This window comes from Lepidochelys olivacea, assembly GCF_965140295.1.
Source record: "Lepidochelys olivacea isolate rLepOli2 genome assembly, chromosome: 2".
In the NCBI taxonomy this organism is placed as follows: Eukaryota; Metazoa; Chordata; order Testudines; family Cheloniidae; genus Lepidochelys; species Lepidochelys olivacea.
In genome coordinates this window covers 38,929,830-39,001,918 of record NC_140412.1, presented here as the reverse complement: position 1 = coordinate 39,001,918, position 72,089 = coordinate 38,929,830, and the positions used below count along the sequence as shown (strand labels likewise).

At 43.7% G+C, this 72,089-nt stretch overlaps 1 protein-coding gene across 1 annotated transcript; it reads right to left on the bottom strand.

Moving 5' to 3' along the window:
- Positions 1–23,069: 23,069 nt before the first annotated feature.
- On the bottom strand, positions 23,070–54,432 carry YWHAZ (tyrosine 3-monooxygenase/tryptophan 5-monooxygenase activation protein zeta). The gene is made up of 6 exons (XM_084620493.1): positions 54,274–54,432; positions 51,295–51,598; positions 27,810–27,933; positions 26,097–26,260; positions 25,891–25,986; positions 23,070–24,121 (listed from the first exon to the last, which is right to left on the bottom strand). Exons 2-6 carry the CDS (start codon positions 51,586–51,588, stop codon positions 24,062–24,064), a joined length of 738 nt encoding a protein of 245 aa, XP_084476619.1. The 5' UTR covers positions 51,589–51,598; positions 54,274–54,432; the 3' UTR covers positions 23,070–24,061.
- Between the last annotated feature and the right edge of the window lie 17,657 nt (positions 54,433–72,089).

Below are 72,089 nucleotides of genomic sequence, written 5' to 3'. Positions count from 1 at the left end.
CAAACCCCTGAGGGGTCCTGACCCCCAGTTTGAGAACCCCTGCCCTATACAATGGGAACTGTTTGACCCAGGTCACAGCAAAAAAGCTTTTCAGCAAGTGAGGGAAAGATATAAAAGAGGGACAATGACAACATGAGGGGTCCTCACTCTCTATTTGACAACACACCTGAAAACACCTGAGGAACAAAGACTGAACTGTGAGAAGTGATGGTCCCAGGCTAAGATCTTTAGCCTCTGTAAGAAAACCTGGGAAAGCCAAGACAACTTATGCGTTAAGAATCTGCCAGCCTGTTTAATCACTCAGGGTGAGAATTTGTTAATTTGTATCTTACCTATCTAGTATGTTAAGCTCAGTCTCGGCTTTTGTTTATTTACTAAGGTAATCTGCTTTGTTCTCTTTGCTATCCTTTGAACCACTTTAAATATACCTTTCGTAGTTAATAAACTTATTTATTGTTTATAATATAACCCAGTTTATGTCATTTCCAACTGGGGGGGCAAGAAGTCATGCACATCTCTCTTCACATTGAAGAAGAGAGTGGATTTTTATGAGCTTGTGCTGTACAGATATTGCTATACAGTGCAAGACAGCATTATCTTGGGTTTGTCTCCCAAAAGGGGTGGACACATGAGTGCTGGGGGAGTCCTCTCACACAGATCTGACTTCAGTCTGTGTCTGCAGCAGGGTGTGGCCTGTGTGTGCTGCAAGAGGCCGGAGAGCCTAATTCAGCAAAGCAGGGAGAGGGTACCCAGCTGATTGAGCAGGGGAGGCTCAGTTAAACCCCAGCACATCGGGTGGCATCCCAGAAGTGGGGGTCCAACCTGTCATATAGTGTCATCTGCAAATTTATTGAGGGTGCTATCCATCCCATCATCCAAATCATTAATGAAGATGTTGAACAAAACCAGTCCCAGGACCAACCCTTGGGGGACTCCACTTAATACCAGTTGCCAACTAGACATTGAGCCATTGATAACTACCCGTTGAGCCAGACGATCTAGTCAGCTTTCTATCCACCTTATAGTCCATTCATCCAATCCATACTTTTTAAAGTTGCTGGCAAGAATACTGTGGGAGACCGCATCAAAAGCTTTGCTAAAGTCAAATCCACCGCTTTCCCCATATCCACAGAGCCAGTTATTTCATCATAGAAGGCAATCAGGTTGATCAGGCGTGACTTGCCCTTGGTGAATCCATGTGGACTGTTCCTGATCACCTTTACCTCCACCAAGTACTTCAAAATGGATTCCTTGAGGACCTGCTCCATGATTTTTCCGGGGACTGAGGTGAGGCTGACTGGCCTGTAGTTACCCAGATCCTCCTCTCCTTTTTAAAAGATGGGCACTATATTTACCTTTTTCCAGTTGTCCAGGACCTCCCCCAATGGGCATGGATGGGCTGCGCCCCCATCCACCCAATCCCTGTGCATCCAGCCCCCCCCCACTAGGCCACCTGCACCTGAATCCCCACCCCACTGAGCCTCACCCCCTGCATCCAGAGCCCCCTTTCTCCCAGACTCCTCTGCCAAACTCCACTAAGCCCTCCTCTGAGTGCCCCTGTGCCTGAATCCCCACCCCCACAAAGGCTTACCCCCTGCATCCAGAGTGCCCCCCACACACACCTGGATCCCCCACAGAGCCTCACCACCTCCCATTACCCGCCCCAAAATATAGAAGTCAAACTATGTCTATGGTTTGTGCCCACCAATGAAGGAAGTAGGCTCAGCTGCCTTCACAGAAATAAAGTTTTCCCCTTCTCCTAGGTTCCACAGGCCCTAGGGGATGGGCAAAGGAGGGAAGGATTGAAAGTAGGGAGGAGACGCACATGGGGCCCTACTGGTCCCATAGAGATTCCCTCAGCAGGGCAATGCCCTTCCTCTTCCTCCTATGGCAGGAAACTTGTTTAAAGGGAGGTTCTGGGGGCAACCACTAGCTGCAAAAGCTCTGTCAGAACACTTCTATTGGAGCCTTGCTGCCAGAGAGCACAGGGCCCACCATGGACAACACAGCTAAGGCAGAGGCACAGGTGTTTCGGGGGGTGGGGGTGGGGGTTGATGGCTGCCTTCTTATGTGTACATTTCCTGGAGTCATCTGCTCCTGAGCTGAGCACAGGTGTTTTGGGACAACAGCAGATAGATGGCTGAGTGGCTTCAAAGGAGTCATCAGTTGCTTTCCCTGTTCCGTAGTAGCAGCTGAACTTACTACACTAAGAGCTGGGATTTTGTACCTTCCCCCATTCCGAGCTTCTCTTCCTTAAAGAGGCCAGTGATGCCGTGGAAGCCCTTTTTTTGGAGCTACTCCTGCACATAGACCTTCGAGCATCGCTGGAGTGGGGATTGTGCCCATGGATATGTCTAGCTCCAAAGAGCACGTGTACCTACCTTCTCTTCCACCCGCAGGGGCCCACTATTTATTTAATTTATTTATTTACCTAAACCCGGTAAAAAAAAATGTTAGTTTAGATCTACATCTGTGTTGGCACATGCCCTTGATCATAAGTGCTGAAGTTTGTGGTACATCGTTCTAGGGATGGCTGCTCCTAGAACTGGATATTGACCAGGCAAAGGTGCCAGGCAATTATGGACGAATGTATATCCCAGAGTTAATTTGCTAGTTGAATTCCACATCTTAATCAACAATATTTTAGACTTTAAAACCGTTGGGGGCATGAATTTTCATTGTCCATACAGCACTCAGCACAGGGAGGGGCCCCATCCCAGTTGGGATCTATAAGTACTACCGTATTACACATGCGTGAAGCTGGCAGACCATGTGCCAGCTCTTGCCAAGACTGCAGGCTTTAGCTAATAATTGACAAGCTCATAGCTGGAGACCAGACCAGTTCACCCATATGTTAGTTTTGCTCATAATAGGTATGAGTCCTATAAGAATTCATTTAGTGTTTAGATGCTGTGAAATGCTTGTAAATTGCTGGATTAATCTCACTTGTAATGTCTGAATTCCAGGCTGTAAGAAAATATGTAAGTTTCCCTTTATAACTTTGAAAACGTTTGCTCTCAACTTATGAACCCAGGCACAGAACCATCCCCTCCCTCCCCTCAACTAGAACTATCCAAATTTAAGTGGGCCATTTATAAGACAAAAGCTTTGTTAATTGCCACATCCACATAGTTGATGTGAAGATTTTTCATCTGTTTGAACTCTCACAGAGTCAGATAAACCAAACTGAAGCCAGAGATCCCCAGGGGTTATGTCCTGGGTCCAACCTGAAAGACACTTTGAATTGACAGAACTCTACAACTCTGTCACCCTTAGGATTTAGATGATAGCTCATTTGTGTGTTTATGTTTGTTTCCTTTAACCTGTAAATAACATTTTTTCCTAGTTAATAACCTTTAGCTGTAGCTCACGAAAGCTTATGCTCTAATAAATTGGTTAGTCTCTAAGGTGCCACAAGTACTCCTTAACCTTTAGATAGTTTGTTGCAGGATTAGCTATATTGTCTTTGGTGTAGGACAGGGGTGGGCAAACTATGGCCTGCGGGCTGGATCCGGCCCATCAGGATCCGGCCCGCGGGATTTGGATCCGGCCCGCGGGATTGCCACCCTTGTTGCCCTGCGGGTCCCGTGCCGCTCCCGGAAGCGGCTGGCACAACATCCCTGCGGCCCCTGGGGGAGGAGGGAAGAGGGCTCTGCGTGCTGCCCTCACCTGCAGGCACTGCCCCCCGCAGCTCCCATTGGCTGGGAACAGGGTACCGCAGCCAATGGGAGCTTCGGGGGAGGTACCCACAGGCGAGGGCAGTGCACAGAGCCCTCTGCCCCCCCAGGGGCCACAGGGACGTCGTGCTGGCTGCTTCCGGGAGCAGCGTGGCACAGCGTGGGGCCAAGACAGGCAGGGAGCCTGTCTTAGCCCCACTGTGTGCTGCTGCCACCCCGGAGCCGCTTGAGGTAAGTGGCGCCAAGCTGAAGCCTGCACCCCAAACCCCTCCTGCACCCCGCACCCCAACCCCCTTCCCTGAGCCCCTCTGTACCCCAACCCCCTGCCCTGAGTCCCCTACTGCACCCCAACCCCCTGCCACACCCCTCCTGCACCCCAACCCCTCTGCCCTGCACACCACACCCCCTCCCACACCCCACACTCCCTCCCACACCCCAACCCCCTGCCCCAGCCCTACATTCATGGCCCTGCATGCAGTTTCCCCACGCAGATGTGGCCCTTGGGTCAAAAGTTTGCCCACCCCTGGTGCAGGATCTAGGTTACCAGTGGATCTGGGGTAAGTGACTGGTCTCATAGAACGGGGAGCTACACGAATATAATGTAATTTTTGGTGTAAGTGACCATTTATCACAAAGTCCAGTTTGTCTGGGTGGCAAGATAGACTGGAGAGTCTAAGAGAACTGTCTGTGACTCCATGGTAAGACTGGTACAGTGATCCAGGCATTCACATTTGTTACTGGCTAGGTGAAATCTAATTGTAGAACACACCACCAGTTTGGGGTCTCTGCCTTGGTTTTGACAATCTGCCTTGCACTAGGCACTCACAGTCATGAGCCACTCCAGACAGTGTGACAACATGTTTCCTGCTACTAATAATACCACTCAACTCCTGGAAGGAAGCTGATTCCACTCGCTAGCTCAGAGAGTCCTGTATCTTCTTGCCACTCTGAGAAGCAGAACAGAGATAGACACTACTTCTCCATCTTGTCTAGGCTCCTGCCTACAGCAGTATGCTTGGACATGCATCGAAGAGCCAACTAGTCATGCACAGCAGTTCTTTTCAGCAATAAATCTAAGTAGCTGCAAAATTAAATTCTCTTTGTTCACTATAAAATCCATAATATTTGAAATTTTTGAAAACATAGATTTTACTTCTCTCTCTAAAATGTCCCTGAAATTACTTTGCATTATGTCAAACAAGTTTTCAATCTGATTTTTAAAAGAATAGGGGCTAGATCTTCAACTGGGGTAAACTGGTATAGTTTTACTTATCTGTACTAGCTGAGGATCTAACCCATTGTTTTTAAATAGCTTGTTACAGAATCTGTTTACTAGTAAATTTTAAATCTACAATATATTAGTGATTTGGGATCTTAGCCATATAATTTATTTTTGATTTGGGTAAATATTTGCAATTCATCTTTAAGATTATTACACTAACTAATACAAGTGTGTGTGTGTGTGTGTGTGTGTTAAGGTAATCTCCCCTCAGCTCACTTTGTAGTGCCTAAATATTGCAGCAAGTTAGGTACATGAAAGCTTACACTTTACTTGGACCCCTACAATACCTAAGCACTAACCTCTTGTGAGTTATCAGTCTCCTCTCTCATCACAATAAATATGAGTTATAACCAGGGGTAGAAGCAAGCCAGCCTGTGGTAATGTGGCATTCCAGAAGTCTTTTGGGGCCACCATAAATTTCTGAAAAATGTAAGCTTTCATTTCAAAACAAAAATGAAAAAGCATCAATTGGTGTTCATTCTGAAGCTTAATGACAGAAATTGGAATACCAGCATTGTTCATTACATTGTTTTTGCAGAAAGATCCAGTCACTCAGCGAGAGTGAGTAGAGTTTAAATAGAATATAACCACATCTTTCTTCCTACTGTGATCCATCTTTATAAAATACTCCACTTGCTTTTGCTCTTTTAGCAAGAGAAATACAAGAGACCATGGCACAATAAGACATCCTACAACAAGCTACATGAAAGAAAAGACATAATTAAAGAGAATCTAAAACAATAAAAAGTGATATTATGATTCAGGCTGCAGGGTTGACTGTTAAAAGAACAATGTAACATTATTGTGTAACAGACCTTGCTGGAATCAAGAAAAGGTCATTGAGCTCATTCCTTTTGGACGTCTCATTTCCTTTTGGAAGCCATCTAACTGGTTCTTTAATTGTGTCTCAAGAACCTTGCTCGGGAGAGCGTGTAGTGGTTCTCAATCAGGGTATTACATGTGGCACAAAGTCTGCTCTGCATGTGACTCTCTTTCATTTCCTCAAATGCATTCATATTTTTTCTTTGTGGTTAAAATAGCATCTTGACATTCCTTAAACTGTTCTATATTAAACAATTTAAACAAATAGTCATTTAATTTAAAAAACCCAACCTTATGTGCATCTAGTGCTAGTGAAAGATACTAGGATGGCAGCCCTGGAAACCAGCATCCTCCTTTGAGCCACAGAATAGGAACAACACAGGCAGGTCAGCATTGCAAGCCTCCCCATATTCCCTGGCCAACCTGCCTTAGCTCTGATCTTGAGGCATCATCTCTAGCGGTAAGAGAGTTCAGTCTTCACCATCCTGTTCTTCTCAGAAAAGTTGATACAGCCATGTCACAGCTCAGGGCAACTGCACCTGTATTTCCCCTCTGTGGTTCAGCCAGGGCACCCATGTTTAGGCTTCTGGTTCTCAGCCATCACCTCTCTTGGCTGGAGACCTGTGTGTGTGTCTCTCTCTCTCTTCTGACCAGACTTTACAGTTCCCTGCCTACACTGTGATATTCCCAGCAAGCCAGATTGTCAAGACAGGCCATGTCCTCTGCTTTGTTTTCTCCTTGGAGGCTATAAACAGTGGAATTGCCCACAGTTATGAGTTACTCCACAGCTTTTTTTTTTGAAAGTACATTTATTCTTAAGGGGAAAGCATTACAGAGAAAACATATTAGAAACAATAAAAGAACCTATGCACAGGCTGAAAAGCTTGTCAGAGATCACCCCAATTCCAGCAGGGCTCTTGCAGGAGTCAGTCCTTCAAACTCCACCTTGAAGTTTTTATGTGGTTACAAGGTCATAACTGCCTCAGCTCATAACATGGACACAGACTGCGCAGATCAGCCTGTTTCTTTATATAGCTTAGGCCTTTGATCTCCACCCCTTGGAACAGGTGATCAGTGGATGATGGTTCTCTCCTCAGAGCATAGCTGCAAAAGGTGGGGTTTTTGAATAACTGAGGACAAGGAATTTGCCTTCACCTTCCCCTAGATATTCCCCCAGGAAATCCACTCCCACGCATTGATCCAAAAGATCATTCTTGCCTGCCACATTGTTCAATATAGTCTTAATACAGTGGACTCCAAAGATACTTAAACTTAATTCAAGAAGGTTTTTTTCCAAGGTATTGCAGGAAATTGCCACAAGCCAGCTACTGGAGATGTGGATACAAGCCCAGTGGGAGCTGAACTGAGACCATCCAGCTCCTTTCATACAGGCAACAAAATAGTAAACATTCACAGTCACTACCAACCTGGACTGGACGTGAACCTGCAACCTAGGAGTAAAAGGCTCTCTCCTACCACCAATCCTCCAAATCCCTCCCATTCCCCTTAATGCATTTTTGCTTTCAGTCATATAACGTTCCCTTACAAAAACAAAATGTAGGTGTGTGGGGCAGAGAGGACCCCCACACCAGCAGAGAAGGAGTTAAGGAGAGCATATGGGCCCAGCTGACCCTGCCCTGCTATATCTCCACAATGCCAAGCTGGAGATGGAACAAGAGGAGAGAGCCTAGCTCAGTTGAGGGGTGATTAGCCAGGAAGGAGGATGGAGCTGTGCCTCTCTGCCTGAAAGGAGCTCCGGTTGCAGAGTTGCAGAGGGATGGGCTGCCTAGCCACTGTAACCACTGGGGAGGAGCCATTAAAGCCCAGAAGGGAGCAATGCTCAAGTAAGAGACTATTTTGGAGACAAATCTGAAAGGAAGGATGGGGAGCCCCACTGGAAGGCTGGGGTACAGCCCAGTATTCAGTTGTGTTTTCTTTGTGTTTTGGAACTTTTGGGGACTGAGCCCCTCTGCCTCCCTGAGAGGGGCATAAGAGTTGAAGGGACAGTTATCTGGTGGGCCAGAGCCACACTACAGTGGGCCCTGGAGGTGGAACGCCCTCCCCACCCTAGGCAGGGAAGCCTGGGAGGACCACAAGGCCACTTACTACAGATTTGGTGGGTAACAACTTAGTCCCTGTGGAAAGGAACCAGTCAATCCTTAAAATAAAGGGGGGAAAAAAGAGGAACCCTACAGGAAATAGTCTACTCCCCATCCCCCACCCCGCTGTCAGATGGGTATGGATCAACTGCTGAAGTAGATGACAGAGCAGAATGCTCCACATCAACAACATCTCTTCTAGCAAGTGGCCTAACAGTGGCAGCAGTTAATCTGTGATCTAGTGGCCCAAAAGCAGCAGCTGATATAACAGGTGGTCACAGTACTATGACCACTTGCTATAGCAGGACCAGCAGGCCCATCTGGCAGCGGCCCCAACCCCAACCCCGTCAGGCTTACAAAGATGAAGCCCGACAAGAACCCCAAGGTCTTCCTCAAAACCTTCAAGGAGGTGGCCACAGCAGCCTGGTAGCCTCTCAAACAATGGGCAGTGATGCTGGCCCTGTATTTAAGCAGGACGGTGCACACAGCTTATCACGCTTTGGACTTGGTTATTTCATGAAATGATGGCAGGTCAAAGCAGCTGTGCTTGATGCTCTAGACATCTCCAAAGAGATGTTCCAGCAATGTTTTCAGGAGGAGCAGTATCCTCTGGGAGTGCAGCCTTGCCTGGTCACCCAAAAGCTACAACATTCATGTTGGAGATGTCAGACCTGAGACAAAGACAGAAGCCCAGGAGACAGAGATAACTTTACTTGAACAGTTAACCCAGATACTTCTCCTTGGTGGAAAGGACTGGTCCTATGGCATCAACCCAAGACAATGGCCAATGTCACTTGCCTCATGGAGAACTATCTGGTGGCCAAGATTGCCGTGATGACACTCCATGAGGGGCCCACTGGGGCCAAAGGACCAGTGCAGGAAAATGAGAAAGCTGGCCATGGGGGCTCACATCTTGTGGGGTTCCACTCTGCTCCCCCCTCACCAGCACTCAGGAGGTCCCATAAGTCACAGGGACCTTCAATAGCTTGGACCAAGGTCTGGAGCCATTGACTCAGACCCCAGTTCAAGAAACCACCAACCTACCTGGTCTTAAGAAGGTAACAACCATGAAAACCAAGTAGGGAGCCCCCATGCAATGGGACCTCCCAGGGACCCGGGGAAGCTCCCAAGACAATGGCAAAGCCTGAGATTTTTGCTTTTCATGTGGCTGTCCTGGGCATGGGTTTTTGAGTTCCCATTCATGGAACGCAGTTTTGAGCAAATTGGGATGGTCGAACCCAAGCTCAAAGATCACAGCCTGCTAAGTTGACCACTCCCATAAAGGTGAGTGGGGCAGAAGTGGTAGGTCTTGTGGACTCAGGATGTGCCCAAACCCTGGTGCAGAATTTGATGGTCCCAAATCCTGCATCACCTTGGAGCACCATCCTTCTACGATGTGTACATGGGGATGTGAAACCCTATCCTCATGTCCAAGTTAATCTAACTGTGGGGGGAGCATATTAAGTCCCTGATGGTCAGCTTGGTCCCGTCCCTTGCCTATCCCTTTATTATTGGCCATGTCAGGGAATACATTGGGAATCTATTGAAGGAGTTCTCAGGACCTTTCCCAAACAATGAGGCTGACCTGCTGGAATCCCTGCCCCCAATTTGAACTGTATCAAACAACAGCATTCAGTAATCTCTAGAATCCACCTGTCTTATGTTATTAGTTCCCATTGATGGTAAAAATGGGACAGGTGGGCCCCAAACAGAGAGACAACAGAATCTAACAAGACAGGTTTGAAGCTCTGTGTCCTTATGTCAAATATGTAATCTTGGACGAGTAGCAGCAGAAGATGAAATTGAAGATTTTCCAATTATTGTGAGGTTTAAACGACCTCTTCTTTTGCTGCTGCTGTTGTTGTTAAGAGGAATGATGTTTTTGGTAATATTATTGGTAATAATAATTCCTTCTCTAATAGGAGTATGGTGCTGATGACAAAAAAGATGGGTATGGTCTCTGGTATCGGAAAAATAGAACAGAGGGTGATCTTATTGTATTAAACATCCCTAAAGATTTAGCTGTAGAGTGACATTCTTCATTTTCTCTAGCACATTGTCTGTCTGTATACTAAATGAACCATTTCCCTCAAAGGGAAGATCCTCAGTTCTCATCCTTATCTCCTGAGGAAGACCCACTGATTTCAGCCAAGCATGTCTTCTTAATACAATAGGTGAAGCTACTGCTCTAGTTGATACATATGACGACTCAAATGCTGCTCTCAACTGGTATTTAGCAACAATTTTCCCTTCCACTGGAAGAGCAGGTTTATGCTTCTCCAGGAGAGCATTCAGGAACATTACAATTTACCCTCCTAAATAATATTGCTATCTAGCCACGACAGCTTTGTAATTTGCTATTTGCGTACCTAAAGAATCTGAAGAAAATATTTTCCTCCCAAACACATCCAGTCTTCTTCTTTCTTTAACAGAAGGAGTAGAGTGAACTTGTATACCCTTTGACCTGTGTAGTGCAACCTCTACTACTAACAGTTTAGACGAGGGATGAGTATGGAACATAGCAAGACCTTCCTGAAGGAATTGGCACGATTTGTCAGTGTTTTTGGACATAGGCTGAACAGATGAGGTGCATTCCAGATTGTTTTAGGCAGTTAAGACAATCCTTCCACTAAAGGGAGCCTGACCCTCTGTCTAGGAGCTGCCCTCAAAATATCGAAAATAGGGTGAGAAGATTCTACAACAGAAACAGAGGGACTAACCAATGTTTTTACCATGAGATCCATGAGCTCATGAGATAATACCACATTCTCTGATGGCCACAAGGCTGGTGTGAATCCCACATTCTCCACCAGTCATTCCTTAAGAGTCTGGATCCCATTCTTGTACGTCTGCTAATTCTTCCTCTTCTGACAGTATATCTCTTACCACTGGAGGAGATCTATCCTGACTTCGGGACATTGTCGGATCTATGTCTTTCAGATCAGGCACTTGAACGTCCTCTTGGTACCACATCAGTGAATGTCCATTCCAATACATAGGGACATCTTGATGCGGAGCTGGAGATGGCAAAATGAGATCATTGTACCCAAGGAGGGACTTTCTGTTAAGGCCAAAAGCCCATACTCTGCTGGGAATAAGGCACTGCAGCTGCACCTGCTCAGTCTCCTGGTGGCCTTGACCCACAAATGGGTCACATCAGCGAGGCCGCCTGAGGGATTGCCCTGCCTTATTGACTGAGGAAGCTAGCAGACCTGTTCTTAATCCCAGCTGCAGTAAGTAGCTCACTGGCTGCTCAATGCACATGCCCACAGATTCTCTGTCTCTCTGTGTTTGCCTTGCTTCTGCTCCAGCTTAGACCCTTCTTGGCATCCAGACTTGTCCAAGTCCTGTCCCAGCATTGCTCCTGCCTTGAAACCACCCCTGCTCCTTCCTTTCCTGACTCCATGTAATCCAGTTCTGACCTTTGGTTCCAATTCCTGACGCTGATTCTTATTCTGACCTTTCCCCCTCCCCCCTCACTACACCTGACTCCTGCTCCAACCACTAGGCCAAACCACTCAGGAGCCAGTCTCTTGACAGCTGGAAATATCTTTGTCCGTATGGATCCAAAGGAAATGCATGTAATTGCTGTAATGGTCTTTTTTCCAAATGCAACCTCTAATCTGTACCCATTCTGCCATCTGAGCCCATTCTTAGTTTGGATGGAAATGGAGATATCATTCTTCTAGGTTGAATAAAGGAGAGTGGAGAAAAACTTTTTCTGGAGATCCAGAAGGAGGTTTAGGTAATGGAAGTAATGGAGAAATCCTGACATCCTCAACTCTACTTCTCTTCACAGGGGAAGCATCCAGTTGAACCAGTGCCAAGAAAATGTCTGATTCCTGCTGAGTCGCAACACATGGGTTAATCTCTGATGGAATCGGAGAAGCATCTGATTTATATTCTGCACTATAACTATTTTTTGCAGTGCTGTGTCAGTACTGGTTATCAGATCCTTATATTTCCCTCAAACCATTGGTTCCTGAGTTTTAATTTTTGGAATTGGCTCAGCTGGATTCGACAGGACTGGATCCAAAGAAGCAAGTCTCCTGGTTCTACCATGAGAATCTGTACTCTTGGTAGATTCCTTGAAGATCCTCTGGTCGGGTGCCTCCTCTCACGGATTGGGTTTTTTCAAAGAGGTTGCAACTGGCAAGGATAGAGCATTTGTACTCACCAATGGATTGGCTCTAGAAACAGAAGCTGCCGTCATGGTGAGAGAGGCTTTTGTCTTTGGATCCTTCCTGCTTCTGGATCCTTTAGCGCTGAGTACTGAGGAGGAGGCTTTAGCTTTCTTCCTTACTGGTTCACTCAGAGCCAAAGCCAGTCTCTAAGATGTGTTTGAACCTTGCACTCACTCAGTTCCAGATAGTTTTGCTGACAAGAACTTATCGGAAAATCGCTTGAAGCACTGTCTGCCTCTTTTGTTTTGCTCACATTGTAAAGGTTGAGCAACTTGAGCATTTTGACAGTGAGTGTGCCTCACCCAAACATCCCAGGAACCTGGCAGATGTGTCAGATGCTGGGAACACAGCCAGGCATGAAATGCACCTTTTAAATCTGGGCTTTTCAGTCTTCAGTTCCACCATCTTTGCAGCAAAGAACTTATAAGTAACTTGATCAAAATCTAAAACTATGAATGAACTACCAAAATATTAACTAAGATCAAACTAGCTGTGGATCTGGGAATACCCCAGAGTGGTTCCTAATCCATTCAGCTGGTTATGGCTGGAAGGAACAGAGATAGCTGGACACAATGCCTGTTATACCCTCACCCTGGAACAGCTGATGTTCACTGAAGGGAGGGGAGAAGGAGGTGCACGAGTGCTCCAACAGCTACTACTAGCTAGGGTTTTTTGACACCTTGCTCAGGTCACCGCAAACTGAGTTACCATGTACTGCTCTGCCTCAGCACAAGTGAGCTTTGCTGCTGCTAAGTTGTGTGTCACTGCCCTGACACACCAGCTTGTCTGCCTTGCCAGCAAACTCTACAGCCCAGGTTCTCAACCTTTTTCTTTCTGAGGACCCCCCAAAGTGCTATAAAAACTCCACGGCCTGCCTGTGCCACAACAACTGTTTTTCTGCATATAAAAGCCAGAGCACACGTTAGTGGGTAGGAAGCAGGGCAGTTGTCCAGTGTCCCATGCCACAGGGGGATCCACACAGCTAAGTTGCTTAGGTTTTGGTTTCAGCCCTGGATGGCGGGGCTCAGGGCCCTGGGCTTCAGCCCCATGTGGTGGGGCTTCAGCTTTCTGCCCTGGGCCCCAGGAAGTCTAATTACGGCCCTTCTTGGCAGACCCCCTGAAACCTGCTCGCAGCCCCATGGGGGGCCCCAGACCCCTGGTTGAGAACCACTGCTCTACAGGACTCTGCCATTCCAAACCTTGTCTTGCATGTAACCATCAGTGAACCCCAGTTCCTGAGTTCACCAGAGATGTCTCCCTGCAGTGTCCAGTCCCTCCCACTGGACACTTAGGCCAGGTCTACACTACAGACCTCCATCGGTATAACTACGTTGCTCGGGGATGTGAAAAATCCATACCCCTGAGTGGCGTAGTTATACCGACCTAACCGCCTGTTTAGACAGTGGTATGACTATGGGAGAACTTCTCCCATTGACATAGCTCCCACCTCTCAGGGAGGTGGATTAACTACACTGATGGAAGAAGCTCTCCCATCGGGGTAGTAGCGTCTTCACTAAAACACTCCAGCAGTGCAACTGCACCACTATAGTGCTGTACGTGAAAGCAAGCCCTTGCTGAAGTTATTAAGTTTGCTGCCTCCAAAGAGGCAGAGTACATACCAGCCTGTTAGGTTAGCTGAAGACACACTTCAAACCAATATGACAGCCCTGAGATGGCTTTGTAATAAAACAAGAATACATTTATTAACATAGAACATTGGATTAAGGGATTTCAAGTAAGAAATATGAAATGTTACAAACAAAACACACTTTCTAGTGACTAACACTTAACTTCCAGCAAGTTACAATCCTTGTCTAAGCAGGTTTCTCACCTATAGCCAGTTCTGAGAGACTTCAACTCCTTGGTTGAAGGATCCATCTATAAAGTTGCCTGCAGTGACTCAAGAGCCTGAGTACCACCCTCAGGGCAGACTGTTAAGAACCAAGGCACAAATCCCAAACTGGCTGTGAGTTCTGTACTTAGATTTCACCAACCACCAAGTGTAAACTCGTCAGGGACTATAACAGACTAAATGTGGCCCCACAGACAGTCCTTTTGTGTTCTTCGATATATCTTGCCATCCAGGTGACAATACCTTTGTGATAGTCACTTACACCAAGAATCACAGCAATATTTAGGTTACTCCATGTCCCAAAGGACTAGTCACTTTCCCCAGGTCAATTGCACGTTAGAGCTTATAACAAGGACAATGATTGGAGCTAATCCTATAATAAACTATATACAGATTTATTAGTAGGAAATGAAACAAGAGAGTTATTTACAAGGCTAAAGCAGGTAAATATATACACAGAAATTAGTTATAATCTTACAGAGCTTGCTTATTCTGAAATGTATGTCCTTTAGGGCTATCCCTGGCTAAGTACTGGGGATCTCTTGTTTATGCCTAGTTAACCTTGCCCTCCAGAGTCCAAGCAGCACAGAGATCCAGTTCCTTCTTATTAGGGGTTTTTATTCCACTCCTCTCTTTGTGCTCTGTGCTGCAAACTCAGCTGATGGGAGGCATCCACTTGCATGACTCATATTCATGTGGGGGAGGGCAGAAAAACAAAGTATTTTGCCCTCTTTAATGTCCCACAATAGTCTGACTGGTGTGGATGGACCTTTCTTTTTGGGCAGGACACAACACCTTTTGTTGAAGATCAGCACTTCACAGTAGTTAATGTCTTTCTCCTGTCTGGTGATTTACAAAGTCACAGAGGCTCACAATACAACCATTCACATATTACCTTGCAGTATGGGATACAGAAGTTATAACTGAGATTAATGCATGCAACAACACACAAGCATTCAATAAAGACTAAACACTAACCACATTCATATAATTCTAATACCTATTGTAGCAATATTAACACATAGGTGAGCCAGATTGCTTCCAGCTACGGATTTGTCAGTGTTCAGTTGAGATTGGGCATGCACTGATCCCTGGTCTGCCAGCATCACACCACCCTTCTCGGATTTCAAGACCTCTGGCCTCTTGTGTCCCTCAAGTGACAGATACCAAAATGGTTTTCTGTTTCTGCATAAGTCCATTGTCTGTTTCAAGAGCCAGGGTGGTTTTCTGCAAGTGCAGTCTCCATCTCCTGGCGTGATTACTAAGTGGTCATCTCCGACCCTTGATAGTTTGATGGCTTTGTTTACCATCTATGTAAATATACTTCAATTGGAGACACAGTCAAGTGGGTGAAACAACATTCCTTTGTCTAGGCCAGGCTAGACTTATGCACCGCTTGTCAAACACACACCTTTTCAGAAGATATTTCCATCACACGTCTATAATGGTTTATACTCCACCCATACGTGCGTCACACAATAATATTAATGACCAGCATGTTACCAGTTTGTATATGATATCTTACATGACACCTTTAGATATGGATTATGACAACAGTGAGGTGGGACAATGAGTGTGTCAGGCATGATGTGGGTTATGGCATAGTGTGCCCTCAGACAGTTGGCAGTGAGCAGCTCCCTGGGTCACAAATTCTACCATTCAGGCATCACCAGCTGGAGCAACCCAAAAGTGGACATATGCAGAGGATACTCGAAGACGAATATCTTATCACTGCTTTGTTATAATATTTTACAGAGCACCATAAAGAAGGTCTGATAAGACTTTATTTTTAAAAATTAGACAACAAAAGAACACAAGTCTAATTTATTTCTCTCTGCAGGCCACCTTTAAAGATCCCACACCACTCTTTGTAATGAAAAAGTGGAAATTGAGCAGGAAACTTGCATTCTTCCTGATTAAAATCCCCATGAAGTTTCAAATAGATATATTCTTTTTTCATTTCATTTCATAGCCCCCATCATATAGTGTTGCTTAGGCATTTTTTAGCAGCTGCTAAACCCCAGAGGTGGATGCATTTCAATGGGGGATGAACCTATTCCCACTTTGGTATAGTTTGTGAAGTACTTTTGGGCCCTCCAAGATAACAGGGGCTTGGATAAATATATTATTACAGTTACCCTAATTAAAATGTTCAGAATGGTTGTTTTAGAAGGAGGATGGTGTAATCTACTGTGTGCTTTGAGGTTTTACACTGGCTGCCTAACTTCCCTTTCATTCTCAGCATGTTTGCTTAATTCCTTCTTGTTATATTCTTGGTTGTAACCCTTCCCTTGCTCACCTCTTCCGCTATATCACGGAGTATGTGTTTTAGTGTATTTATTGTCAAAGAATGCATCTTCCAGCATGCATAGTTCTACACACTCATTCTCTAACCCTTAAAAATAAACTTTGTTTCCACATCATACACACTTAAATCATGTTGTAATCGCTTGACCCACTGCTAAATCTTCCATTCTGTCTAGAATGCAATTCCAAGTCTGTCAAGCTAGCACAGCAAAAAATTGATCTTACACAAAATTCTTTACACAAAAATAATATTTTTCTGGCTTGAAGTTCATTGGAGGCCATAGTGCACCAAAACCTTTCACTCAGGGTAGATCAGGACTCAAGTGCCAGCAATGCTAGAATTATAGACTTGCCACCAGGCAGTTAGATCACTCATTGCCAATATTAGCTGCTGTAGATAATACTCCCACCCTTTTGTCCTCCTATAATGAACATGGGGACCACTGTCTTTCTCTCAAGTGTGAGATCCTCTCACCCTCTAGTGGCTGTAACCTAGAGGACATATAGCTCTAATATGGTTTTCTGTGAATTTTTTAGAGTGCTCAGATGCATCTCTCTTAAGTAAAGTCACACTCAAACTATAACAAGAGTTGAATCCTTAGTGCTCAAGTGCTCACATCAGTACAAATGCACTTTACATTATCTTTTAGTGCTGGTGAAATTTTGCCTCCAGACACCAAGGGGTTAAGTTTTCTTTTCATTCAGAAACGGAGTAGGCCAACCACAGACTGTACAACTGAATTTTAACACATTTCAACAATTACAGGAGCACTCTTCGGTCTGAAACAGAGTTTCTATAAGTATCTTCCAAGTTTTAGTTCTCCTTCCCTTAGCTCTGCTGGTTGGTATGTATGGGTTTGTGAAGATACCTGCACTCAGTTACCTTTCGACAGTACCATAATGAAAGCAGGGGAATTATTAAAAGAATCATCTGTGAAATATATTGAATCGGGAGTTTTCCATTTTTTCCCTTCCTTTCTCACCAATTCTATTTGCATTTTACTATTGAAGAAAAGTCTGTTTCTCCCTCATTGTGAATGTCATTTTATAAACCTGCCTCTCCCAATGTGTGAAATCTGAAGTCATACACTGAGAAGGGTCCCGGCTGTTTGAAAAGCTGACTCAGCATCAGGTACACGAAGCAGAATACACTGAGAAACAGAAAATGAAGATGGCCAATAAAGGAAACAAAAAGAAGAGAGGTTTCAGAGTAACAGCCGTGTTAGTCTGTATTCGCAAAAAGAAAAGGAGGACTTGTGGCACCTTAGAGACTAACCAATTTATTTGAGCATAAGCTTTCGTGAGCTACAGCTCACTTCATGCATCCGATGAAGTGAGCTGTAGCTCATGAAAGCTTATGCTCAAATAAAAAGAAGAGAGCACAAGGTGAGATGACATGGGGAGGAGGAAGGGGTAGTAGAATGGGAAAGAAAGAGGCAGAGAGAAGCAGCAGAAGGGCAATGGGACAAGGATATATAGTACAGCTTAACTGCAATCTGGGCCAATGATGTGTCAAAGCCTTTAAGTGGAAGAAGTCTCATTTATGAAAAGGGGTTGCTGGAACTTTATGGGCAATGCTACCTATCTACTTAGACAAGATTCTCCAGTTCCTGTTGGCAGTGGGAGCTGGAATTAAACATGCAAGGCTAAATGGTTTAGCATTAGTAGCAAGGCAGCTTAACTACCCAGTCCCAAAAGGTTAAACTTTAATGAGTCTCTTAAAAAATAGTGACAGTTGAGTTTTGCTGTGAGGTTAGGCCAGGGGGCAGTTCCTCCTTTTCTCTCTCAAGGGTCTCATTGGGGGTTTTTGGAATTTGACACTAAACTATGAATAGTATCATTTCAATGTGATAACTATTTATGTTAGGATCCACCCAAGGATCCCAAAGCACTTGGCAAACTTGGAACCTGATTTTGCAACTTCTTGTATGCAAACAGCTGCAGTTGCACTGAAGTTATGCAGGGCTCTCCAGTCTGCCTATGAGCAGGAAGTTGCAGGACTGGGGCCCTGGTGTTGGAAGGGGTGGACTAATGACTCTCAGAGGTCTGTTCCAGTTTGGATTTCTGTGATTTTATGTAACCGGTGCCTGGATTCTACAGCATACCGCCCAACATTTAAAGTAGCTAAAGCAGGAAGGGTCCTGCCTCTGTGCAGGAATGGGGGGAAGTCTGGGGAGGATGTTGCAGAGTGAACCTGCCCCATACTTTCCTTGCAGAGGCAGCTCTTATGGCTCCTGTCCCGTGGGGCTGGCTGAGAGTGGCTGCCTGCTCTAGGTGTTGCAACCTGGGGTCACAGCGCTGCTCAGGATTGGCCCATCCACCTGTGGCCACAATGGGAAGCCAAGCCCAGCCAGACCCACATGACAGAGTTTTTTGTGGATCAAAGCAGGACAGTCGTGTGAAACTCTTGGGAGATCTGCTATACTGATAACTGTAGGTTTCCCTGACAAGCTTGGCTGCTTCTCTTGGGAACGTAATCTGTGAAAACCACGATTTGAGGACTTCAATAGCTCAGACATAGGTTTGAGGTTTGTTACAGGAGTGGGTAGGTGCGATTCTGTGGCCTGCGTTGTGCAGGAGGTCAGACTAGATGATCATAATGGTCCTTCTGACCTTAAAGTCTGTGATCTTCAGTTGCCAGTTTCGCTCTAGTTTTAAGTTAGCTATGTAGGCACCTAATATAATGAGTCAAACTTACATCGTGTCTCATCAATTGTCAGAGGGACACTAGACCATGCAGCTGCTGTGACCATTCTTGTCAGTGCAGACCTTCATAGTCAGCCACAGTGTTGTCACCTACAGTCTAGACTACTATAGTGCTTTCTACTTTGGGCAAACTCTGAAGACCAACAGGCTTCAACTGATGAAAAATGTAGTAGTCTAACAAGTAGGGTAGATTGCTCTGTGCACATAACACTACCGGGTGCAATTCAAAGTATTGATGACAATGTAAAATGTTGGTGAGAATCTTGCTTACCTGACATAAGACCTCTTACTTTAGATCTCACTATAGCAAAAGCATCCTTCCCAGCTGGTGTGCTGTCAGCTCTGAGGACTGAAGTTTTCAGGACTGGAGACAGGGTTTCCAGCAGATTCTTCTGACTTTTGGGACTCTGCCCCTTTGATAGCCTGCTAGAAGCAGAGTTTGGAGGCCTTTAAGTACAGTGCAAGGCATATCTGGTTTAGTTTAGATTTCTGATTTTGTTTTCCAGTGATGTAGCAATATGTAATTTGTGCTCCTAAAATACTTCAATAGCACTTAGTTGCTATGGTGATTGGCACTCAGCCTATTCACTGTATGGTTCATGACTGGTGGAGCACCTACTTAAGTTTTACTCATCAAAATCAGCAGTTGCACCTGAGACTTCTTACTACTTTGCATCTGAGCAGAGGGATAGGGAGAAAGGGTAGGGCAGATGAAAGGTATTTCTTCAATCTCACCTAGTAGAAGGCAAATTTGAAGCCTTTGAGCACTTGCTCAAACACTACTGCTCTACACAGTTTCTACTACTGTTTAAAATATTTTACACTTCTAGCAACTTCCAAACAAGAATCTCAAAGTATTTTGCAAAATTTGTGTCACATTGAGTATGGTAGGTGAAAACCTCTTTTTAGAGGGAACAGATTAAACGACCAGATTTTCAAAGGCGTAGGGCACCCACACCTCTTACTGGTATCAGTTAAAGCTGAGTGCTGAGCACTTCTGAAAAATTCAGGCCAACTAAGGTCACAAAAAAAATCTGGAAGAGAGCGGGGAAGAGAGCACAGGTCTCCTGATTTCTAATCCTTTGCCATACTAGAAGAACACCTTCCCTACTATTCAGAGGTTGGTCACGTCAACCTGAAGGAAATTTGTCACAAGGGACTAAGAATTATTGCAAACAGGGAGATGCACCCAACCAAGAGGTGTCAGCTCTCAGAAGTCATTTTCTCTCACAATAGCCACATCTTACCACTTGGGAGGAGCTGAAATCCAAGGCAAAAGGAGCTATGGGGAGATGCCACTGGCTAGCTTACAGGTGAGCTTCTGATAAGCAGGTACTGAGAGCTGCTGCAGAAAGGGGACTTAACCAGATTCTTTTTCTAGAAGAGAGCATGTGCCTATTGCCATTGTAGGAATCTTTCTCCAGCCCCCTACAGTCAGTCCCAAACTGTTGCTGATGAATGGCCAGTCCAGCCTGTACTATCTTCATTGCAATGATTCAACTTCATTTAAGCACCTTGTTCCATGATTACCTTTATATAATTAGTTTATTTAAATTGAGCTGTCCCATCTGTAGTTTAAGCCTATTAGTTGTAGGGCCCTTGCCATAACATGTAGTTAACACACCTCTCTTTGTAGACAATTCTCCCCTTCCACTGTCTTCTCCATGCCCAAATGTTTAAGGAGCTTTCACCACCATGTCCCTCTGCTTACACAACAGAACATTCAGCTGATGGGATTCTGGATGATGTAGCTGCATGGGTTCTGCTTGTAATACAAGCACTCTTGAAAATTACTGTTCTAATTAGGCAATATGCAGTGCAAATAAAGAATTAAATAGCTAAATAAGAAAAGAGCCTTAGATTGGTGTTAAAATTTACTTGCACTAACAGGCAGGAGACTCATTCCATAGAAGCAATTACATTTTTAATCAAGTGCTGTGGAAAATTCTAGCATCAAGAGTTGGGGTGGGGATCAAGACTCCAGGATGAGCACTCTGTGCTAAAGATATTTAGAAAATAGTTTCACATCTAAAAACATTGGATACAATTTCCTATGGATAATGACCTTTTATAAAGCTCTTTGAGATCTATTGATGAAAAGCATTATATAAAACCAGGAATTATATTTATAGCGTATTCCTAGATGATAAAATGGTCTAACTTACTTGTAACTAGAACATTAAACAAAGAACTGCAGGACTTACTAGTTTAGCATCCTACTTACGTTTAACAGGAGGCGGCAAACTCTCCTTTGAAAGTTTGATGCAGGGTTAGACCAAAAAAACTTCAGCTGAAACTATTTCAAAGTCTAAATTAATTCTATTCGTAGAATGGGGGGAAAAACAACCCATGCAACTCTGATGTTAAATTCTACCGCTTTCACACAGTGAAGCTGTGTCTTCATCAAAAGTTATGAAATAGAAATAGAGCCACCACATACTGCAGATACCTATCCTTGGTTCATTGTTAAGAAAGTGGCTTTGAAAATCCTCTTAATGTATTAGCCACCTTCTGACAGACAACTCAGTTTACACTTAGATTTCAGGTTAGAACTGGGCCCTTTATTTAGTCATGGCAGGAAGCTTAACCAATTACTGCCTTTTCCTTTAGACAGGTATTTGGTTTTTATACAGTTAGTTATAATGCTAGAGAAAAGAATGGAACTGTAAGAAGTGATCTTGGGTGATTTGTCAGCTTTTCCTTTTAATAAGGGAACTTGTTCACACTTACTTTCCCCTGCAATCTATTTGCTCTTATTTGCATTCTCCCACCTTTGAAGTCATCATAGATTTGTATGATTTTGTTGTGAACCCTAATTAGAAAAAGTAGATTCTTAACACGTGAGCCTACTCATAACATTTATACATTTAATATAGAGATTATCCTCCCCACCCTCTTCCATCAGTTTTGTTATACTGTTTGTTGGGTGTGGGTCTCAGCTGTTTTTAGAGATTTCTCAGGCCACTTTGAATTTGCTATTCAGTTGACTAGGATGTAAGACAGCAGAGTAATTTGTAAAAGGAGGGAAAGACAACTGTGCAGGGGAGGCACTGTTTGGTAAAATCCAGTGTATTCTAGAAAGTCAGCTGAGCTGGAAAGCAGACATCCAATCTAGCAACTCAGTTCACTTCATCCTTCAAGAGTTCCCTGTTTCTACCACAGTGAAGCATCCATTATTTGGTGTAAAAAATGCTACAAAAAGTGGATGTAAATAGCACGTTAAGCTGTGCTTACAGATACAGTACTGTTGAGTTTTCTGTGTGATACTTTTCATCCCCATTTATTTTAGTTTTTACTCAGCTTCATTCTAAAATATTTTCATTTATTCTATAATTCCACAGAATGTTAGAAATGAAATTAATGTTGTTTCTGCCATCAGTGGAACACCAAATGAGGATCAAGAAGTGCTCCGCCCGTCTCGATTATGTCAAGTTCACACTGACATCCCTGAAGGTAATGAAGATACTTGTCAGAGGTTTGCTGTCAATGCAGCTCTTACAGGGGGCCTATGCTAGGGGAATGGAAGAGAAAGAATTAGACTCCAGATCCTTTCCCAGAATCAAATAGTAAAGTGCTCTGAGGGTTCAGAGAAATTGTCAAGACTCTCCAACGCTCCATTTAAGAGCAAGAACACAAAAGCAAATGGAGAGATTCAATGTGATGGTCAGATTCCGGATCTGCTCCAAAGATTAGTTCTGGTCATGCCCTGATGCACATGGAATTTTTGGGTCTTGAAGGTAGTCCCCCCATTCCCCCAGGTCTTTTCTGTATTGGTTGCACTTTTGTAATATTCTCTTCCGTGGCTTTAAATGCCTTTATGGGTGTACCATCTGGACACTCAAAAGCCTCCTGCAGCTCTAGCCCCTTCAAGTATGTATTACATACTTTAGCAGGACAATGTAGTTTCAGCTTTCAAGATAGTTAAGACAAGCTCTTAATCTTGCTACTTCATTTCCTGCGGAAAGTGAACCAAAATCTGGATGCAGAGAATCATTTAATCAGGGGAAAACTGACATTCGAATAGTCAAGATATTTCGCCATGCCTCTCGTTTTAGTGAAGTTTCTCTAGAATCCCTGTAAAAAAAATTCAGAACAGGAAGACAGATTTACATGAAAGCTACAGAGAAGGTAGTTGAAAAGTCCATTCATAAAACTTTTATTCCACTTACATCAACTTAATACACATGTTCTTAACAGTTATGCTTGGATTGTTCATGAAAATTTCATAAGACATTAAACAAAGCTAGCCATCATCTCAAGTTATTTCCCTGTTAACTATTTTTACAGCACATGCATGTTAGGCAAGTATCAAAAAAATCACAAAAGCAAAAAAAAACCTAAAAAAGTTAAATACATGGGTTTTTGTTTTACTGCTGTGCTCAATATACAGTGTAGTTATGGATATCAAGCATTTCATTTTTACTGCATCTTTACTTGTACATTTGTTCTTAGGTTGCCTAAACCATTTAAATACAAATAAAATGTGTAGCAAAAATAATGAAAGCAACAGCAGGTAACTTTACAAATAATGGAATGTGAACCGTTTCTGCCTTTCTCTAGAGAAAGTTGACTGGGTGATCAAAACTGTCTTAAGGAACGCTTTTCAGCTGCAATCAAAGATGTACACTTGATTGTATATTCCATAGGATTTCACACGCTTGACATGCAATATCCATGGGACATCTGTTCCCCCGCAGCCATGGTATGCTTCAGCTTTGAAGTACTCACACTAACTACACCTGTGGCTGCAACTGATTATCCCCTTTTTCCATCATGACAGACCAATATGCACGCAGTTTTCTTTGCTCAACATAGGAAGCTGTTTAACCCTGGCCACCTTGTGGGAAGCCACAGTATACCAAAAGTACTATGCCAAACATGTAAAACTTGTATAAAAATTTCACAACCCTATATTGGCCACCTCAGATGAAAACAGATAAATTCCCCAAATGTTAACTGGCTCTATTCCCCTAATATTAAACATAAAACCACATGGGAAATATAGAAATCCAAATAGAAGTAACATAAACCTGTCATAAATCGTAAACAAAAACTATTTGTGGGACAGCATGAGTGACAAATGGTCTACTGTGTAAATTTTAGAATGAGGCAGACAAAAGTTGGAAGGCTGGTTAATTCTCCCCTCCTTCTCCTGCTTCAGCTTCATCTCCTTGGGTATCCGATGTCCACAACTGTTTGAGAGAAAAAGCAGTAAAGTGTTTGCATTTGCAAGAATGCTGAAAACCCATCCCATTCCAGATTCTTGCTAAATATTATGAGTAGACGAGGATATCAGTAATATTTCTACTTTTCTTCAAGGGGGAAGCTCTTCCTACCTTGAATGGTATTATTGCTTAAAGGCTTTGTCACTGGGAGTTTGTTGCTCCTCTGGGAGTTTAACTATCAGCTGGTCAGCAAACCCTCAGCTGGTCTTTCGGTCATTGCTATCACACTATGCTTTGGAGCATCCCTCTGCTTCAAAAGGTGGCGCTCCAATTGGATCCCTTAGCTGCCAAGGCCCTCACAAGTAGAAAGACCTTAAAGGGTTTAATTCTTCACTGCCTTGCACATATCTTAAATCAACATTCACTCTTGTGCAAAGATAGTATAAAATACTACGAATTCAGAATAGTAGACATTTACACACACTTTGCATATGTGTAAGTGATGCAAGGCAGTGGAGAATACTGTGCAAGATGTGCAGCCTTGTTCCTGGCCTGAATGCAGTGCAGATGCCACATGGCAAATGCTCCTTGCTTAAACTTGAAGCAGCATGAAAATACCTAAAAATTGGCCAGAAAATAAATGACAGATGTGCCGAGACATGGTATCTACCAGGAAACAATTTCAGAAAACATGCAGGCCAATCTAGATTCATGCTGTGGATAGTAGTCAGTTTGAGTAACAATGAATTAAAAGGTTTCAGAGTGGTAGCCGTGTTAGTCTGTATCAGCAAAAACAGCGAGGAGTCCTTGTGGCACCTTAGAGACTAACAAATTTATTTGGGCATAAGCTTTTGTGGGCTAGAACCCACTTCTAGCCCACGAAAGCTTATGCCCAAATAAATTTGTTAAGTCCCTAAGGTGCCATGAGGACTCCTTGTTGTTTTTAACAAATTAAAAGTTACTGTTCTGTGGCTCACTTGTAAGACTTCTGAATAACACTGATTCTAGAGAAGTTTCAAATAAAAAAACATGACCAAAAAAGGAAACAAGCTTGTTTATATTGGTCTTAGTACTAAGTTCAAGTATATCTACCTCACAAAATATTTGTTTGCATAAATATCAAGTAAACCTGGAAAAAAAAAAATCCTCTAGAACATGAGCAAGAACGAACCATTGGGGGGACGAAGAAAAGGGAGGAAAAAAACCCCACCTTACTGCTGAGGCAACTGACACCTCACTGGATGATATTTAGCCATTTAGAACTACACTAGGGCCCATGCCTTATGCATATGATCAGGCTGGACCCATTACACAAAGGTGAAGAGTAGCTCTAAAAACAAAACAAAAAACCCCACCAAAAAAAAAAAAATTCCAAGAGGATGTAAAGATTGCACTGTCAGTCAAAGCTTTCAATACCATTTTTAGGGGATAACACTAAAAGTAAGTAAGTGAAAGTTAACCTACATTGCAGCTTGTTTTTAAAAATGCTAGATTCCTTACATAAGCCAGAAAGTGTAGTTATTCAACGATGTAGTGGATTTGCCAATTATGGGATCATAGAAACTGAAAGTTGTTAACTTACCATGGGAGGCAAAAGTGTGAACAAAATTTCAGTTCAGGAATATAACAACTTGCTGCTAACAAACATTATTTACCTACATGTTAGGCATAAAATAGTAGCCCCCAGTTAACTGCTCATATGCTTTAGTTAGAGTCAAGCAATGAACAAAATGCTTGATTCATGATGACATGTAATAAAATTCCTTGCTTAACAAGCAAGTTTTAATGGTACTTACTGTCAAGTTGTCTCTCAGTAATTGCATTATTAGTGTGCTGTCTTTGTATGACTCTTCACTTAACGTATCAAGTTCAGCAATGGCTTCATCAAAAGCCTAGAGGGTTTTTTAAAAAAAAAAAAAATAAATTTTTAAAAAATGTTATTGCCCATATAATATAGGTTACATACAACATTTAAGCTTTTGATTCTTTTTTAAAAACTTACAGTCTTTGCAAGGGAACAGGCTTTCTCCGGGGAATTCAGAATCTCATAGTAAAACACAGAGAAGTTCAGAGCCAGACCTAATCTGATTGGATGTGTTGGTTGCATCTCCTTTTTACTGATTTCAAAAGCTTCTTGATACGCCTGTTGTGACTGCTCCACTATCCCTTCAAGAAAAACATGTAAATAATTTAGATGCATTTACACAGCTGTGTTCAAGACCTATGTTTTTATCATGTAACAAACATGAGTAATAGGTTTGGGTTTAGTTTCCTCATTAATAAGGAGCTCTTAGCTTTACAAATATTTTCATAGCATAATACTGTTTTAAAAACAGTTTTGCGGAATTAGCCAGTTAAAGCAACATGTCCAAATTAGCTTTGGCCCACAATAAGCATTAAGGCTGGATGGAGATAGCTGGTCAATATGTAAAGCTGAATTTGCCACCTAAGCATTGCAGCATTTTTATAGTATTTAGTAAAGAATGAAGAGGCAAGGAACAAAAAATTTAGCATAAGTTTCAGAATTCTAGTATCTAATCTATATGTATAAGATTACAATTTCATCTGACAGTGTCTCTTTAATGCTGCAAAGTATTCCAAATCTACTTTTTATTACAGACAGGGTTGGCAGCATTGCAGATTAATGTTGCTCCCACATTTACCATTATAAGCCCCCGTTTGCAATTGCTTATAAAACTTTGTGAAACTATTTCTCCTACACAAATAACTGTTGGGTACAAATATGTAACTCTTCTCTTTGTTGAAGGAAGACACAGATAGTCTCTGGGTATGATTTTGGTGCCACTGCACTGGCCCCATACACCATTCAGTTCGGGTTCAATGCAAAGTCAGTTCTGAACAGTTTGCAAACAAAGCAGAAGAGACTTACCATGAACTGTTCGGGTACAAGTTTAGAATTAGAAAGACAAACCTTTTTTTGGCTAGACTTGCTACAATTCTACAGTATTTTAAAAAATAGACAAACTAGGTGTTTGGACCCTCAAGGACTAAGAGACTAAGCTATAGGGGTACTGCTTACCCTTGCTAATCTGTCTACTAGGTTGTTACAAGTTTGTATCTATGTAGATACAGCAGACAGGTAAAATTTTTTTCTAAAACAATAAGCAAACCAATTTATGGGATGGCAATACAATTCCTAGATTCCAGTACATCATGAGTTTGGGTCATTAGCCACTTCCCTTCCAAGGTGGGTTCCAGCCTCATTGAGGGTCAACACCTAGTTTTGTCAGCTATTTTTAAAAATATTGTAGAAGTGTAGCAAGTCTAGCAAAAAAGCTAAATATTAAGCCTTGTGGAGAAAGGGTAGGGTACTGACCCCGCACCCAAAGGCGGGAATATGAATGGAGATGGCTGGGGCAAAGGGAATTCATATCTCTGTTCTGAAACTAGGGGTATACACATACACAAGCATAATGGTTGACTGCTTCAGGAGTGTTACATGACCAACCACACGTTTGCTACAGTGGGGATCTGCAAAGCACACTTGTAAGGGAGAATTCCTGGGGACTCTTGTTTGAGAGCTATTGACCTACCACGTTTAGGCAATAAACTGGGAATTTCTATAACCACAGAGCTAAACCACCTTTTAATTCTATTTAACATTAATCATCTCCCAGAATCAGAGAAAGAGCACTGTCCCATTTAAAGCAAGCCCATTTTCTGACAAATTTAACAAGAAGCTGACATACTGTACCTTTCTTGTCATCCCCAGCAGCAACCTCAGCCAAGTAACGGTAGTAGTCTCCTTTCATTTTCAAATAGAAAACTTTACTTTCTGCTTGAGAAGCGTTAGGAATCAAGAACTTTTCCAACAGAGACTAAAATCAAAACAAAGAGTACTATGTTTTACACAACCATACCTTTCAATAGTATTGTAGATCCATCAAATTAGTTATATTGCAGGTTTTTCAAAAAGTCAAGAAAACTTGGTTCTGATAACAAGCTTTAGTCAGCCTAGTTTTTATCCACTTCTTTGCTGAATGTGCCATGTTGCGATCTACAGGAGGAATTGTTTTAGGTACAGAATGTTCAGCAGAACAAAACACCTAAATAACCGAAATGTAGGTTAACTGCCTATGAAACTCCACTTTATGAAAGAAGCAGCATTGTAAACTGGGAGATTTTTTTCAGCTACAGTAGTATCAGCATTAGTGCTTACATAGCAACAATGTGGAGTCTATCACCCAGGCTACAAAGCAATTTTACATTTGTTTGAAGTCACTTATTAGAGAGTACCTAAAACCTATTTGTGTAACATGCCATACGTAATTCTTGACTGTTTTTCTAGCATATTCTTCCTTAACTCTGATTTAAAATGGGTTATCTGGAGGAGAAATGAGTAACAGTACCTTGAAAAGGAGCAATATATTTATACTTCACATAAGACAGTGATTACAAAAAATTCTAGTTAATGTTTGGTTTTATAACCTCTCTACCCAATCTGAATATAATTCCATTTTGCTAGTTGTAAATTCTAATAAGTTCTAATAATGGAGTCTTAAACTGAGGACAGTATGCCTGCATACACTGACTAAAATTTTAACAGATAGAAACAATATTACAAACATTGGTTCTCAAATGTTGTTTCAGACACCACTACTAAAAGTTTAAAGTAAATCAGATTCTGATCAGTAGTGGAATAGAAGCACTATTTAAAAACACTACAGTACTTGGCTCAATGCAACTATTCACCTTGACACTTTTGTACCTACTAGCATTAACTGTATGTTACACTGGGACATTATTATCCTATCAATATTCTATATCTTACATCATTTAATGGTGCATGTTTATAATTATGTTAATAAAACACTGTAGCATGTTTTTAGCTGAAGTGTAGCCACATTGCTTTTGCACCACAATAGAACTGGATAAGACTAGTCATCGCTAGTACTTGTTTCTTTTGACTTTTCAGGACATTTCAGATTTAGCATGGTAGTCAAGTTTCCTCCCCCAACTTAGGTGCTTAAAGTTAGGCACCTATATAAATGACTCAGTTTTCTTCTAAGAGTGGAGGCCACTTCTTTAGGTGTCTAACACCCACGTTGAAAAAGTTGGGCATAGCATTCATCTAAAGTTGAGTGAGATTTTAGAGGCAGTTACACATGTTATAATTTAAAGATATCTGGGGTATGTAATGTTAAAGTTTGATAAGAGACTATTGATTAACGATAACTTTTCCGCTATTTAACTTCTACAAATAAACCCCTAACATTTCAACTTTTATCTCACGCTGTTCTTAGATTATCCTTTCAAACTCATGATAGAATTGGGGGGTGTTCAAGACTCCAGAACTATGGAGAGTTTTGCAGCACTTACTACTACATGACTGAACTAGGAAATCAGTTGGAGCAGAAGCAACATGCATGTTTCCTTCTTGGGGAGGGACGCTATCCCCATATTCAGAACACACTTGTACTGAATTCTTATACCGGCACCTTTGGTACCAGATTTGGCAAACAGCATGTGATGTAGCAGGAAAAACCATGTGTCTCATTGAGTAAAGTGATATGGGAGGAGTGAACCAATTAAAGGATGTAGCAATACTCTTAAAAAGGGTCGCTGTTAATTTTCGTGAGTTGTGAAATTTAATATGACTTGAAGACCAATTCCACCCACATTCAAGATGAAAAACTACTTTAAGCCAAATGTCTCTCCATACCCCTGCAGATGGGGGTAGCCAGGATGTTGGGTGGGTGGAAGCAAGAGTCAGACCAGAAGGAATGTCTATTGTCTATACTCTATGAAGGTTAGAGAAAGCCCACTAGTGTAGTTTTAGTACTGCATACTTCTAGCATCTTTCATCAGATTAGTGATTCTCACAGCATCTTCTCAGCTCCTGTGAAGTAGGTATCAACTCCTACAGATGCGTAACAAGACATGAGAACTGACTGGTGGGTTCTTGCTTCTGGCATGAATGGTCGCAGCAGGGCCAATCCTTGGGCAGAGATCTGACCCAAAGGCAAGTTAGTATCACAGCGAGGGAGAACACCCTAATCTTTGTTCTAACCAGGCACCCTTCAAAATTTTAGTCTTATGACCTGCTTTTCACAAGTGCCAAGAATTTGCAGCTTTCATTAAATTCAGTGGTGATCAAGAACTAAAAAGAAAAAAAGCCAGTACACTCATTCTTAATTATAGCCCTGAAAAGAATGTTTACCAGATTGGTTAGTATGCACATAACCCTTTGGTACGAGTCCCCCCACCCTCAGATAAGCCATATCTATACATTCTCAGTTACAAATGTCAAGAAATTGGAATTACCCCCAGAAGTTTTCTGCAACATGATTCCAGCTATGCAGAAGAATAACTAGCTTCTTTTATGAAGTCTGGCAGTTAGCAATCAGTAGCATGCATATCCCTTTATTATTAACTCCCCACTGCCACAGTTCCAGGTGAAATTCTAAATCCATAAAAATAACCGTTGCTTAATAGTTTTGTTTGCTTACTACCAAGTGAAGAGACATATTTGCACTGGTGGTAGAAAGGATTACTAATTAGGAAAGCCTCTTGTACAGCTGAGATGTTAACAGTGCAGCCAGCTGCTCGGAAAAAGAAGGTGTAAATTTCCTCAACACACCCTGAACATAGGAGTTATGCACTGCTCCCCAATCCCTGGTGGTTAATGGGGGAGCACGTACTGAAGCAAGGTTTATTCCTTCCTTATCAGTCTCCTTTATTAAGGAGACAACCTAATCTTTCCAATTTCTATATGACTGGGTTTTGTTTCTGCTGCATCTTTGAGATTATACAATCCTAACTACAAGCAAGGACTATTTAGACAAGATGCTTAAAAATACTGACTATTCCATTCTCTACATATCCACTGCCTGCAGCTTTTTGGGACCAGTGCCATGCATTAAGCGATTCACGATTATAGCTGAGCCTTTCTGGAATGATTACTGTCCACATATAACCCAAAAAACTTATTAGTTCGAGTTATTCCTTTCACCATGCATTAACTTGAATGTCTGTTAGTGTGCTCAGCACTGTACAATCCAGAAGTCTATGTATCAACATTTAGTTTTGTCTACCACTGTTTGCTGTGCAACCACTAGCTTCGTAAATTGCTCGATTGTCTTCTCTAATGTGATTAGAGAAGTATTATCTATGTTGCTATATACCACAGCAAAGTACATAAAATACAAATTCAAGAAATGGCAGTTACTTACTGTAACTGGAAGTTCTTTGACATGTGCGGCCCCTATATGTATTCTACACGTGGGGTATGCATGTACAACATGTGCTAGAGTCTGGAGATTTTAGCAAGCAGTGTCCATTGGCCCACACATGTGCAACAGATCTCCTTGTGCTCCCAAGAGAGGGTATAAGAGACAGTGCAGGTCGATAGCTCCTCAGGTTCCTCCTCTTATGGCAAATCCAATCCAGAACCGAAGCATAGGAGATGGAAGGCAGGTAGTGGAATACAGATAGGGACCACACATCTTGAACTCCCAGTCACAGCAAGTAACCTCTATTTCTTCTTCGAGCACAGAATCACAGAATATCAGGGTTGGAAGGGACCTCAGGAGATCGTCTAGTCCAACTCGAAGCAGGGCCAATCCAGATCAACTAAACAGCCCCCTCAAGGATTGAACTCACAACCCTGGGTTTAGCAGGCCAATGCTCAAACCACTGAGCTATCCCACCACCCCCCTTTCACATATGGGTGACTGACAAGCAGTACTCTGACTGCTACAGCAGAGGCCTGGACTTGAGCATAATGCCTACCAAATGTGCATACGGAACTCCAGGTAGTTCTGCATATGTCCTACATTGGGACTTCCTGTAGGGATTATACCATGGCAGCCTGTGCTCTTGTGGAGTGGGCCGTTATTTTGCCATGGAGGTGAGCCAGTTTGTAGCATCTGATAATGCAGCCAGAAACCCACTTAGAAATCCTCTAAGATGATATAGCTTGACCACAGGACACCTCTGTTATCACAATGAGTCTTAGAGACTGCCTGATAGGCTTGGTTCTTTTCAGGTAAAAGACCAGTGCTTGCCTGACATTAAGGGAATGAAGTCTCTTCTCTTCAGAAGAAGGGTGGGATTTTGGAAAAAGAACAGGCAAGTGAATACACTGGTTAAGGTGGAATTCAGAAATGACCTTGGGTAGAAGCGTAGGGTGAAGGCAAAGGGATATGTTGTCCTTGGGAAATACCATGAAGGGCAGTCCGCCATGAGGGCTCCCAGTTCATTGACCCTCTTGGCCAAAGTGATAGCCACTAGAAACTCCAGTTTCATGGATAGGTGGGACATGGAACATGTTGCTACAGGTTCAAATGAAGGACCAGAACTTTGACAGCACGAGGTTATGATTCCATAGTGGTTGGTGTTGGTTTAATGACTGATGTGAAGGCCTTGATGAGGTCCTTCATGAACCGTATTGTAGTTGGGTAAATAAAGAGCACCCTGGAGGGAGGGAGGCACTAATGGCTGATTAAGAAACTAGGAGTTTTTTTTGTTTGTTTTTTTTTTTTTTTTTAGAGACAGGAGGTAATCTAAAACTATAGGGATGCTTGGCAAGACTGAGTGAGATTGATTCTGTTGCATTCAGGCAAAGAAGTGTTTCCATTTAGCCAAACAGGTATTGATTCTTTTTTTATTCTGGGTAAGTATCACCTGACAGGGGACTAACTAGAATGCTCTATTTCCGACACCGATCCAAACACGAGACCGTGAGGTGAAAAGTCTGGACTGTGGGGTTGACTCAGGACAAGGGCAGGGTTAAAGAGTTCTGGGAAGGTGTAAATTTTGATTGGAGGACAAGCTGACATTGACAGCTCCTGGAACCAAAAAAGCATCCTGGCCAGTAGAATGCTCTGAGAGTGACACTGGCCTCTTCCACGAGTGCTTTGAAAGAGATGTTGTGAAGTAGGCGGATGGGATGAAAGGCATATCCGAGACTACTTTTCCTTGCCAGCAGGAGAGTGTCGCCATTGGAGTCATGGCTTATGGCTCCTCTGGAACAAAGAGTAAGATTTTTGTTCACTTGAGACACAGAGGTCTCCTAGCGGAGGGTGAATATGTCTGACAAAATGCAGTCATGGATTTCCAACTCGTGGTCCGCTGAGAAGTGCCTGCTGAGGTTTTCTGCTAAGGCCTCAATGTGAACTCCTGGGAGGTATGCCACCTGGACGGTGGTGTTGCGCCTGATGCCCCAGTTCCAAAGCCTGACTGTCTCCAAACAAAGCAGGAACAATCTTGCACCTTCCCGATATAGTTTAACATCATTTGAATGTGAAGGAAGTGAATGAGTGGGAGGAAGGTCTTGCATGCAAGGTGGACTGCCCACAGCTCCAGAATATTGAATGTCCAAGCAGTGGGCTGGGAATGGGTTGTGGTCACAGTGGTAGAGGGGGATGAAAAGTGGGACTTCTATGTCTGCTATCACTTACGGGGAGGTTCGGCAGGACACTGGTAGTAGAGTGCATGAGGTGGTGGTGAAGGTGGTCTTGGGTTATAGATTTGCCTTTGCTGCTTCCTCCTGGGGACTGGTGGATGGATCCCCAGGGAGTAAAGGGTAGACTGTGAGAGTCCTTTAACGATTGGAGGGAGTTATCTCCTTATTAAAGGGAAGGTCTTGGATAGTATTTTGCACCTCCCTGGGGAAGCCTGAGGATTGCAACCACAAATCCCTCCACATAACAATACCAGTAGCTAAAGCTCTGAACACTGTATCTGCTACATTGACTGCATCCAGAAGGGCCGTTTTTGCCACCAGCCTGCCCGCCTCTAAAAGAGGAACTATGCTCTTTCCTAAGAGGAAAGTTTGTCCAGAAAGGCTTCCAGTCTAGAATAGTTATTAAAAGGTCATACTTGACTAACAGGGCCCGGTAATTGGCAATGCAGAATTGCAAGTCAGCAGTGAAGACCTTTCTGCCCAGGAGGTCATCTCTTGGAACCCTTGCCTGATGGAATGGGATCCTTAGGTATTGTGACCTATTTCATTCTGTAGCAGCCTGCACCAACAGAGTTGGGAAATTCTTAGGTGTGGGAGCACAGGACGCTGGGGTATGCCAGACTAATCTCACAAGTTCCAATATGGTTTCATTAACTGGAAGGACTACCTTACTCGGGACCTGAGGCTGCAGAACGTCCAATAGTTGGTGGTGTGGGTCTTAGACTTCCTCCAGAGATAACTGGAGATTGTCAGCCACTATTCGTAATAAGTCCTGGTATTGCTTATGGTCTACTGGTCGGGATGGGGAAGAAGAAGAAGAAACTGCCTCATCTGGAGAAGAGGTGGAGACTCCCATCGGAACTCGTCAGTATCTGCAGTTCCAGTTTAACACCCCTCCTCCTCCTCATACACCGATGGAACTGGTTGGGAGAAGAGCGGAAAGACTCCTGGACATCTGGTATAGAGATCCCACAGCCCACAGTAAGGCCAAAAAGAAGGACCAACCACTGGGGGTAAGGGGGCATGGAATGGGAAACCACTGTCCCCTACGGTGGTTGTGTACATAGGAGTAGTGACTGTCTGCGTGTGGCTCTCTCTGTGGGGATGAAAGAGGGACCAGCCCATCAGATTCATTCTGAATCTTGGGGGGGAGATCACTCCTGCTGGAATGGCGGAGCTGTCAGTACCAGGGCAATCCTGCCTGATGGTTCAGAGACGGTTCCTGGATATCACAGTAGTATCTTCCAGTTTAGTAATGTCATTCAGGAGGGCTGGGACAGAAAAGGGGAGACTGGAGATAGGGGGAGTAAGATATCCTCCAGTGCTGTGTAGATCTCTGCACTCCAGTGTGCATGGGTCTTGGTGGTCAGCATTGATGGTACAGGAGCATCTTTAGACGAGGTGTGTTCTTTGTGCAGATGAGTTGGTACTGCAGATTCTGGAGCTGCACTCATTGACAGGACCACTGGATGATGGTCCTTACGCTTTGTTACCTGCTTCATCTTTCAGTCTCAGGGTTTTTTTTGCGGAATCAGTTCCTCATGGTCTGCAAGTAGGGGGTCACCCAACCTTGGTGGGCTCAGGGAAGGAGCACTTCTCTTATGGATGGTCTTCAATGGGGTTTGTCCTTGTGCCCATGAAAGTGTCCCTTGCTCTCATGGAAATCCCTAGAGAAAGATGTCTTTATGCTTAGAAACTGAGGGCTCCACTCTTAAGCATGTGCTCGGAGGGGAGCTGCTCGTTTGGTGAGGCCGATGTACCAAATCTCCCTTGCCAAATCAGAGAGAGACCTCATGGCCTTCTCCACTAAGTGTTTTCTAAGGCATAGCTCATGGACTTTGAGAGTTCTCAGTGGAAACAAGCAACAAATGCTGCACTTCGTCGAAATATGCATCAGGCAGCGTCGATGTTAGTCACTGATGGAGAGATACACACGGCAGGAGAGACAGTTTTTGAAGCCCAGGACTCTGGATTGCCTCCCCACAGTCAGGGACTATACCTGGTCTGGGGAAACAAGCTATACTAAAAACTAACTATACTATGCTAAAAGAATAACTATTTAAAATCTTATTTACAGGATTTTCTGAAAGACTGGAGCAGGAGAGGACACTGGATTCACAGTCAGGCCATATGATGGTAAGAAGCAACTGAGTGGGCATTGACCCACACTGCCTCTTATGCCCTTACTTAGAAGTGCAAGGAGATCTACTATGCATGTGGGACCAATGGACACTGCTTGCCCAAACCTTGAGACTTGGGCACATGGTATGTGTGGGTACCTCACGTATGGAATACACGTATGGACCAGCACTTAAAGAGGAAACTTGGCACATTTCTATCCCAACCCAAGGGAATTTCAGTACTACCAAAAAAAAAAATTTTTTTTAAACAGAATAAAAAAGATACAATATAGACAGCTTCAGCACAAGCTTCACTAATCTGCCAGTGAATCTCAGTCCTGATCTACTTCTAGGCTTATGATGAAACAGCCAAGAACACTTGTTATAGTTAAAGAGTAATGTCCAGTAATCTGCAGTGGCACACTGTCACTGCATCTTTTTTGCATATTAGCTTAGGCTAGATTGGAACTAGTGATCTTAGCTAAGGATATTTACTGTTCCACTCTGAGAAATGACCAAAGCAAGAGATTTATTTTTCCACTGTTCCAGCTGTTGAGAAACCACCAGCTAGTTAGAAAATCAAGGCAAATATACATATTCAGTATGCACCACTAAAACATCTGTACATTGTAAATTTACATGGTGATTTACAAATGTAGCAGATATGTTCTTTCGGGACTAGTCATTTAACGTCATTTGTTCCTGTGGTCCAGCAAAATGAGGTTTATCCCAGAGATGCTTACTGTTTGTACATTTTAAATAAATAAAAAATAAAACAAAACTTTTTGCAATGTAAGTGCTTTTCCTTCATGTAGGTAGTGTACATACTGGAATTATGAAGTTGTGCTCTGGACTTCAAGCAAAGACTGGAACGCAACCCATGGCGATTAAAATAGCCCTTTACTGGCATCTGGGGCCTGAACTACCTTTGTAGAAAAGTGTTCATTCATTTCTTTTGGTGAAACTAATCTGGCAGGAACAGGTTCCTTAATCCAACAGAAGATGTTAAACCAATGTCCTACTTTAGCCAGCTGCTTCTAGTTCTGAGTGTGTACACTGATGAAATTGTTGATGAAGCTGTCAGTAAAAATGAATGTTGCCACCTGGGGATTCTGAATAATTAATATTGTACCTGAGGAAGGTTTCTGCAATACAGTGTTCTATTTAAAGTATTTCCCTTCTGACAAACAAGGGCAGGCCATTAGGAGTGGGCTCACTTGTCCTAAAGATATCAGCTGCTCATTAACAGCAATATACCTAATTTAAAAGAATACATAAGAACTCAGGGTGGATAAAAATCAAATGGATTTTGATAAAATGCTTTTTGAGGAAAAAAATTATCTAAAGATAAAGATACATCATCACTCAAAGATATCTAAACAAGGAATAGGGATTATAAATTCTAATTCTATAGTAATTCTATAGTATGAGACAATATATTCATGTACTATTTAAGAAAAATTTTGTAAATTAGTTCCAATAGTTTATTGATTAGGGACCCAATCTTATGGGATTCCAGGGGTTTCTCTATAGATTATTTAGGTTAATCTTTCTATCTACCAAATGGGACTCGGTGCTCAGTCCAGAAGATACTATCAGAGATGCAGTTCTCAAACTGTGGATCTGTGTCTCCAGAGATAACATGCTTGTTAAGGGCAAAAATGTTTTAAAATAAATACATACATAATTAGAGGTGAGAAATAACAGACCTCAACCCTATTGTCCCCTCTGCAAATTTGTGTACAGAGTCAATCCCTTACCTCTCTCTAAAAGTGCAAAGTTTCAAAAAGTTCAATGACTAGAAGATTGTTGGGGGCAGAATAGATCTGGACAAGGAAGAAAAGTCTGGAAATAAATGTGAGAAGGGAGGGACAGGCAGGGGAAACAAAAAAGTGAAACTGTTTAAGCAGCATATTCCAGAAGTCCTGAGGTCTTTCTGAGTGTAGCCTTCACTGATTTGAGATCTACCATACCATTCTAACACTAGAAGGGAAAACCTATAATGGCAGCAGGCCATAAAAGAGACCCAGTTTGGGAATATTTTAATGAAGTTCCTCTACCTGTGGGAAAGACAGGCATGCGTGCAAACACAAAGAGTGCAACAAAGAAATGCAAGGCCTGGTTGCCCGAATGAAACATCATGAGAAGTGTTCCTTCTCAGGAGCAAGCTGCGTTGAAGATGATGAAAGGAACATATCTGAACATGCAGGATCTTCGGGTTAGTAAAATTTTATATTTCATACTTCTTTCTTAAGGATTGCCTGTCTTCCTTCTGGACTATTCTTGAATTCTCATGTTTGAGCAAAAAATATAGTTGTTACTCTATGGTACTATTATTTTAGATGCAGTTGTGATAAAAAATAAAAAGCTGAAATAGGCAGATCTTCCTTTTACAATTTCACCTTTAAAGTGGTACTGAGTGTCAGTGAATGCAATGAGAATACTAAATGAGCAGTACGGTAATAATTAAATAACTGCTTTGACTTATTTTGTTTAGGAGAATCTACCCTCAACATACAGGATTCTGAAGATTATCCACCTTCGAGATCACCATCATTTTCTATAGTTTCAGAGTTATCTGCCAATGATAGTGTTTCAGTCACATCATGTATGTCACATAGCCACAGTATATCACCTGTAGCGAAAAGGAAAAAACAACAACTCCATCATCCAGAACCAAACCATAGATAAGTTTGTCATAAGAACAAGCAGATTACAAAAAGAGGTAATTGACAAAAAAAAATTAAAAATCTTTTAGCTTGGGAAAAGAGTCCCAAGCTAATAAGACGGTTGCAGTGCTCATTTGATGTACCTCCAAGCCAAAGACTTCAGTGTTCCAGAAATAAAGGCCAATGTTGTTGAAATTGCAAAACACTTCTTTAACAAGCACTTTGCAGCAGCTGCTCTGAAAAAGGTGGGAGGAACCAAGCTAACTGTCCCACAAGATGTGCGATGGAACTCAGTAGTGGACTGTTTTGAGCACTATATCAAGAACTGGCCTAATCTGATGACAGTTTATGAACAAAATCATTAAAAAAATAGATGGCACTGTAACAGCAAAAGTTCTCAACATTGGGCCGAAGAGAAATGTTGAACACATGCTGCGTACCCTGAAGCCTATTTCTGTAGCCTTGAACAAAATGCAGGGAAATAGCTGTTTTATTGATGATGTTGTTGAAATCTGGAAGGAACTGAATGAGATCTTAAAAAGAGAAATATGCAATGACAGAGTTTTAAATTACAAGCATTAAAAAAACAAATGGGACAAGCACTATCTCCAGCTCATTTTCTTGCAAATATTCTCAATACTTGGTACCAGGGTCAAGCCTTAACTGCTGAAGAAGAGGAGTTGGCTATGACATGGACATCCAGCAGTCATCCCTCCATAATGCCAACTATAATAAACTTCAGAGCTAAGGGTGAACCATTCAAGAAATATGTTTGCTGGTGATGTTTTAAAGTAAGTCACACCAGTGAACTGGTGGAAGTCACTTAAGCACTTGGATTCAGAGACTAGTGAAGTGATCATCTCACTTTTAAGAGCAGTAGCTTCTTCTGCCGGTGTAGAAATAATATTTTCTTCCTTTGGACTAATTCACTCCAAATTGAGAAATCGTTTGGGACCTGAAAAAGCAGGAAAGCTTGTTTTTCTTTTCCAGATTATGAACAAACAGGAAAATGAAGGTGAAGATGACTGAGTTAGCTGCAGAAGCCAATATTTTAAAGTTTCTCATGTTGACCTGGCTGACACAGCTGATTTTTTTTTTTTAAATATTTCATTAAACTATTTTAAACAATTTTAACAAAAACAAACCTGATTTTAAAAAAATTGAGTGTTTAACTAAATTCAAAAATTCATATGCTTGTTTTGTTAAAATATATGTTTGCTGTTGAAGAAAAAAATCCAGAATACATAACGTTGTTTTATTTAACTAAAACAATTAAAATGTATCTGGTGATGTTCTCCTCCTAATAAAGCATGGCAAGAAAATCCTCCACATATTAATGATTAACCTGTTGAATGGAGATCGTTCACCTCCCAATGACTTCATAAATATCTGCTTTGGTAAATGAAATAACGACATAATTCATTTTCAGATAGCTGGAAAACTAATCTGAAAAGTTTTCAAAATAAATCACTTTAAAAATGTATAGGGTGTACCTTCTAAAAATGAAACCTTCTCCAACTTGTGAAGAATACGTATTAAGGTTATAACAACCAACAAGAATGCACTTTTATGTAGAAATCCATGATTAAATCCAGTTTTCCTGACTAGTGATTTAAATCAATTTGATTTAAATTATACCTACCCTGTAAGAACTTATCCATACCTTATGAAAGCTTTCCTTCCTGGGACACTAAAGCCATTGATTACTGTTAAGATATCCAATGAAAGAAAAGCCTAGAATTACTAATATAAAACTCAGACCTTATGTTGGAAAGACATCAAACTTTAGAAGGACCAAAAATTTGAAGGCCTGCATTTGTAAATGTGTTGGACTGATAAAACAATTACGCTAGTTTAAGAACTCAAATAAGTGTCATGTTAGTTTATAGCAAAACCAATGCCATTTTTTAACATTAATACCAAACTTGTTTATTTTACAATGTTATATTCAAAATTAATTTTACTAGGGAATGAAAGGGATTAAAAGTACTGGAGGATATTTTACCGCGTTTTACTGATTAAGTCTTACCACACTTGTTTTTCCTCAGTCTAAGCCTTCTTTTATGCAACCTATTTCTGACATGGACCTCCCTGTCCCAGGACACTGGAGTCTCATCTTCTATTAAATCCCTCTTGAAAACCCATTTCTATGAGGCTTCCGACAATTCCACACTTTTCCTTTTTTATATAAAGGGCTCTATTACCACCTTCTGAGTCTTATTTGATTCTGTATTATAAACTCCTGCAGGCAGGCAATCAGATCTAGTACAGCATCAAAAATTGGTACTTAAATCTGGCTATATTTTGTAGAAACTACCAAGATTATTTCAGTATTATCTAAATTGCAGTAGTACGTAAGCCCAAATCAAGATCATGGCCCTGTTATGAGAGGTACTGTAACAGGAAGAGTGCCTGCCAAAAATGCTTTTAGTCTAAAAGGGGATACAAGTAAAACTACCACACTTGATGGTAGACCCTTGTCATCATATTAATTCCATATGCAAGATATTGTCTATTACAAAGAAGTTTTGTGTTTCTTTAAGAAGGAATAGTAGGGACTGGAGTAAGAAAGGAATATAAAGAGACAGGAAAAAGAGCAAGAAACATAACAGAAAAAATAAGGGTGACCGGTTGATGGGTGATTAGTGGCTCTCCATTTGCCCTTCTACACTGCAAATCAGTGACAGTCCATCAAATCTTTTATAAGATGTAGCACATTTTGGTCATTTAAATTTACTCATGTAGTTTTGAGAGATTACAGTGCAGAGCTGTAAGATACTTCTGCAATTTCCAGTGTTATTTATTAAAAAACTATATTTTGCACGTTCATTCCCTTTATGTAGGCCGTGTACATCAATAACTGGCCATACATAAGATCAAGTGCAACATTATCCAAACTGCCTGAGATCTGGACTCCTTTGAAAGCAAAAGGAACTAGGCACTCTACAATAGGCAAGGGTGCCACTAACTGCCTTAGTGTAAGTTATATTTTACAGCATTATGTATGTGATGTTTCAAATGAACAGCTTAAGAGGTTTTTCTCCCTACCAATGAAGTAGGGAAAGAACATACGTTAGACAATCTAAGTTGAGTTATTTTTCAGTGCACACACAGCACAAGGAGAAAAGATCGTGATCTAGTCTGTGTTCCAAATGGAATTTTATATTAAATCTAAACTTATGAGCATGCCAACAGTGCAGGACCATAGTTGTCCCAGTGATATTCCATTTTAGGACTATACATCTCATCTTGATCAGATTTTATGATAAACTTGGATATTTTCTTCTGCAATATACACTGGATTTGTAGTTATGACTGTTTGCCATCCAGCAACTATTAAACGTCAGTTACATCTATGGAGTACGAGAGCCATCACTTACAAAATACAAGTTTTCTGGCTTCTTTCCATACATTTGTCTTTCTCCCTGTGCAGCAGGAGAAAGAGAAAAGAATTCACACTGAGTATAATTTGATAAATGCTAATCAGTAGCAGCATTAAATGATTTTATTAATCAAGCTATCTCAAAAGTTGAAACTATTGCCAATAAAAAGGAATCTTTAAGATGTCCATTTTCTCCTAGTTTGAGGATCACATGGATACTATGTACTTAGCATTCCCTTGCTACAGGCAACTTCTAGGGAGAAGCCTCTTCAGATGCTCTGGATTACAAGAGTTCTGTCAAGAGCTTTAGGCTACCCTGTCCTTTACTAGTAGAGTAAAACACTTCCAACCCTTTCAGACTAGTAATTATAACAAGTTAGCCAAACATCTGTTTTTATCAGGACTTACTCACAGATGTGAGTTTCACCAATGGAAAAAAACCATGAATTAATATGGTTCAGTCCAGACTAAGCCAGACACAAACATGTGTGGCAAGTAAAGGGATCTAGTTCTGAGGCACACCTAGGCCCTGGTCTACACTAGGACTTTAGGTCGAATTTAGCAGCGTTAAATCGATGTAAACCTGCACCCGTCCACATGATGAAGCCCTTTATTTCAACTTAAAGGGGTCTTAAAATCGATTTCCGTACTCCACCCCGACAACTGGATTAGCGCTTAAATTGGCCTTGCCGGGTCAAATTTGGGGTACTGTGGACACAATTTGACGGTATTGGCCTCCGGGAGCTATCCCAGAGTGCTCCATTGTGACCGCTCTGGACAGCACTCTCAACTCAGATGCACTGGCCAGGTAGACAGGAAAAGAACTGCGAACTTTTGAATCTCATTTCCTGTTTGGCCAGGGTGGCAAGCTGCAGGTGACCATACAGAGCTCATCAGCAGAGGTGACCATGATGGAGTCCCAGAATCGCAAAAGAGCTCCAGCATGGACTGAACAGGAGATACGGGATCTGATCGCTGTATGGGGAGAGGAATCTGTGCTATCAGAACTCCGTTCCAGTTTTCGAAATGCCAAAACCTTTGTCAAAATCTCCCAGGGCATGAAGGACAGAGGCCATAACAGGGATCCGAAGCAGTGCCGCATGAAACTTAAGGAGCTGAGGCAAGCCTACCAGAAAACCAGAGGGGTGAACGGCCGCTCTGGGTCAGAGGCCCAAACATGCCGCTTCTATGATGAGCTGCATGCCATTTTAGGGGGTTCAGCCACCACTACCCCAGCCATGTTGTTTGACTCCTTCAACGGAGATGGAGGCAACACGGAAGCAGGTTTTGGGGACGAAGAAGAAGAAGATGATGATGATAGCTCACAGCAAGCAAGCAGAGACACCGGTTTTCCCGACAGCCAGGAACTGTTTTTCACCCTGGACCTGTAGCCAGTACCCCCGAACACACCCAAGGCTGCCTCCTAGACCCAGCAGGCGGAGAAGGGACCTCCTGTGAGTGTACCTTTTAAAATACTATACATGGTTTAAAAACAAGCATGTGAAAGGATTAATTTGCCCTGGCATTCGCGGCTCTCCTGGATGTACTCCCAAAGCCTTTGCAAAAGGTTTCTGGGGAGGGCAGCCTTATTGCATCCTTCATGGTAGGACACTTTACCACTCCAGGCCAGTAACACGTACTCGGGAATCATTGTGCAATGCTTTGTTGTAGCGTATGTTTGCTGGCGTTCAAACAACATCTGTTCTTTATCTCTCTGTGTTATCCTCAGGAGAGTGAGATATCATTCATGGTCTCCTGGTTGAAATAGGGTGCTTTTCTTCAGGGACATTCAGAGGAGCCCGTTCCTGCTGAGCTGTTTGCCTGTGGCTGAACAGAAATGTTCCTCACTGTTTGCCACGGGGAGGTGGAGGGTTGAGAGGGTAGCCATGCGGTGGGGGGAGGCAAAATGCGACCTTGTAACGAAAGCACATGTGCTACGTATGTAATGTTAACAGCAAGGTTTACCCTGAAAGACTGTAGCCACTGTTTTATAAAATGTGTCTTTTTAAATACCGCTGTCCCTTTTTTTTCCTCCACCAGCTGCATGTGTTTCAATGATCACAGGATCTTCTCCTTCCCAGAGGCTAGTGAAGCTTAGAAAGAAAAAAAACGCACTCGTGATGAAATGTTCTCCGAGCTCATGCTGTCCTCCTACACTGACAGAGCACAGACGAATGCGTGGAGGCAAATAATGTCAGAGTGCAGGAAAGCACAAAATGACCGGGAGGAGAGGTGGCGGGCTGAAGAGAGGGCTGAAGCTCAAATGTGGCAGCAGCGTGATGAGAGGAGGCAGGATTCAATGCTGAGGCTGCTGGAGGACCAAACCAGTATGCTCCAGTGTATGGCTGAGCTGCAGCAAAGGCAGCTGAAGCACAGACTGCCACTACAGCCCCTGTGTAACCAACCGCCCTCCTCCCCAAGTTCCATAGCCTCCACATCCAGATGCCCAAGAACGCGGTGTGGGGGCCACCGGCCAACCAGCCACTCCACCACAGAGGATTGCCCAAAAAGAAGAAGGCTGGCATTCAATAAATTTTAAAGTTGTAAACTTTTAAAGTGCTGTGTGGCATTTTCCTTCCCTCCTCCACCACCCCTACTAGGCTACCTTGGTAGTCATCCCCCTATTTGTGTGATGAATGAATAAAGAATGCATGAATGTGAAGCAACAATGACTTTATTGCCTCTGCAAGCAATGATTAAAGGGAGGAAGGGAGGGTGGTTAGCTTTCAGGGAAGTAGAGTGAACCAAGGGGAGGGGGGTTTCATCAAGGAGAAACAAAGAGAACTTTCACACCGTAGCCTGGCCAGTCATGAAACTGGTTTTCAAAGCTTCTCTGATGCACACCGCGCCCTCCTGTACTCTAACCGCCCTGGTGTCTGGCTGTGCATAACCAGCAGCCAGGCGATTTGCCTCAACCTCCCACCCCGCCATAAACGTCTCCCCCTTACTCTCACAGATATTGTGGAGCACACAGCAAGCAGTAATAACAGTGGGAATATTGGTTTCGCTGAGGTCTAACCGAGTCAGTAAACTGCGCCAGCGCGCCTTTAAACGTCCAAATGCACATTCTACCACCATTCTGCACTTGCTCAGCCTGTAGTTGAACAGCTCCTGACTACTGTCCAGGCTGCCTCTGTATGGCTTCATGAGCCATGGCATTAAGGGGTAGGCTAGGTCCCCAAGGATACATATAGGCATTTCAACCTCCCCAACAGTTATTTTCTGGTCTGGGAATAAAGTCCCTTCCTCCAGCTTTTGAAACAGACCAGAGTTCCTGAAGATGCGAGCATCATGTACCTTTTCCGGCCATCCTACGTTGATGTTGGTGAAACGTCCCTTGTGATCCACCAGGGCTTGCAGCACTATTGAAAAGTACCCCTTGCGGTTTATGTACTCGCCAGCTTGATGCTCCAGTGCCAAGATAGGGATATGGGTTCCGTCTATGGCCCCACCACAGTTAGGGAATCCCATTGCAGCAAAGCCATCCACTATGACCTGCACATTTCCAGGGTCACTACCCTTGATATCAGCAGATCTTTGATTGTGTGGGCTACTTGCATCACAGCAGCCCCCACAGTAGACTTGCCCACTCCAAACTGATTCCCAACTGACCGGTAGCTGTCTGGCATTGCAAGCTTCCACAGGGTTATCGCCACTCGCTTCTCAACTGTGAGGGCTGCTCTCATCTTGGTATTCATGCGCTTCAGGGCAGGGGAAAGCAAGTCACAAAGTTCCATGAAAGTGCCCTTACGCATGCGAAAGTTTCGCAGCCACTGGGAATCGTCCCAGACCTGCAACGCTATGCGGTCCCACCAGTCTGTGCTTGTTTCCTGAGCCCACAATCGGCGTTCCACAGCATGAACCTGCCCCATTAGCACCATGATGCATGCATTGGCAGGGCCCATGCTTTCAGAGAAATCTGTGTCCATGTCCTGATCACTCACGTGACCGCGCTGATGTCGCCTCCTTGCCCGGTATCGCTCTGCCAGGTTCTGGTGCTGCATATACTGCTGGATAATGCGAGTGGTGTTTAATGTGCTCCTAATTGCCAAAGTGAGCTGAGCGGCCTCCACGCTTCCCTTGGTATGGCGTTCGCACAGAAAAAAGGCGCAGAACGATTGTCTGCCGTTGCTCTGACGGAGGGAGGGGCAACTGACGACATGGCTTACAGGGTTGGCTTCAGGGAGCTAAAATCAACAAAGGGGGTGGCTTTACATCAAGGAGTATTTCAGGCAGGACTTCACGGAGGGTTCCAATAAGAAATGGTGCACCTAAGTTATTGTTCTTATTGGAACAAGGAGGTTGGTCTGGCCTCTGATTGATACATGGCTAGATTTACCTTGCTGCACCTTCTCTGTGAGTGGCTGCAGTGTGACCTAGAGGAATGAGTCCCCTAGACAGGGGAGGAGGCAAATGAGTACAAAACAAATCTGGTCTTTTCTTGTTTTGATCCACTCCATCTATCTTTTACATCTTTGGCTGGCAGCAGACGGTGCAGAAGGACTGCATGCCATCCACATCTCATGGCTGCTCGGCAGAAGATGGTGCAATACGACTGCTAGCCATCCTCATCTCTTGCCTGCCCGGCAGAAGATGGTACAGTACGACTGCTAGCAATCCGTATTGCCTGCCTGCTCACCATAAGACGGTTCAATAGGACTGACTGCAGGACTAAAGAGAATGACCTGGTCAAGTCACTCCAAAGTTAGTCCCTGCGCCCATGTCTGGCCAGGCGCTCCTCAACCAACTGATTCACTGTTATTACACCACTAGAGCCCACCAGCAACCCACCAGTCTACCTGCCAGAAAAATTACGGCGGTGTTCCTTAAAAATTAGTAGGCTGGAAGTAGGACACTATGTTAGATGCCACTTTTAAAGTAAAAATATAGTCATGTATGTCCATCTGCAAAAGCATTCAATGGTCACTCAAACCCTAGACAAGCCAAGTGGGGGATGTTAATTTTGCTAGTACTACTCATTAACATCTGATGCAGAAATATGATTAAGTACAGATGGAATGTGGTAAATATGAATAGGTGATAGCATATTAACCTCTTACACCTATATATCTTTATCAATGGAATATGAAATAGTGTTTTAGAATGGCCAATTCCCAAAACTAAGGCAACAGACATCCCTGCTGCAGCACTTTGAGAACAAGCAGTCACTTGGGTCTGTTCTGATGCTACTTATGCTCCTTCACAAACACATAAAATTTGGGGGTTTTTATATATGCTCTTCAGAGAACTGTATACCAAAAAAATACAGGTGGATGATTAAATTCTGCCCTCTTCCTTCAGTTCTGCTACTACCCAGCTTCAGTTTACAGTGTGTACTTATAGCAAGTGTAAGTAGATGCACTTCCCTGAAGAAGTGCCACTGTAAACTTCTGACCCTGAAATTAGTATGAAGCAATTGTTTTACAGACACAATCTGAGGAAGAAGGCCTCATTACCTCATTCAAGGAGTCCCTGGACAGACCACTTGTCCCTGGATTTTTTGGCTGAGCAAAACAAGGCCCTAAACTCAACTGCATTTTTCTAACAATAACTTGGAACATCGCATTGATCAATTCCAAAATTTCAGGGAGTATTCTAGGCATCAAAAGACAACTCTGTTAATTTTGATGTAAAAAGAAACACCAGAGACTCTGGATTCAGAGAATAATCAGGCTTCCTGGTACTGCCTACACATATCAGTGGCAGCCATTTAACTTGCTGTGTGGAGAAGATATTTCTGTCAGAGGCCAGACAAAGAGAGTCTTACACGGTGGCTTTGTGGGAGACAACTCTAGCGAGTGGACAAAAGGAGAGACATACAAGGGAACAGAGGTGGGAGTGGTGATGAGGGAAATCAGGGACCCAGAAGAGGAAAAAAAGAGGTAGGGGGCATGGAAACAGTGACCTGCAGTCTGTGGAAGGACTGGGAAAGGGAAAATAGAGCCCGGGAAGGGAGGTGCAGGGGGGTAATGGAGGACACAGACTCAAGCACAGAAGAGTTGCAGGGACTCCCTGAAATAGAAAAGCAGGGAAGGTAGCACATAAGGAGCTTAAGAGGGAGATGGAGGAATGCAAGGAGCCCCTGGTATGTGCAATGTGCTAGGCCTATAGAATCTATGAATATATCTATATCTATCTATAGCTGTATCTTCCTACTGTATTTTCCACTGCATGCATCCAATGAAGTGGATTTTAGCCCACAAAATCTTATGCTCAAATAAATTTGTTAGTCTCTAAGGTGCCACAAGTACTCCTGTTCTTTTTGAGAATCTATGAAGTATGCGTTCCCCCAGTACTACTTTCCATTGTAAATTGTCAGCTATTGCTCGTGTTTTAAGTGAGCACCTAGCAACTGGCGTAGGCCAATGCTTGTCTGAAGCCCTGCGCTTCCTTTACAGCTGTTAAGTGTTTTGGAAAAGCCAGTACCTGTATACATACTATGAAGTGCCAAATCCTTTAGAAAGTATTCCTTGACCAATTTCCCACGCTTCCATATCAGAATAATTCCAGTTTAAATGGAAGATTGGTAATACCAGGGTCACAGCAGGTCAGCAGCAGAGCTGGGAACAGAACCCAGGTCTCCCAAATCCCAATCCACTGCCCCAACAAATGGATTGTGTTCATGCTATTTATTTTAATCTACCACTTTTATATGTTCCCAGCAAATTACAAACGCAGCATCATAAAGCTCCAGCACAACCAACTGCCGCCACATTCTGGTAATGTCACAAACACAGTAGACTAAAGGGCTTCCCCCCACCACTTTCCTAATCTATCAATTTAGCGATTAGGCTATCTATTACTTCCAAGTGAATTGTGGTACAATATTTCATACTTTGCAGTGTTTCCTGAATGACCCTGCAAATACCCAGGGAGAGCAGCAGCTTAAAAAAGTCATTTATTTAATGACCAAGTAGAGCGGGAAAGAAAAATGAATACATTCATTTAAATGGAGCTTGTTAGGGAAGCACAGGGAGCCTGAGTAGTTTTTGCATGAAACTTTGTAAAGGCCATGAAGTGTGTATAACTGGAACTTTATTACCCACACTTAAGATCCAGTTGTCTATATAAAAGCAGAGTCAATAATTACGCTCTCTGTCCAGTCTCATTTCCCTCTGAAATTATTTAGTTTGCTATGTGGATAGTTGTAGGCTATTCTTTAGAGTCCAACTACAAAAACTTGTAATTAAAGTAAGTCTCTTTTCATTTTCACTCAGATAGTAGTATCATGCAGATACCTATGTTGAATATGCAGTTAAAATATGCTGTTGTAGTTGATTCTCTCACTTAGTAACATGGGCTACAATGAATGTGGACTGGATTTTATCCCGTTTGCCCATCTCAAGCCATCGAATCTGGTACAGAAACTTCTTGGTACATACTAGTTTAATTAATGAGTCTATGTGGGACATCTTATCCATCAAGAAACAAGAGTCAGTTTAGCTATAAATGTTAATTCTTTAACCAAAATTTTAACCTTGATAATTAGTGCACCTTTGAAAGCATTTTTATAACCAGTCACATGGATACATAAGATAGTAATAGTCTAACTTTTTTTTTTTTTTTTTTTTTTTTTAAACCTAGCATTTAGAAGTGCAGTTTTCTTAAAAAAAAGTCACTGACCAGGGCATTGTTTCATCTGGATGGTGGCTTAGTCCAAACAGGTTTAGTTTTGATTAAGAATAACTGGACTGGCCACACCCAGATGAGTAAGATTTTAGCTGGCTGAAGTCAGTTAAGTATGCTGAGTAGTAATGATCTAAACAGATAATTTATATTTCTGATCACCAAATACAGCAAACAATTTAAAGTCCCTTCTGAAATCTGAAGGATACTGACAGGCTTTTTTTTTGGGGGGGGGGCTTGTTTTTCCACACAGATACCTTAGATTAAAACATGCTGAAATAGTTTAATATTTTAGTTTCCTGCTTTATTTTTTAAGCAGGAACAATGAAAACCTTGTTTCAGAATCTGTTTTTCATGTTCGAGAAAAAAATACTTCAGTGTTTGATTGCAAACACTGCTGTGTCCAATAAATCTTTTAGCAGAATTAAGAAATCTTTTATGAAGTTGTTGGCCTTAAAGCTTTATGAACCTAGTTTACAAGGCTGAGTTTTGTATGAAGTCTGCTCAAGCAGTGTCCTTTTCAAAAATTCTGTTCTCTCCCACCAATGAGACCTACTGAAATAAAATTAGGAATTAGCAGCTTTGGGTAGTAGTCCTTAATTGGATTGAAGCACACTTCACATTGAGACAGTTGTTTTAATAGTGTTACATCTGCGTAAGCTAGGCAGTCCCAGTTCCATAGGCACTTTAAAGTTACCCTTATATTAATGATAAGACACATTCTGCATGAGTACTTTTAGTGTGCCAATCTCCAAGGAAGATAGACCCTAAATAGAACTAGACACTCAGGATGATGCTGAAATTGCCATATTCTCTTCTACACCTTTGAAGAAGTTGTATTCCATACATTTCAGTTCATTCTAAGGAATGATCATATCGCATTTCATCTAGTGACTATCCACCAGCCAAGATTTAAGGTGAGTCAGTAACCTTAATAGAAGTTTAAAAGAAGGGTTCAGCTAAAGCGTGCATACCATTTTAATCAACACCTGCATGTATCTCAGCTGATTTTACAACATATACATGTATAACTTCAATCCTTATATCACAAAATTTCAGTGAAGTTCTTCATTTACTGTCGCTGTTCTCACCAGCAATAGGATTTCTACCTCAGCACACATGCAAAAGGAAGACACTCACTAGCAATGAGTTCATTGTATACCAGTATGTGTGTATTATTGTAAAGTTCGAAAAATGTAGGTAACTAGATACTTCAAAGAGCGTTTTTGGCTCCTGAATCATCATAATTAGAAACTTAAACATTCAGCCCTCATGTTAACAAATCTTATTTTATACTGCAAGCCATAAAAGTAGGCTAACTCTAGAGATCACCTTCTTTGTTATAGCTTTTTATCACTCAAAGCTGTAACTTGAAGAGGGCATCAGTAGCTTTGCTACTGCCTCCTTGTGCAGACAGTTTTCTGCATGGCTGAGTCATAACTAACATTACATCATCTTACCCAGGGAGGGGCACAATTTCCATAGTGAGAATTACAACCTCATACAAGCAGCACAGTATACTGAAGATTCCAGATACAAAAGTCTGACTTTGGGTTATGTGAAAAAAATATTTCTTTGAAAAGAAACCAGGTTCAATGTCCCTTAATTAGTTCATTCATAGATAAGTATAGTGTCAATATTTTTGCTTATATACAAACAAGTATATAATTAAGAAATCAATGGAATATAAAGTCTACGTACAATAAAGAGTTTCAACAAGTTTGCAAATATGTAAGAGTTGATGCCCATGAAGACTTTAATAGAAGTTTTGGAATTATGTATTCAAGGAAGAGAAGTCACTCGGTTATCTAATTTTGTTTTTCAGAAGTGGTGGTATGGGGGAGATTTTGGATGCTTTGCATAGAATGCCTCAGTTTTTAGCAAGGGTCTAAAAAATAGTAGTTTAACAGGGCCAAAACTATTTACCCTGCAATATTAAGCAAACACGAATTAAATACAGTTTTATTATCTCTCACCAGCACATCATTGCAGATGTCTCTTAGCTCTGTCTCAATTTTCTCTCTGTATTCTCGGGCCATCTGCTGTTTTTTCTCAGCACCTTCCGTCTTTTGTTCAATACTCGAGACAACTCTCCAAGATGACCTACGGGCTCCTACGACATTTTTGTAAGCAACAGAGAGAAGATTCCTCTCCTCATTGGACAACTCAGCTCCTTGCTCAGTCACAGACTTCATGCAGCCTGCCATGTCATCATATCTCTCAGCCTGCTCAGCCAGTTTGGCCTTTTGCACCAGCTCATTTTTATCCATGCTGATTTTTCTGAAGAAGGAAAATAGGAAGGCATTATTTAAACAATATTCATCAAGGGAAAATTAGCCTCATATGTAGAATGAGTCTTTTTTTAAAATTATATAATATTCTAGCTTGTCAGTTATGCAACTAAGGCTCTCAATGCTTGGATATTTATAAAACCAGTGACTTAAGTCTTCATGCCATGACATTTCTACAAATTCAAATCTTTAATTAACACTTCTAATCTTTCATTTCAGAGATCACATCACATTTGGAAGATTAAGGTGCACCATTTCTGTGCTTTCCCAAGTATGTAGACAATTCAAGTGCCTCTTGCCACTGCTCAGAGTTCTCTTCAGACTACTGCCAAGCAGCATCAGCATGATTAAGTTGGTCAGTTTCATTTTTCTGATGATTGGAGAACAAATTGGAAGCAGCATCAGTTGCTGACCCTTAAACAGTTCAGAGGAAGACCAGTCCAAAAAATAAATGAAAAACAGAAATTAAAAAAACCCTGAACTCCAGGCTGAACTAGCTGCACAAAACTCCCAACTCCCTCAAGAAGTTGAGGCTCTAGAATGAAAAAAAATAACTCTGCCACAGCCAGAAGGAGTTTTTAAACTTTCAGATACTTACTAGCCAGAGGTTGATATCACAGCTTGGGCCCTAATCATACACCCACATACACTTGTAGCCCTCCTAGAAAGGGAGGGGCTGAGCTTCTCACCTGGGCATTGCTCTTCCACCTTACTGGTTATGGCTTGATGGGCACATTGCCCAATTTGAGTAAAACCCCTCATTGAGATGCAAGTGTTAGCTGGGTGTGTTGTAGACCTTTTGGTCTGCATCTTAACAAGCCCTTTCAATCATACTGATCTAACTTGATTAAAATATACCCTTTTGCATGTCAGAATGGTTAGAGTCCACCACCCCCCACACTCATTTCACTAGTCTTTGGTTCATAATATTTGGTAATTATTTCAAGCCTTGCAATATTCACTAGCTATAAGATTCCTTGGAATCTTAACTGATGAGGCTAAAAAGTGTGTTTTTATATTACTTATTCCAACTGCCATCCCATTGCTCCCCAACAGTTTTGTTTGTCTTACATAAGTGTAATACTTCACATGGGACTATTGGAATTGAATTTCTTGTATTTAAACTCAATTTAAAAAAATTTAGATTTTTTTTCAGAGATCAGGTCATCTCAAGGGTGAAAGACGTTTCAGTAGCTGTTTCAACCAACACTGGTCAAGAACAGTTGCTCCATTTCTCTGTAATATTTTCTAGGGTGGATTAAGGCCTTGACCACACTGCAAACACTGTTAAGAAGCCATTTTACATAATGGTTGCAGCTACAGCAATGATACCACCCAGTATAGATTAGACAGGGCAGATATGGTTAAAACATTCTCTGAAAGCCAGTTGATCAAACTGTGATTACTGGCCAGCTAACGCTAGCAGACTGGCACGGCAGGATCCTGGACAGCACTGCTGCACTTTAACAGAAGAGAAGCTACTTTCATGAAGCACAGCGATGGTGGAAAAATGCCAGTCAATTCCTCTGTACACTAGATCGCGTCTTGACAGCATAAAATGGTGCTGCTGGAGCTCTCCGCAGCGCCGGGCCGCGGTGCGCGCTTGCAGCCGGCAAAGCTACACCGAGCGCAGGGCGGCTACACCATGAAATCGACGCGGCGTGGGCGAGGAGGGACAACCGGGCTAGACTCCTCCCGCCGCCCCTCCCGCGCTGCGGCCGCCGCATCCGCCCGGTTCCGAGACAGGCAGCGCCTCGGCTGGGCTCTTTGTCATGGCGGATCCGTGCCAGAGCCCAGCCCACTGTGCGCGCTAACCCCGCTCACCTCAGCCCAGCGGCGGGGGGAGGAGGCGGCCGCGCCCCCGCCCCCGCCCCGACACAGAGCGACAGTGGGGAAAGCCGCAGCCCGGCGCAGTCGCCACACGGGCGAGAGAGGGGGCGCAGAACCCGCCCCGCGGCGCCAGCGCAGTCGCCGCCCTACAGGAGCTGCCGTGGCCGCTCGGGAGCCCGGGCAAAGCGCCCATTACACGCCCCGCGGCCCGGGTGCCCAGCGACACCCCGGCTCCCTCCGCGCCGGGATCCGGGGCGGGGCCACCGCAGCAAGGCGCTCCAGGAACCCCGCTCGACCAGGCGGAGGCAGCGCTGCCGGCGGGAGACCACACCCAACCAGCGAGCCGCCTGCGCCCCACAAGCTACGCGCCCGGCCCCAGGCAGGCGGCACCCCTGCCGGCGGGGCCCCGCGCGCCCAGGTGGGGCGGCCCGCACCGGCCCCGGAGGGACTGCGCCCCCTGCCCCGCTGCCTGCCCGGCCCGAAGGAGCCCCCGCCCAGCAGCCCCACCTGCCAGAGGAGCTGACCCCCTGCCCCGGCTCACACGCTGCTGCCCCCGCCTCCCCCAACGGCTCCATCTTCCCCCTCTCCGAGGCAGCAACCTGGCAGGGAGCACAGGGAGGGGCGGACCCGGCCTCACCTGTGCAGCGCAGGCCACGTCCGCAGCGGCGGAATGGTTACCTGGGGGCCAGCGCCCCCGCGCCCTGCCCGCGGAGCCCGGCGCGGGGAGCCGCCCTGCTGCCTGCGAAAGGACGGGGGGGGGGCGCCGCTACCCCGCCAGCTCCTTCCCCCCTTGCGGACGCCCCGCAGGGCTGGCCGTGCCCTGGGCCCCGTTACCTGTGTAAGGAGGAAGCGGCGGCGGCGCGAGTGTCTCGGGGCGGGTAGCCGGCACGGACTGTAGCTCTCTAGCCCTGCTGCTCTCTCCGCTGCAGCCTCTCTCCCAGCGCCGCACACGGGGTCTCCGCCAATCACTGCGCCGCAACGCACGGGCACCACACTGCCCGTGACGTCAAACGGGGCCATGGCAACCGCGAGCGAGCGAGCGCCTGCGCCTTCCCCGCCGCCCCACAGGGCGGGGGCCGCCCCAACTGCCGCTGGCGTCGGCGCGCGCAGCACCGCGGGGGACACGCCTTGCCCCGCCACAGCCTGTGCCGCGGGCGCGCGCCTTTGCTTCCAACTGCAGCGTGTGCGTGAGCAAGCGCTTGCGGGGTCCGCGCCGCTCCCCTGGCGGCAGGGCTGGGAGAGGCTGCGCACCGATTCTCCCTTCCCCCACACAGACCTGCCACAATGCCGTCGGGGAGGGGCTCCCTCCTGCTGACTTGTGCGAGGTGCCCTCGGTGGGGCGGCGTCTCTCAGTTCAAATAGCCCCAAATGTGGCTGGCTGAAGCCCCGGCTCCCATGTGGCACACGACATTTCAAAGCAGTCTGCGTAACCCTGCAGCAGCTCTTTAGAGCAGTGGGTTCCAAACATTTTTTCTGGGGACCCAGTTGAAGAAAATTGTTGATGCCCATGACCCAACGGCGCTTGGGTTTGGGGTGCGGGAGGGGCTCAGGGCTGGGGCAGTGGGGTGAGGGCTGCAGGGTGGGGCTGGGAATGAGCGGTTCAGGGTGCAGGAGGGTGTCTGGGCTGGGGGTGGGGGTGGGGGGTTTGGGGTGCAGGAAGGGGTTCCAGGTTTAGGGGGCTCTGGGCTGGGGCACAGGCTTACCTCTGGCGGCTCCTGGTCAGCGGCACAACCAGGGTTCAGAAGCAGGCTTCCTGCCTGGCCTGGCACCGCACTGCGCCATGTAAGCAGCCAGCAGCAGGTCTGGTTACTAGGTGGAGGCACGCAAGCGGCTTCGCATGACTCTCGCCCGCATGCATGCCCCCCCACCCCCCAGCGCTACTTGGGATGGGGGCAGCACGCGGAGCCCCGTGGCCCCCCTGCCTAGAAGCCAGACCCGTTGCTGGGGTGCAGCGTGGTATTGGAACAGATAGGCACTAGCCTGGGCAGCACCGCTGATGGGACTTTTAATGTCCTGGTTGGCGGTGCTGACCAGAGCGACTCAGTGCCTGACATGCCGAAAAAGGCTGCTTTAGAGCACCTAGGAGAGTTGAGCTTGAAGCAGAAAGCTGGTTTTACCCTTCACTCTAGCAAAGCCGGTGCTCTGCTGTCATCCATCGATCTGAGTTTTATGCCATTGCCCATCACTGGAGGATCTGAGTTCCTTAAACAGAAAATCAATAGCAATAGCAGAGTCCCTAGTGGCCTTCCTGGAGTCTCTGGCACTTCTCCCTTTATGCGGTCAGATCTCTGCTGGGGATAGGGCTGGGGGTTTCAGGAGGGGTGGGGGAAGGTTGAGAAGGGTATTGAGTATAAAAGGTGTGTTTGAATTGTGAGCATTACTTATGATGGAAAGGGTTCCTCTGACAGAAAATTGCAACATTATCTAAAAATGGTCAGACTGCATCCACCCGATCAATTGGTCTACAGCCAGATCACCTTGCCAGAGAATGCTTTGTCCTCCACTTCGCACATTTGTCATCCTGGGTTATGAGGAAAGGTTAAAAGAATTGGGCATGTTTAACCTAGAGAAAAGAATATTGGGGGCAACATGATAACAGTCTTCAAATATGTCAAAGGTTATAACACTTCTGAGGGAATTCTGCACCAAAAGAAATTTCTGTGCATAATATTTTAAAATTCTGCACATTTTATTTGTTGTCAATAAATAAACTTGGAGGCTCCAGACTGGCAGCGGGGAGCACAGGCCACTGGCTGCATGGAGGTGGGAGATCACCCTGCAGCCCCTCTCTGCCCCCCCGGGACACGGACTCAGAGGTGAGACTGCACCAAACTTTGACACAGTGGAAGGGCAGAGCCTACCCCAGAAAAGCCTGGGACCCTGCCCCTCCGCACCAGGTGTGGCCGGGCAGGCTCAGCCCAGCAGGATCCAAGTGGGGGGTGGAGGATCCAGGTTTGGGGTGAAAGAGTTCTATGTGGGGCAATCTGAGTGCAGGTGGCTCAGTGGGGGATCTGGATGCACAGGGTTCATTTGGGGTTTCCAGGTCGGGACAATGGGACTCTGCAGGGGAGTCCAGGTGAAGATGGTTGGGGCTCAGAGGGAGAATCTGGATGAGGAGGGATAGAGCTCAGCAGGGGAGTCTGGGTGCTGGGGGAATGGGGCTTGGTGGGTTGGGGATCCGGGTGCATGGACCTCGTCAGGGCGGGTGTTGGGGTGCAGAGGGATCACTGGGAGGGTGGTCTGGATGAAGGGGATGGGGTTCAGTGGGGAGGGTCTGATTGCAGGAGGTGAGGCTCAGCAGGGTTGGGGTTTGGATGCGGGGGTTCAATGTGTCCCTTTCTCTGTCTTTCAGAGTAACAGCCGTGTTAGTCTGTATTCGCAAAAAGAAAAGGAGTACTTGTGGCACCTTAGAGACTAACCAGTTTATTTGAGCATGAGCTTTAGTGAGCTCACGCTCAAATAAATTGGTTAGTCGCTAAGGTGCCACAAGTACTCCTTTTCTTTTTTCTGTCTTGTTGATCCATGCACTCCCTAGACAACTTCTAGGCATGTCCTCTCCTTCTATTTCTCGTCTGGACTGCAGAAATGGCTGTAGACTTGTAAATATAATAAAATGACAGAAGTGAGGATGTTGTCTCTAGATTGTTTAGCTCTTCAAAAGTATACTCATACCAAGGAACATCATTTGTTCATTTTTAGGTGGTGACATTTCTGCAGTAGTTTTGACTTTTTCTGATATGACACAGCCCCTTCTTTATCACATGCCCTAAGAACTGTAGTCAGGTTTATCAGAGGCTATTGTACATTTTGTTCTATTCTGACCACCCCAATTGCCTTCAGACCTTGTTTTAAATTTACATGATACTCTTTCTTGGATTTCCCACAAATTAAAATGTCATCCATTCAAACTTTCACTTCCCCCAGGACTTACAAAACCTCATTCTTTTTCCTTTGGAAGATTTCTGGAGCACTTGTGAGACCAAATGGGAGGTAACAAAAGTAAGGTGTTCAGAATGGTGGGGCAGAACTCACCAGAATTCACTAGTTACATGTGGTGAGGAAAAAATATTGCTCAAGATAAATTTGAAGAATATACCTTTTCCTCTTTACTGCTTCATTGAACCTCTGTAGGACTGTGCAGATACAGAGGTCTCCATTTTTTTTTGCAATATACATCATAAAGGCACATCACTTTGTAGGTTCCGTTACACTATTCTTCTCTATCATATCTAGTTCTTGTTTCAATTTTAGAAGCAATGGGATTATTACCCTTGCAGCTGTGATGATCCAAGGAGATATACATTGCTCACCTTTGTTTGTGCTGCCTCCCTGATTCATTTGCTTCAACAAGATATATTCCCACCACCATCCTTTATTATTACATTTCCTGCATGCTTCCACTGGCTTGGAAAACCTCATCAATCCTGTGTTCTACTTTATCATGCTTGTTACATTTCTGTCCAGGGAACTTGGTATTCTTGAAAGACTTATGTTAGGGGGTGTGATGGGGTATACCTGGCCTTCGAGGCCCCACTGTCCTACTACACCCCACCTGAGAAAAGGAGCAGTGAAGGTGCGTCCTCCAGGCTTTCCTAGAGAGGCTGCATGGAGCAGCCAATCAGAGCCCACAGGGCTCAGATAAAAGTTGCGGCAAGGCCTTAGTAAGTCAGTTCCTGGCTGGGACTGGAGGGCCTTCTCTGCCTAAGGAAGTCTAAGCTAGTAGCCAGTCTACTTCTGGCTGCATTTTGCTTAGCTGGGTTTCTAGAGAGTTATAACTATATCTTAAGACCCTTAACCGAGAGGTACAGGTGGAGCAGGTAGGAAGAAGCCCAGGGAAGAAGCAGCAATGAACTGAAGTGAGTGGTACATGGCTGCTGATAAGAGGGACCCTGGGTTGGAACCTAGGATAGTGGGTGGGCCTGGGTTCCCCTGCTGTTCACAGAAAATGCTGTAAACCCCATTAAGGGGCAGGACTGAGTTGGGACCCTAAACAAAGGGCTGCATTTAAAGGGGCCCAGAGCTAGGACTGAAGACCCTACCAAAGGGGAATAAATTATTTATCAGAGTTTATAACACCTTGGAAGGGGTTCATTTGGGCTTTGTGACTTGACTGGAGGGCTGAGCCATAAAGAGCTGCCAAGTGAGTTTCACAACCTACAAGGGGTGCCAGGAGCAGGAAAAGGACTGCAGTACTGCATGCAGCAGCAGAAGGTGCTTAAGAAGTGTGTATCCCCTGTTACAGGGGGCTTCCTTTTCCCTCAAGAGAATTTTTTTCTTTGCTGCTTTTTTGCACTATGCTTCTACAGTTTTCTTGCTGGATGACTTGTGTTTTTACTATCTCAGACTGTCAGGCATACTTGTCAACATCCGGGAAGGAAAAACCAATAGATCATGAATTTCTAAAATTATAGAAACTTGCATACACTTATAGATTTGCATAAAAGTACATTAAAAACAGAGCAGGTGGGAGGAAGAGGGGGTGGACAGAGAATGACCCCAAAATATCCTTCTCTTTCCCTCACAGCAGATTAGGGTTGGAAGAGATCTGAGAAGGTCATCTAGTCCAACCCCTTGCTCAAAGCAGGACCAACCCCAACTAAATCATCCCAACCAGGGCTTTGTCAAGCCAGGCCTTAAAAACCTCTAAGGATGAAGATTCCACCACCCTCCCTCCACAACACATAATTATTTCTCCCGTAATATTATTATCCCTCCCTCCAACTGTAACCTTTTAGAAGGTGGATGGGGGAAGCAGAGCAAGGCTATTCACCTCCGAGGCCTCCGGAGGTGGCAGCAGGGCAGTTTTTTTCCAACCCCTCTCTCCCTTGGGGAAGGAGGGATACAGCAGGGAGAAGGCCTTGTACTGGGGTTGACAGCACAAGAAGCCAGTGGGAGCAGCTGCTTGCCAGCTGGCTCTTAAAACAGGGGTCCCACCACATCAACTGGGAGATAAAAGCATTGCTTTCTCCCTGTGCTAAGGGAGTAAAGAATGCATCAGTCTATAGAGCAGTTTTGATTGACTGCCTTTCTCCAGGGGGAAGGAATGTGAGGAATAGCTTATAGCAGCCAAATGGAGGGAATTTCCCCATAGGCTAGGGGTTTTCCCAGCAGCCCCCCAGAAATATCTGCAAATCTCTAGTCTTTGTGAGAATCCTGTAGATTCAGCAGGTCTGTCATGCTTTTGTAAAGCTTTTGATACTGTTTCACATGACCGTCTCATAAACAAACTAGGGAAATGCAACCTAGATTAAGTTACTATAAGGTGGGTGAAAACTGGTTGGAAAACCATTTCCAGAGAGTAGTTATCAGTGGATCACAATCATGCTGGAAGGGCATAGTGGGTGGGTTCCCGCAAGGATCAGTTCTGCGTCTGGTTCTGTTCAATATCTTCATTGGTGATTTAGACAATGGTATACAGAGCACACTGATAAAGTTTGCGGATGATACCAAGCTGGGAGGGGTTGCAAGGAGGATAGGATTATAATTCAAAATGATCCGGACAAACTAGAGAAATGGTCTGAAGTAAATAGGATGAAATTCAATAAGAACAAATGCAAAGTACTCCACTAAGGAAGGAAAAATCAATTGCACACATACGAAATGGTAAATGACTGCCTAGGAAGGAGTACTGTGGAAAGGGATCTGGGGGTCATAGTGGACCACAAGCTAAATATGAGTCAACAGTGTAACACTGTTGCAAAAAAAGCAAACATCCTTCTGGGATGTATTAGCAGGGGTGTTGTAAGCAATACATGAGAAGTAATTCTTCCACTTTACTCTGCACTGATTAGGCCTCAGCCGGAGTATTGTGTCCAGTTCTGGGAGCCACATTTCAAGAAAGACGTGCACAAGCTGGAGAGAGTCCAGAGAAGAGCAACAAAAATGATGAAAGATTTAGAAAACATTACCTATGAAACAAGATTGAAAAAATTGGGTTTGTGTTGTCCGGAAAAGAGAAGACTGAGTGGGGACATGTTAACGGTTTTCAAGTATGTAAAAGGTTGTTACAAGGAGGAGGAAGAAAAATTGTTTTTCGTAAGCTCTGAGGATAGGACAAGAAGCAATGGGCTTAAATTGCAGCAAGGGAGGTTTAGGTTGGACATTAGGAAAAAATTCCTAACTGTCAGGGTGGTTAAGCACTGGAATAAATTGGCTAGGGAAGTTGTGGCGTCTCCATCATTGGAGACTTTTAAGAGCAGGTTAGACAAACACCTGTCAGGGATGGTCTAGATCAGAGGTGGGCAAACTACGGCCTGCGGGACCCTCCTGCCCTGCCCCTGAGCTCCCGGCCGGGGAGGCTAGCCCCCAGCCCCTCCCTTGCTGTTCCCCCTCCCCCACAGCCTCAGCTCACTGTGCCTCCAGCGCAATGCTCTGCGCAGCGGGGCTGCAAGCTCTTGCCGGGCAGCGCAGCTGCAGCCTGACCTGGTGCTCTGTGCTGCACGGTGGCATGGCTGGCTCCAGCCAGGTGGTGTGGCTGCCTGTCCTGGTGCTCTGGGCAGTGCGTCTGTACCCGCCAGCCACCAGTGTTCCAAGCAGCGTGGTAAGGGGGCAGGGGTGTGTGGATGGGGCAGAGGTCCTGGGGGGGGGGCATCAGGGAACAGGCGGGGTTGGATGGCGCAGGAGTCCCAGGGGGGCCGTCAGGGGGCGAGAAGCTGGGGTGGGGGGGTCAGATAGGAGGTGGGGGCCAGGTCACGCCTGACTGTCTGGGGAGGCACAGCATCCCCTAACCGGCCCTCCATACAATTTTGGAAACCCGATGCGGCCCTCAGGCCAAAAAGTTTGCCTGTCCCTGGTCTAGATAATACTTAGTCCTGCCACAAGTGCAGGGGACTGGACTCTCGAGGTCCCTTCCAGTTCCATGATTCTGTGCTTATGGTGCTGCCTATTGTAGAGTTAAGTCAGACATTAACTGTAATTTTCTGACAGTTCCTTGCTTAAAATTCTAATTACTAGATGGTCTTTTATATGTTCTTTATTGAAATCAAAGTCACAAGGCTGTACTTGTACATTATAGTACCCTTACAAAGGCTTGCATGCATCCTTCAGTAACAGCATGCCTGCTTGTGTATTACATTCCTTTTTGGAACTGAACATTCATACTTTTTAAGAAGGTGTCATAGTTATTCCAATCTCCTTCCTCAGCAAAGGCTAATGATTTATAAATATTTTCAGCCTCATTCCTCATGATGTAGATTAACAAGCAGACCTGTATTTCATCACTCTCTGTGGCAAGCTTGGCTGTGTTTTGGAATCTACTGACATGTTCCTTCCTCTCAGGATATTTGGTCAGCTGATCAAGCTAAAAAACTTCTGGGGCAGTCAATTTTTGAATTTTCTCTTCCTTCTGTTTGTATTGATCCAAAACTAATCAAATGCAAACACCATGTCATGTGACAATGGTATAAAAAAAATCACAGAAAGAACCCTTCTTTACATTTTCCTTGTTCAGTGATAGATTAGGATAAGATGAGGAGTATTACCCCTAAAGCTATACACATTCTTGCTCTCTCTGCTTCACTGAAAAGCTTCTGCCTAGGACCCCTTGTGGGGGTCCGCAGACTAAGATTTCCAAAGGGATTCTCACCTTCATTTGAAATTTTTTAGGGGTCTGCAAACAAAAAAAGGTTGAAAACCACTGGCCTAGAACCTTCTCCAAAGCCCTCTTTCCTGCTTGGCTTCCTTCTGAAGTCTTAAATAAACAATACACATATCCTCATCGGAAGACGCAAAGAACCAGTACAACCTCAAGTCCTGTTTAGGTAATCCTTGTAGTCATATCTTCAGATGACTTTGGATATGGAGTGATATATTAATGCAGATCTTGGTTGCAGATGTCCACATTGGGGATACTTCAGACATTATCTGATAGAGAAGTTCAATTTATTTGAACATAAGAACAGCCATACTGGGTCAGACCAAAGGTCCATCTAGCCCAGTATCCTGTCTTCTGACAGTGGTTAATGCCAGGTGCTCCAAAGGGCATGAACAGAACAGGTAATCATCAAGTGATCCATTCCCTGTCGCCCATTCCCAGCTTCTGGCAAACATAGGCTAGGGACAACATCCCTGCCCATCCTGGCTAATTGCCATTGATGGACCTATCCTCCATGAATTTATGTAGTTCTTTTTTGAACCCTGTTATAGTCTTAGCCTTCACAACATCCTCTGGCAAAGAGATCCACAGACTGACTGTGCGTTGTGTGAAAAAAATACTTCCTTTTGTTTTAAGCCTGCTGCCTATTAATTTCATTTGGTGGCCCCTAGTTCTTGTGTTATGAGAATGAGTAAGTAACACTTCCTTATTTACTTTCTCCACACCAGTCACAATTTTATAGACTTCCGTCATATCCCCCCTTAGTTTGTTTTTTTCCAAGATGAAAAATCCCAGTCTTATTAATCTCTCCTCATACGGCAGACACTTCATACCGCTAATCATTTTTGTTGCCCTTTTCTTAACCTTTTTGAATTCCAATATATATATATTTTTAGATGGGGCGACCACATCTGCACGCCATATTCAAGAGTGGGCGTACCATGGATTTATATAGAGGCAATATGATATTTTCTGTCTTATTATCTATCCCTTTCTTAATGATTGCCAAGATTCTGTTTGCTTTTTTGACTGCCGCTGCACATTGAGTGGATGTTTTCAGAGAACTATCTACAATGACTTCAAGATCTCTTTCTTGAGTGGGAACAACTAATTTAGACCGCATCATTTTATATGTGTATTTGGGATTGTGTTTTCCAATGTGCATTACTTTGCATTTATCAAATTGAATTTCATCTGCCATTTTGTTGCCCAGTCACCCAGTTTGGAGAGATCCTTTTGTAGCTCTTCACAATCTGCCTGGGACTTAACTATCTTGAGTAGTTTTGTATCATTTGCAAATTTTGCCACCTCACTGTTTTACTCCCTTTCCCAGATCATTTATGAATATGTTGAATAAGACTAGACCCACTACAGACCCCATGGGACACCACTATTTACCTCTCTCCATTCTGAAAACTTACCATTTATTCCTACCCTTTGTTTCCTATCTTTTAATCAGTTACCAGTCCATGAGAGGAAATATCTTACAAATGTTTGTTTACAAACGATAGAAAGTGATAAAGAAAAATGATAGAATTTTAACATACCATTCACAAACAAAAACAACGAGGAGGCCGGTGGCACCTTAAAGGCTAACAGATTTATTTGGGCATAAGCTTTCGTGGGTAAAACACCCCACTTCTTCAGATACACAACAAATATTTGCAAACAAATATCATAGAACCCATAAATTGTAACCTTAACATGCAGTTATTTTCTGAAAAGAAATGATGTAAAACAACTTCTTACTCAGCTTATCTAGTTGCCTGAGTGACAAAAGTAGGTGTATACTGCTTTTTACTCCTGTTAGAACTGCAGAGCTAACACAGCTGAGAGAGAAAGCTGGATTCTGTTCTTTCTTGTCTTGTGTGTGAAAAGTTCCAATTGGTTACACCTTTGCAAACCTACTGAAGGCAGTGGGTTTGCAAAGGTGTCACTAAGGGCTTAATTTGATCTGTAGAACCTTTGTTAGTGGTGATAAATATGTGAGATGAATAGAACCTCGCTTGAATCTGAGTCCAGGCTGAGCCTGAAGGGCTGCAGGCAAATTTGCAGACTCTGATGAGAAGGAAGAGGACTCTATAAGTCTCTAATGGGTGTCACATGTACACTATGTAAATCATGGATTACTCTATTATGGCCTCCATTAGTGTGGTGTCTGAGCACCTGTTATATTAAGTTGGGAATTATGCAGCCCGGTGGGTTCTTGGATCCAGTGGAGCTTGGTTTGAAAACCAGGCAGCTTGATGTTGTTTGGGGGTTGTTAACATTCTTGGGGGAGAATCAGTTTATTCCTGTGTTTGGAGTTGGTGTGACAGCATTAAATGCAAGCTGAGATACAAAATGGAAGAACAAAGTTCTCTCTCTAGAATTAGATTGACTAAACTAATTAGGCCACTTTGGGGTGTAAATGAAGAACTGGATTTGGGGTGGGTACTGTTACCATTGGAACCAACAAGAAGTCATATAATAGACCTACCAGTCATAAAGCAGGCTTCCAGTAATTTACTGGCGATCTAAGCTGTAATGTTTGAAAACATGGGTCTAGAATAGATCATATCCGTGTGTAGGAACCAGCATGATGCCTACATATCACTTAAATCACAATATTTTATTCTTTTCTGGTTCTTACACCATGCCTATCACTGTGGTATATCTATGTATTCCAAAGATACATAAAACAAATACTAACGTGTATCACATGAAATTCCTTCTCCATTTCTCTCCACAGGAGGAAACATATAGTCTTGTCACTGCTTTTGAAGATGACATACAATGTCCTATCACATATGAAGGTGTGATGGCCATCCTGGTAGCTGACTCCAACGTTTGAACCAGGGACCTCCAGAACTGAAGACATGAGTCCCTACAGCTTAAGTAAATAGTATACAGATCTGAGAACCTAATGATGCATCCATTCCATCCTCAGTTACACTCCAGTGAAATACCTCTGGATTTAGTAACTGAGGATGAACTCTTGCCTCTTGTTTCTAAGAAGAAAAAGCATTAGGAATTTGGAAGTTGGACTTGTTCAATGTTCATTGTTAATGAATACAAAGTAATGCACTTTGGAAGGAAAAAAGTAAATACTTGTACATCTTAGAGTTTTAAATGAACGTATCAGCTCAGGAAAGGATCCTAGGCATGACTGTCTATAGCTCAATGAAGACTCTGCTTAATATGCAACTATGCTCAAAAAAAAGCAAACAAGATGTTAGGATGCAAACAGAAGAGGATGAGAATAATATGGAGAATAGTATAATGCCATAATATAAAATTACTCTTTGGGAGTACTGTGTGCTGTACAAGTTACTGCATCTCCAAAATTATATTGTACAATTAGAGGGGGTGTAATGCTGCCTGCAGTCAGTTACTCAAGAGCCTGAGTAGCAACCTCAGGGCAGAATGTTAAGAACCAGGGCACAAATCCTGGTTGTGAGATCTATACTTAGATTTCACCAACCAACCATCAACTATAAACTCTTCAGGGTCTAAACATAGTCACAGATTATGTATGTTTGGGTACTCTGATCTATTTTACCACCCAGGTGAGTGTACCTTTGTGATAGCTGGTCCCTTACACCAAGAATCATAGCGATATTCTGGTTACTCTCAGGCCCAAAGAACCAGTCACTCCAGATCAATTGCACCTTAGATCTCATACCAAAGACAATGCTTGTAGCCAATCCTATAATAAACTATATAAAGATTTATTAAATAGGAAAAGGAAGCAAGTTATTTGCAAGGTTAAAGCAGGTAAACATATACACACATGAGTTACAATCTTAAATTTCAAAAGGCAATAGAAGTTTCTATAATAAGTAATCTGTACATGTCCATTGGGCTAGGCAGCTGGGGATCTCTTGCTTATGCCTAGGAAAGCTGCCCCCCGCCCTCACCAAGTCAAAGCAGCACAGATATCCAGTTCCTTCTTGTTAGGAGTTTCCATCCCCCTCTTTCCTTGTGCTCTGAGCTGTAAACTCAGCTGATGGGGAGGAATCCACTTGCATGACTCATCTTCACATGGAGGTCCTCTTCAACATCCCACTGTAGACCATCTGGTGTCAATGGACTTTTCGCGTTGGGCAGGACATAACACCTTCAGTTGGAGATCTGCATTGCAGACTAGTTTATGTCTCTGTCCTGTCTGGTGACTTACACATCACAGATGCTCACAGTACAACCAATTAAATATTACCTTGCAGTATGGGATACAGATGTTATAAGTGAGATTAATGCATGCAGCAACTCACAAGCATTCAGTAAAGTCTAAACATGTTTGTATAATTCTAATATCTATTTTAACAATACTTAACACACGAGCCAGGTTGCATCCAGCTATGTATTTCTCCATGTTCAATGGACACATGGGAACTTTGGCAAGAGTTGGCACCTGGTCTGCTAATATCACAGAGGGTTCAGAGAAGGGTGATGAGAATGAATAGGGAAATTGTCATATGAAGAGAAATGGAAAAGATTGGAATTGTTTACCTCAGAAAAGAAATGAATCAGAGGGAACATATTAAAAGTATATAAATTGAGTGGCCTAAAGAAGATATATTGGGTTCTCCCTGTCTCATAATATAAGAACGTAATTTCAATGAAAAGTTTCTGTGAAAACGTAGGGATTTCAAAACTGATAAACACTTTTTCATACAAATCCTAATTAAATGTTGGAATTCATTGCCATGAAAGGCCTTGAGGCCTAGGATTTAGTAACATTCAAATAGGAATCAGACATTTACATGGATAACAAGAATATCCAACGTTGTAATAGCTAATGATAATAAAAATTTTGGAAGGACTATTAAAGATCATGCTTCAGTGTTTAAAACAATCTTTAGCTATTCGAGATTAGGATGAAACCTAAAGTGGAGGGCAGCCGCCTAATGCAGGGCTCTTGGATCTTTCTCTGAAGCATCTGTTCCAGGCCACTGGCAGAGAGAAGATACTAGATTAGATGGACCTGAGGTCTGATCCAATCTGGCAGTTCTTATGCACTGACATCATATCTAAAGAACTCACTCAGAAATATTTTTGTGGAAAATTACATTGATCCCAACTGTGCATCACTACAATTGGTGCATGGGTGTGACATAATCAGAAACGACCATCTGGTCACTCAGAATATGCCTTCAAACAACCAGTGTCCATAGACACACTAATAGGACATCCACTCCATTTCCCTAACAATAAAGGATTATTCCCTACGGTACTTTTTCTAGGGTTTTGTTCAGTCACATTTAAAAAGTCCCTAGTGATGGGGCTTTCTCCACTTTTTTGGGGGGTCTGTTCCACAGCCAAATAGATCTGTCATGAAATGTATCCGAAATATATACCTTAATTTTTCCCTTTCTTAATTTCATTCCCCCTACTGCTGCAAAAATCCACAAGTTCTGCACTAGTGAGTGATTGGTGATCACCTTTGGCATAGCTTATTGCCATTTTACTTTTTTTTTTAAATCCTTCTTAAGCAGTTTTTGGAATGTATGTGGCATTCTTTATTAGAACCTTTTTTCATCGTGTCAGTATAAGATAAACTGGTAGGGGGGGAAAACACTAAGTACTACTTTTTTTGAATATTTCTTGTTTAATTTTTTTTTCTATCCCTTTCTCTCAGTCTCTATCTGTTTGTTTGTGGGTGTTTTTTATTTGTTTGTTTGCTCTGCTACTATACACCCTTACCTATTGAAGCTCAGCTGCTGTTTTATATCAGTTTGTAGGCCAGCAGCCAATTTGGACTTATATACAAATGAAATCTGGTCTAGCGAGCCATTCCCAATTTAGCTTATACAGCTGATTGTGAGTGGATCAACACTTTAAGGGCCACAAATTGCTGCTGAAATGTTAAAGAAGCTACAGGCTTGAAGGGCAGCAGAAATTTAAAACTATCATTCCTCCCCCCCCCTTCTGCCCCTCATTCTTTCCTCTCACCCCAAACAACCTCTCTTCACCCCTTCCTCCCCACAGGGCATCTTATCCTTTGTTCTTCCCCGCCAACATCTTCCAGCCCCGTACCAATCCATTGAACATAATGAGAGCAGGGATTTTGTTGGTGTGATTGTCAGGAGATCCCAGCAGTGCACTGTTGGGAGCCAGGGTCACAGCCATTCACTATCAGAATGGGTTCAACTGGCCAATTAGAATATGGCTTCGGATGATCAGTGTCCACAGCCCCAGCCCATTTCTAGTTGTTATAGCCCCCTGTCCCACCCTAAATCTCCTTCTTTGGTAGTTACACTCATCAAATATTTGTGGACTCTTAAAATGTCCCCCTTAGGCCTCTGGTATTTTAGCGATCTGGTTGGGAGTATCGGTGGCTCTAATTTGGGGGATTATAGGTATCAATGAGAATAATGGATTTGTTAATCTATATACAAATTTTAAAACTTAGTTTCACCACAAGATAAGGACATTTTCAGAATGTTATATGAAGTGGAGATTTAGAATTGTCTGGAAGTGTCATCTTTATTGCTTTTAAATAATATCTGAGTTTGTTTGCAAGTGAGTTTACTAGTGGAAGATACAAAAAGAAATTACTTCACTCCTTTTTTGTCTTTTGGCTGTGGGATCCTCAATAAGGTTGAACAGCTTTTCCTACAGTGGTGGTTCTTATGGGTGCCATCTCCAGGTCCTGAATTCAGGGGTAGGTCAGCTGGGAAGGGATGAAGTCAAAATAAGGAATACATACACCACGTGGTGGTGGTCGGGGACTCTGTACTCCGGGGGACTGAGTCATCTATCTGCCGCCCTGACCGGGAAAACCAAGAAGTCTGCTGCTTGCCGGGGGCTAAGATTCGCGATGTGACAGAGAGACTGCCAAGATTCATCAAGTCCTCGGATCGCTACCCCTTCCTGCTTCTCCACGTGGGCACCAATGATACTGCCAAGAATGACCTTGAGCGGATCACTGCGGACTACGTGGCTCTGGGAAGAAGGATAAAGGAGTTTGAGGCGCAAGTGGTGTTCTCGTCCATCCTCCCCGTGGAAGGAAAAGGCCTGGGTAAGGACCGTCGAATCGTGGAAGTCAATGAATGGCTACGCAGGTGGTGTTGGAGAGAAGGCTTTGGATTCTTTGACCATGGGATGGTGTTCCATGAAGGAGGAGTGCTAGGCAGAGACAGGCTCCACCTTACCAAGAGAGGGAAGAGCATCTTTGCGAGCAGGCTGGCTAACCTAGTGAGGAGAGCTTTAAACTAGGTTCACCGGGGGAAGGAGACCAAAGCCCTGAGGTAAGTGGGAAAGCGGGATACCGGGAGGAAGCACATGCAGGAATGTCTGTGAGGGGAGGACTCCTGCCTCATACTGAGAATGAGGGGCGATCAGCAGGTTATCTCAAGTGCTTATATACGAATGCACAAAGCCTTGGAAACAAGCAGGGAGAACTGGAGGTCCTGGTGATGTCAAGGAATTATGACGTGATTGGAATAACAGAGACTTGGTGGGATAACTCACATGACTGGAGTACTGTCATGGATGGTTATAAACTGTTCAGGAAGGACAGGCAGGGCAGAAAAGGTGGGGGAGTAGCACTGTATGTAAGGGAGCAGTATGACTGCTCAGAGCTCCGGTACGAAACTGCAGAAAAACCTGAGTGTCTCTGGATTAAGTTTAGAAGTGTGAGTAACAAAAGTGATGTAGTGGTGGGAGTCTGCTATAGACCACCGGACCAGGGGGATGAGGTGGATGAGGCTTTCTTCTGGCAGCTCGCGGAAGCTACTAGATCGCACGCCCTGGTTCTCATGGGTGACTTTAATTTTCCTGATATCTGCTGGGAGAGCAATACAGCGGTGCATAGACAATCCAGGAAGTTTTTGGAAAGCGTAGGGGACAATTTCCTGGTGCAAGTGCTAGAGGAGCCAACTAGGGGGGGAGTTTTTCTTGACCTGCTGCTCACAAACCAGGAAGAATTAGTAGGGGAAGCAAAAGTGGATGGGAATCTGGGAGGCAGTGACCATGAGTTGGTTGAGTTCAGGATCCTGACACAGGGAAGAAAGGTAAGCAGCAGGATACGGACCCTGGACTTCAGGAAAGCAGACTTCGACTCCCTCAGGGAACGGATGGGTAGGATCCCTTGGGGGACTAACATGAAGGGGAAAGGAGTCCAGGAGAGCTGGCTGTATTTCAAGGAATCCCTGTTGAGGTTACAGGGACAAACCATCCCGATGTGTCGAAAGAATAGTAAATATGGCAGGCGACCAGCTTGGCTTAACGGTGAAATCCTAGCGGATCTTAAACATAAAAAAGAAGCTTACAAGAAGTGGAAGGTTGGACATATGACCAGGGAAGAGTATAAAAATATTGCTCGGGCATGTAGGAATGAAATCAGGAGGGCCAAATCGCACCTGGAGCTGCAGCTAGCGAGAGATGTTAAGAGTAACAAGAAAGATTTCTTCAGGTATGTTGGCAACAAGAAGAAAGCCAAGGAAAATGTGGGCCCCTTAATGAATGAGGGAGGCAACCTAGTGACAGAGGATGTGGAAAAAGCTTATGTACTCAATGCTTTTTTTGCCTCTGTCTTCACTAACAAGGTCAGCTCCCAGACTGCTGCGCTGGGCATCACAACATGGGGAACAGAAGGCCAGCCCTCTGTGGAGAAAGAGGTGGTTAGGGACTATTTAGAAAAGCTGGACATGCACAAGTCCATGGGGCCGGACGAGTTGCATCCGAGAGTGCTAAAGGAACTGGCGGCTGTGATTGCAGAGCCATTGGCCATTATCTTTGAAAACTCGTGGCGAACGGGGGAAGTCCCGGATGACTGGAAAAGGCTAATGTAGTGCCAATCTTTAAAAAAGGGAAGAAGGAAGATCCTGGGAACTACAGGCCAGTCAGCCTTACTTCAGTCCCTGGAAAAATCATGGAGCAGGTCCTCAAAGAATCAATCCTGAAGCACTTACATGAGAGGAAAGTGATCAGGAACAGTCAGCATGGATTCACCAAGGGAAGGTCATGCCTGACTCATCTAATCGCCTTCTATGATGAGATTACTGGTTCTGTGGATGAAGGGAAAGCAGTGGATGTATTGTTTCTTGACTTTAGCAAAGCTTTTGACACTGTCTCCCACAGTATTCTTGTCAGCAAGTTAAAGAAGTACAGGCTGGATGAATGCACTATAAGGTGGGTAGAAAGCTGGCTAGATTGTCGGGCTCAACGGGTAGTGATCAATGGCTCCATGTCTAGTTGGCAGCTGGTGTCAAGTGGAGTGCCCCAGGGGTCGGTCCTGGGGCCGGTTTTGTTCAATATCTTCATAAATGATCTGGAGGATGGTGTGGATTGCACTCTCAGCAAATTTGCGGATGTTACTAAACTGGGAGGAGTGGTAGATACATTGGAGGGCATAGGATACAGAGGGACCTGGACAAATTGGAGGATTGGGCCAAAAGAAATCTGATGAGGTTCAATAAGGATAAGTGCAGGGTCCTGCACTTAGGACGGAAGAACCCAATGCACAGCAACAGACTAGGGACCGAATGGCTAGGCAGCAGTTCTGCGGAAAAGGACCTAGGGGTGACAGCGGACGAGAAGCTGGATATGAGTCAGCAGTGTGCCCTTGTTGCCAAGAAGGCCAATGGCATTTTGGGATGTATAAGTAGGGGCATAGCAAGCAGATCGAGGGACGTGATTGTCCCCCTCTATTCGACATTGGTGAGGCCTCATCTGGAGTAGTGTGTCCAGTTTTGGGCCCCACACTACAAGAAGGATGTGGATAAATTGGAAAGAGTCCAGCGAAGGGCAACAAAAATGCTTAGGGGTTTGGAACACATGAGTTATGAGGAGAGGCTGAGGGAACTGGGATTGTTTAGTCTGCGGAAGAGAAGAATGAGGGGGGATTTGATAGCTGCTTTCAACTACCTGAGAGGTGGTTCCAGAGAGGATGGTTCTAGACTATTCTCAGTGGTAGAAGAGGACAGGACAAGGAGTAATGGTCTCAAGTTGCAGTGGGGGAAGTTTAGGTTGGATATTAGGAAAAACTTTTTCACTAGGAGGGTGGTGAAACACTGGAATGCGTTGCCTAGGGAGGTGGTGGAATCTCCTTCCTTAGAAGTTTTTAAGGTCA

Coding starts and splice junctions, on each gene's coding strand:
- YWHAZ (XM_084620493.1), bottom strand. CDS start 51,588: ATGGATAAAAATGAGCTGGTGCAAAAGGCCAAACTGGCTGAGCAGGCT. Junction 27,934..51,294: donor ACATCTGCAATGATGTGCTG/GTGAGAGATAAT, acceptor TTTTGATTTTAG/TCTCTGTTGGAAAAGTTCTT. Junction 26,261..27,809: donor TGCTGGGGATGACAAGAAAG/GTACAGTATGTC, acceptor TTTTTCTTGAAG/GGATAGTGGAGCAGTCACAA.